The 72,089-nt window shown below is 38.9% G+C and overlaps 2 long non-coding RNA genes across 2 annotated transcripts; one reads left to right on the top strand and one right to left on the bottom strand.

Annotated features, from left to right (window-relative positions):
• The first annotated feature begins 26,577 nt into the window (after nt 1-26,577).
• On the top strand, nt 26,578-47,347 carry LOC137470328 (uncharacterized). The gene is made up of 3 exons (XR_010997004.1): nt 26,578-26,658; nt 42,470-42,695; nt 47,061-47,347. It is a non-coding gene; the product is annotated as an uncharacterized lncRNA (long non-coding RNA).
• LOC137470327 (uncharacterized) lies at nt 36,475-61,037 on the bottom strand. The gene is made up of 3 exons (XR_010997003.1): nt 60,952-61,037; nt 38,986-43,874; nt 36,475-38,608 (listed from the first exon to the last, which is right to left on the bottom strand). It is a non-coding gene; the product is annotated as an uncharacterized lncRNA (long non-coding RNA).
• Nucleotides 61,038-72,089: the final 11,052 nt, after the last annotated feature.

Below are 72,089 nucleotides of genomic sequence, written 5' to 3'. Positions count from 1 at the left end.
CACACTGAAACATAGTAAAAATGGAGAAAATAGATGTAAGCAAAGAATAATCTTTTTCATGGGGTCCATTAGACCAGATGAGGAATTAGCCTGATGTAGTCAGCAACAGGTCCTGAGAACATTTCTTTCATTCAGAATTACCTCCTTGTCTCTGGTACAAGTAATAACAAACAATATTAAAGTCTGCAGATTTCTGAGAAATTTTAAGCATGTCATTTTGACCCATGTCTGTGTGAATCCTCCTAATAATCTCCAAATACTGTTGTACTTCAGTATCCTGAGATAGTGTGAAATACGTGCAGTAAACTGAACTCCAAGGAAATCTAAGCCTCATTCCTCTAACTGTTATGTGACTACTCACGTGTTCAAAACTAGCAGTGTGCTTCATTAGGAGTCTGTGAATCATCTTTAAATACTAAAAGCCAGAAGAATGTCTCCAGAAGTTTGCAGGAAAGCATAATAGCCACCAAAAATTACTCCAGCTCTCATGGTTGCCAGTCCCTCACTCTCAACATAATAATATTCTGTTTCCCACTAGAGAACCCAGTAGCATTAACAAACACAGAAATGCAGATTGAGCTTACTGAGATGCCAGCAAGGGTGCTGAAAGGTAGACAGCTGAGCAGTGTACTGGAAAATGACCAGATATATTTAAACTGGCACGATACAGTTAGCTACATTCTGAACTGATGCCAAAAGTTCAGGGGCATTGTGAGCACATCTTACATAAGGGACACACGTTTCTGCCATCTACTCCTGCTACTGAGCACAGCTGAGTGGAGAGCAGGGAGCAGAGGGCAGAGGATATCCTAGATTGTTCTTTCAAACCTGACACAGATTTCCATTTTGTCACGTTCTTAGCATGTGTGTTTATTTTCCTTAAATATTCAAGCATTTGGTGCTTTACAGTTGCCAGAGCTTATGAAAAGTGCATATTTAGCTCAAAGAGTTCCCAGATGTGAATTTCAAAATGACACTGTGTTGATTAGCTATAGAAGGCAGCCAGTCAAAGAGCAGGAGCAATAACATGTGACTTGGCATTCCCCAGCCAGCCAGAAAATAGTCACCCATTTAATTTTTCATGAATTTTCCAAAATTTGGGAATACAGCAAAAGTTAAAGGCAGAAACAAATGTTTCTTTTTTCTAATCTGCTCTCAATATCTTACCTTATCATCACTACTGTTTTGCCTCCTCCTTATGGGAAGGGGTCATGAGAAGACCTATGGGGTCACTGGAAAACGGTTTCCAGGATTTATTAAATGTTCCTCCGTAACTAAAGTTATCCCACTATGAAGACACCTGGGGCTCTGCCCCACCTCTGGGAAAAAAAAAAAATTGAAATTACAGTGAAATGCCTTTATTTTCTCTAAATGTTATGCATTGTTTGCAGCTGAACATTCATCATCAGAGTTCCCCCCATGAATGATTCATGAGGGGACAGCTGTTCCCAGGGCCTCTGCTCCTGAGCTGCACATAGCACAGGAGGCTTCCCCAGGCTGGTTATGCCAGAAGCTGAGCACCTGAGAACTGCTAATGCTTCTTCAGCTCAAAGACCTTCATTTTTTCAAATGAAGGCAAGGCTACAATGCACCTGAACAGTTAAGGGGTATGAAATGGGTAAGTGGGTTATATAGAGAAATTGAAAAATGGTTCAAAGTGTACATTAAGCCAAACTGCTGAAAATACTGGGATTAAATATCCTGTAGAGGATTCTTCTAGTTTCTGCAAAATTCATGCATGAAACACACAAAACTGCATTAAAGTGTTGACATATTCTGCAGATACTCTTTGGTTTGTGTCTTATTTTTCAAGACAAGGACAGATTTTGAACTGTAGGCACTACAAAGGACAGAGTAAAGGCAGTTTTCATATCCATTTCTGATTTTCTTCTGAGTCTTGTCTTTGTATAACAAGCTCTATGTCTCACACTTTCATGAATGGTGTATATAGCGCTTTCTACTGCAGGCAGAACTAAACTTCTGCTAATGAGGCTTTCCTGCTTTCAGTTAATGGTAATTTAAAAACAATATATGCCATCTCTCCTTACTATTACCTCAACTGAAGAAGAAAGGCTCAAGATAGAATTTTCAAAAATCACATTTAGTAATATCCCATTAATTTTTATTATAAATCAGCTATTTTTAAAATAAAATTATGATTTTGCCCTAAGAAAATAGGAAACTGGCCATAAAACTGAAGTGACAAACAATTTCTGCACTGTGTCTAATGTTGCACAAATCAGGAACATATCTGATACCTTCTTCTCCTTTGTGTCCTTGCCCTTAAGAAAAAAAAAGCAGGGATAAATTACTTCCAGGATTATACTCTACTAGCAATTTTAGGAAATCCCTAGACCCCAACAACTACACTGAAAAAAGAGTGGTGCAATTCTTTCAAGCTCTAACAAAAAAAAGAAAAAAAAAAGAAAAGAAAAAAGATTGGACTGCCAAAATCTGATGCCATTTCTAATAAACAACACAGATGTTTAAAATACAAAGAAAATGCTACTTAGAATTTGGGGTTTGAACTCTTTGAAACTGCTTTGACTGAAAAAAAGCATCATGCACTGATATTTCAAAATAATAGTTCCTAACTGGAAAGCTTCAAAACCTGCAGTCCAAGTTTGGAATTCACATGTCACTTCTTTCTTTAAGGAAGAGTAGTTGAGAACAACTCAAAATGGGATTAACTATTTTTAACCATATAACTTTTGTCTAGGTGTTCTTTATCCTTTTTAGCTAGTGTTTTCTCTGAGCCTCATTCTGACCTTTCACTCATACCACCATACTCAGTCTACAAAGTATTGAAGGTTATTTATACCACAATCATTTTTTATACAGAAGTGGGCAAGGGAAACTCAGTTGTTTGCATATGCAGGAGGGCAATTTAAAATAGAATGAATTTCAGATGCAGTGCTGGGATTCTTTACCATGTCTTTATAAGAGATGTACAAACCACTTAGTCTGCAGCAAACAAGGTTACCAGTCACACATCATACATACACTGGAATTACATGGTTTGTGGTAGACCTCTCTAACAGAGCCAAATTCTGTTCTCAATCTCTGGAGACAATGGGCTTGTGCTGATATAAAGTTGCAGAATTTGACTTTAAATCAGTAAGCAGAAACATCAGACAAAAAACAACAGGCCTCTGCAGACATATGTCATTGATCAGATATTACTTGCACATGGAAACTTTTTTTAGTTACAGAATAAAACCTTTTGTTGACTATTGAAAGATCAATACTATATCTAGGCAGTCAAATGTAAAGTATCACCCTGAAAGTAGCAATGGTCACCTTTGCTGTAAGGGAAGAGAGCCATGGGAGGGTTTCCCCAGGGAAGAGGCAATGTGTCCAGCCACCTTTTTTCCCATTAACAACACTTAGTGCAGTTCAAATTCCTCATCATTGAGATATATGGCACCAACACCATCATACCTGCTTGCAGCTAGCCACCAGCTGGATTTGACTCTATTCAGCACCTCTCACTGAGTCCAGCTGTCCAGCCAGGTTTTACCCAGTGGACAGTGCACCTATCTGAGCCTTGAGCAGCCAGTTTCTCCAGGAAAATGCTCTGGGAAACGGTGTCAAAGACTTGACTAAAGTCCACGTAAGCAATACCCACAGCCTCTTCTTCATCCACTGATCACCTTGTCATAGAAGATCAGGCTAGTCAAGAGGAGCTGCCTTGCATAAGGCAGCCTGACCACCTCGTTGTCCTGCCCATGCCACAGGATGGCACTCAGGATGATCTGCTCCATCCACTGACATTCCTCAGTACCTAGATCAGGCTAACAGGCCTGTAGTTAGTTCCCCCACATCCTCCTTCCATCGCGTCTTGTAGAGAGGCATCACATTTGCTAAGCTCCATTTAACTGCAACCTCCCCAGCTGACCAGGATTGCTTACATATAATTGAAGGTGAGTACTTCCACCAGCTCCCTCTGTACACTTGGGTGGATCCCATTGGGCCCTGTGTGTGTCTAAGTGGTGTAGCGAGTTGTTAACTATTTCCATTTTTATTTTCCACTGGATTATGCGGCTGCATTCTGCTCTCCATTGATATCTTCCAGCTCAGGGGCATGGTTAACCCTGAGAACAAAAGGTTTTATGTTAAAAACTGAGGCAAAGAAGACATTATTACCTCAGCCTGTTCCTTATTTTTTTGTCATTATGTTTTCTCCTACATCCAAAATCCATGGAGATTGGCCTTAGCCCTCCATCTGTTGCTCATGTATTTATAGAAACATTTTTGATTGTTTTTTTATGTCATTAACAAGATTAGATTCTAGCTGGGCTTTGTCCATTCTAATTTTCTCCCTACATAAACTCATGAGATCCTTGTACTCATCCTGACTTGCCTGCCCCTTCTTCCAATGGTCATAAAATCTCATTTTTTTACCTGAGTTCCTGCTAAAGCTCTCTGTTCAGGCAAGCCAATCTTCTTTCCCACTGACTCATCTTTTGGCACGTGGGGATAGCCTGCTCCTATATCTGTGGGATTTTCTTGAAGAATGTCTTTTCTTGAAGAAAGTCTTCCTGGACTCCTTTACCCTTCAGGACTGCTTTCTGAGGGAGTCTGTCAACCAGGCTCCTAAATAGGTCACAGTCTACCAAGATGGCAGTTCTGTTGATCCCACTCCTTACTTCTCCAAGAATCAAAAATTCTACCATTTTGTGATTGTTGTGCCCAAATAGCCTCTAACCATCACATCACCCACTAGTCCTTCTCCGTTCAGAAACATAAGGTTCACCAGGGCACCTTCCCTAGCTGGTTCCCCCATCAGCTCTTAGGAAACTAAAGCAACCAGCCCAGTTGTAGACCTCTATATCCATAACTAAACTGTTCTTGGGTGATCTAAGAGAGATCCTACAGGGGTTTCCTCAATTGAAAATTGATGAAGAAGAAAGAAAAAATTGCTGTGTCTGTAATGGGCAAGAGTGGAAATTCTTTGAACCAGTTAACACAGCAGCATGTTCATAGTGACTTAGGAAATATCTGTGAACTTTAAGCATTGTTCTGTGATGCCTAATAAACCTAATAGAATCTATATAAATAAATCTTACATGTATGACAAAATAAAAAATTTAAAGGTTGGTTTTTCTTACAGTAACATTGTCTACATTTTTTTCCTTGCAAAGCTTAGATTTCAGTTCCCACAATGAGTACTTTCACATCCTTACTTGAACACAGTAAATATTTGAGAAAACACTGAAATAATTCATTCAGACAGATGCATATGTCAGAAAAAATCCAGCTGCATTAAGGTCAATTAGAAAGGGAACGATTTTGTAGGTGCTGTTGTTCACCACCTAAAATATCACTTATCTTTCTGAAGAACTTGTCCTAGAATAATGCCAGGCAATTTTTCCATAATACCAGCAGGAGTCTATGCATATATTTATATCCAGAATGTCATCTCTATGTTCTGTCATTTGCAGAGATGTTTGTGTGCTGTGGCTCTTTTAAAGGCTACTAATTCCTGCAGAACACCTAACCCACTGCCCACTAACCTACTGCCAAGCATCACTATGGGAGACAAAACCTCATCATTCAGCTGAAACTACTTCAGATCCACTCTGCCTTTGTGAATGTACTTTCTGTATAGTAAATGGCAAAGAAAATTGTATAGCAGAGATTGGACTGAAGTACTTCGAATGTCATTCCTCTTAATTTTTACACAAAATCACAGAATGGGTTGGGTTGGACAGGATCACAGTGGCCATCTGGTCCAACATCCCTGCTTTAACAGAGTCATCCCAGAGCACATTGCACAGAATTGTGTCCAGACAGCTCTTTATTATCTCCAGTGAGAAAGACTCTACAACCTTTCTGGGCAATCTTGTGCTTGGTCACATGCACAGTAAAGTTCTTCCTCAAAATGAAGTGGAATCTCCTGTGTAACTTTCTTCCCTTTACCTTGTTCTATTGCTGGGCACCACCAGGAGGACTCTGGCTCCACCCTATTAAGAACCTCCCTTCAGATACTTAAATGCTTTGATGAGGTACACTCTCAGTCACCTCTTCTGGAGGCTGAATAGGCTCAGCTCCCTCATCCTTTCCTCATAAGAGAGGTGTTCCAGTCCTGTAATTGTGTTTGCAGCCTTCGCTAGACCCAGTCCAGGAGTTCCATGCCTCTCTTGTACTGAGGAGCGCTCCCTTAACATGCTGGAAATGCTCCTCCTGATGCACCCTTCTAAGCCAAAAGGACACACTGCCAGCTCTTGGACAGCTTGTTATCCACCAGGACCCCCAGGTCCTTCTCCACAGAGCTGCCTCCCAGCAGGTTGGACCCCAGCCTGTGCTGGTACCCGGGGCTATTCCTGCCCAGGTACAGGGCCCTGCATTTGCCTTTGTTAAATTTGAAGCTGTTCTTCTCTGCCCCTCTCTCAAACCCGTTGAGCTCCTTCTGAAGGGCTGCACGGCTCTCTGGAGCATTGGCCACTTCTCCCAGCTTTGTGTCATCAGGGAACTTGTTAAGGAGGCTTCTGCCCCTTCATCCAAGTCATTGATTAATAAGTTAAATAATATTGAACCTTGGGGGACCACTAGTGACAGGTCTGCAACTAGATCCTGTGCCACTGACTATCCTCTGGGGTCTGCTGTTCAGTCAATTCTCAGTCCACCTCGCTGTTCACACTTCCTGAGTTTGCCTACAGGGATATTGTGAGAGACACGGTGGCAATGCAGTACATGAGACAGGAGCCTATCTTCCTGCAGAAACATGAGGACTTACTGTCTGTTATTACTAGGCTGTTGTTACAGTTCTCCCATCTGAGGCAAGGTAATGCCTGGGCTCACCTCTTGATCATGTGAATTGTCTTCCTCTAATACATTTTTCCACATAAAATACTAATATATTTGTCTTTATAATTAATATATTTGTAAATTATAAGTAATACAATTTATTCTATAGCCCACACAACAAAATCAATTGGAGAGAGTGTGAGCTAAAATAAAACCCAAGCAATTCTTTGACAATTTAGTAATGTCTGTGCACTGTACTACATCTCTTAAGCAGAAGCCCACACATGAAAATAGAGCATGAAGCACCTTTCCTGGGGCTTTACAGCAACAAGGGTTTTACTGCCAGGAACAGCACAGTTCTCAGCCATGTTCAACAGTTGTGCAACACTGATTTGGAGCAATATCAGAATGGGATCCCCGCTTTGTGGCAAAAATAGGGCTGACAAAGTTCTGGAAGGTGACAAAACAACAGATACAGCATGTGGTGAAAGGGAATGCTACTTGAAGCATAACGTAACACTCACAGCATTGCTGTTTGCAGGAATAGAGATGTTATTCCTGCCCACCCCCCACCCCCCCCAACACAGACACACACATTGTAATGAATCACAGATTAACCACTACGTTATTCCAGCAGATTCAAAGGGCTGTTGAAGAGTAGAAGGCTGTGGGGGCGGTTGTCCTGCTGCTAACAGTGCCAAAGAGTTGCCTCATTTCACTTGAGAGAAGGCATTCCAACATTACACTAACAGAAGGGCTTAAAAAGCCTCTTTTCCCATGTATGCTGTGCTTGCTGTCATGAATGCAGGTCTCAGATATTAACCATTTCAGGTTATTTCAATTAACAGTCCACTACCTGGTATGCATGGCCAGGCACTCAAAATCCACAGAATGATTCAGAGTATGCACACTTCAATAGAGAGACATGTCCTGACTTCCATCCTGGCTCACATGGGCTGAGGGTCAGGCTCTAAGAGTCTGCACATGACTGGTAATTTTTAAATTATTACAATGAAAGGAAAGACTGCCTTTTTAATGTCCAAGCACAACAGCTGCAATGTCACTGAGGTTGCGTTCTGAGATGCTCCTAGACTGCATCCCAAATAAGCATCTTAATGATACTTTGAAAATATGTAAAGCACTTCTTTCATATGCAATGACAATTCTGTCTGGGCACATTGTCTGTTTGTCCAGCCAGAACAGAATTAGAATTCATGAAACAGATTCTACTCTCATTCACACAATGTACAGCTACAGTAAAAAAATAAGAAGTTTACACTGTGTGCAAATAAGGGGAGACTTGGACTACGTTATTTGGGACAATGAGGTTACAATTAGATTACACCTTTCAGCCCCATGGAATCTCCAGGTTCTCTGAAAAGTGATGTGCTACACAAGGCTCTGCTTTATTTACATGCATCTACTGTTTAACAGTTCTCAACCAGCCACTTCAGAAATTTCATATAATAATGAAACCTTTTATTAAAGTGACAGAAATTTTAGAGAAGCAGACTACAACTACCTGTAGAGGAATTTGAGCAGTATGCTAGCACTTCACCTCTACTCCTGTAAGAAATACCTTTGGAGCCCTTAATGATCACACATAATGGTGGTCTTGTCTTGTTACCATATAGACTAGACAGCTTATCTGGCATAGTGTCACAAAGGTGAGGACACAGAGATGAAAGCAAATAGTGGCCCTAAAAGTGTATTGCTGACTCAAAGAACTATCATTCCTTAGTTGCAGTAATTCTTATATATTATTGTATGTATTGTAATAACTAATTATGTTATATATAGAAATTTCAATATATTAACATTTATATAGTATAAAAATATATGTGGTGCTAAACCAGTAACAAAATGTAGGCTAGCTTCTTGTCCTTAAAAAAAAATAAATAAAATAAGTTTATTAGGGTGCACAGCATTGTCTACAGTCAAGGTCACGGAAGTTAGTGCTATTGACTTCTCAAAGGAAGCAAGTGATGACCTAAATGCAACACAGAAGAAAATAATGGTTGACAAAGCAGTAATAGCTGACTATATTAGTGGGAGGTGACTTAGGAACAGACAAATGAAGAAATATTTCTTCCAGCAATCTCTCATATTCCAGCAACCCTTAGACTAGCATAAATACAGCAGCATCTCAGGGAATATCTGATGTATTCCAAGGTTATAATTGCTGTCACTGGTACATATTTGGCCTTTGTGGGTTCTTCTAGAGCATGTGAAGTGTTATGCAGGAAGATATGAGCTTGTCAGAAGTCCTTCCAGTCTGAAAGACAATCCACCACTAATTTATAAACTGATAAAAGGGGGAAAAAAGGAACTGCTTAATTCCAAAAATCTTGGCTTTTTGTAAGTAATGTCATGCTATATAAAGTAAGACAACCTAATGGATGATACCTGCTTGTCAGCATTCTGCAACTTGCACATTTCCTCATACTAATTGATTCATTAAAATCTGGAGATCAGAGAGGTTTGTAGCTCTTCCCCATCCTGGCCTTTCACTTGATTTTACCTAGAAAATGCAATTGTTCATTTTCTTCTTTCTTTCAATGACAGTCCCTGTACTTAAAATAGGATCTGGGGAGCAGAGTTCAGGGGAGAAGGGAAGGATGCTAATGTAAAGTACTGAGAAATTTTAAGAGGCCTCAGCTGCTCATTAGGTGACATCTACACAGCCACCAGTGTGCAGGTGGATAAGGGAGGTATATCTTAGGGACAAACAACAAATCAAGTGTGAGACTCCAGTGATCAAATGGAGAAGAGGCCCCTGGGAACTGGCAGCATGGTCCTTGATAGTAAAGTGACTTCAGTGAAAACGTATGGATACCAGCATATGGTTATGCCATCTGACTCCTTATTATATTTTAAAGGACAGGTCTGGTAATATCATGAGGTTATAATGCTACAGCAGTCCACAGCATATGTGCTTCTCCCCCAGTAATACTTTTGTCTTCTTCACACACCTATCAGGCTGTGTCTGTCTGATTGACTACAGCAAGTGACTTTGGCAGGGCAACACACAGCCCTGAGGAGGAAGGCTATAACTTATTAATATCAGAATGTAGTTGATTACAATATAAGCCGCTGAAAGTGAGCTGACTATAACACAAGGCTTGAAGAATGTGGCTGTCTGCAGGGTCCCGCCGGGAGAATGCATCTATCTATACGTACAGTGTGTGGCTGACCCCAGGCAGCTGTCATGCAATCAGAGTGCTCTGATGGAGTTGTCACCTATCAAACCATTGCATTGCCATTATTGTGGGTTTAAATACACCTCCTGTTGGCAGCTAACTAGGGTTTCTCTCCTGCAAGGGAGGAGGAGGAAGGAGTCTCTCTGGGTTTGTTAAGTTTGTGAATCTCCACCTTGACAGAAAGTTTCATCCTTCAACTGGCAAATACCATTCAGCTCTTGTACTCAAGGGAGTGATTCCATTATTAAGAATCTGATTTATTTTTAATAACCCTTCTGCTGTTTATATAGGAACACCCTGAACATTACAATCTAAAAAAATCCCTAAGGGTAATTTATTTTGAAATAAATACACTGTCTGGGATTTTTTGAATAGTGAACTGTAATCAAATGAGGTGCATTTTCTATATCGGATGTCTTGTAGGACAGCACTGAAGTGTATGGAGTTTTTGTTTTCTGTTTCTGAAATACACAAGCAGCATTTAAATAATAAAGCATTACAAAAAATAGGTCTAAATAAATTCTTAATAAAGAACAAGCATTCCTGCAAACAGACCTATCAGGCCCATCCTTTCTGAAAGCCAGAGTCCACCTGCTCAGAGCTAACTGCTATATTTATATATGTATCAGACTGGGATTTGCCAGTTACTCTCTGCCAGTTGACGGAGCTCAGCCCTGCATGGTCTCAGAGAGGATTCTTAGGATAACTGTGCATGGGGCTGTGGCCACGCTCTCCAGCTGGTGCAGCATGCCTTCCCTTGCCAGCTCCCCTTTTGGAGCAATGGGCCCTTTCAGGCTCTTATCTTCCCCTTAGTGGAGCGGCCCCTTGACTTTCAGCTTTCACCTTCCCCGTCCAGATCTCCTGCTCCACAGCTTTCATAGGGAAGCATTGGCTGGCCTCACCTCACTTTCTTCAGCACTGGTACATGGAAGTCCATTTAAACATCCCCAGCTGCAGCTTTGGATATCATCCTCCATACCTCCAGATCAAGAATTCTGAGCTTTTTCCTCTTCAGCTGTATGAGCTATTAGTATGTGAATGTTTTGTCCCTTTCTTCCCCTAAAAAAGAAAGCTTTAAATGTTATTTGCTTTGGATTCTGAGAAGCACAAACTCTACCACATGGCAGACACATGTGAATCCATATGCTAGCATGTCTGTAAAGCTGAGAGAGATTAAAGCCTGAAGTTTCTATTAAATGCTCTCCTTTTTCTCTTGCATGCAACATTTTTAGATCAAGCTCAAAATGTTCACCGACTCATGAATATTTTCAAGCCAGTTCTGTTCACTGTGATAAATCGTACTGCTTGTATGTTGGTTTAGTGACAGATAGTTACCTGAAAACTTCTAATGTAAAATGGTTTATGGCCATCTTATGGAGGGGAAAAAAAAAAATCTGTGATCTTTGCCTGACTGCTGGAACAGTATGACAGAGGAAACATACTGCATTCAAGCTCCACAGCATGCCAGCTTTCTTTCTTTCTTCTAGAAATGGACAGAACTGAAAGGAAAATGACTGCTGGCATATTGTGAAACTACTTCCAAGCTTCAGTGATAGATGCAAACACAGACAAAACCCTTCATAGGCAATGAAAAGTTTTGCAAAGAAAGCTGAAAAACATCCTATTGATGAATTCCTATTGAAAGAAACAGAACTATCATGGTTAGTCCTTCCAACAAAAAGAAACAAAAGGTCTCTAGGTTTATGTTCCAGAGTCAGATTTATTGTAGTTTCTAAGCCAAATATAGATATTAAAGGATCTTATTCACAGTGTAAAAGCTGTGTATTGTATTTGAAGCAATGTAAAAAAAAAAAAAAAAAAAAAAACAAAAAAAACCAAATTTTCTTCTTTTACAGACCTTTTAGAAGGATGGCATAGTCTCCCAGAAAGCCAGTTACCTTGAATCACTTCACATGACCATGGTGCATGACCATACAAACCAGTTTTCTGACAAGGTATACCCTGCATGAACTGCCCTGTGATAGCAGCTTGGACGTAGGTGTCTCATATCTGTAAACGTAAGACCGTCTCATTTAGCTGATCCCTATTGGCCATCAAATTCAAACCTCAAGTTAGAGGTCTCTCTGGGATAAGGGAACAGTTGTCTTCTGTTCAGAGGAAGAATGAGAAGAAAACTGCCCAGAGACATCAGAGAGTTGATACTCTTCCTCATGATTTTGACCGAGCAGCAGCAACTTTTACTGGAATCCTCATCAGATGTCTCACACGCACCACACCTGTGATAATAAAAACATAGTTCTTGCAGTTTTTCCTCTGACAATCCTTTTTTCCTAAACCAGTCCTAAATGCCAAGTTCTTTGTACAATAAGGCATCTCCCAGTTCTGGAGAAATATGAAATTTCATTCCTTTGGGATAGTAATTTAAGAGGTAATGGAAAAAATCTTCTCCCACTGCTAGGTAGAACTACATTCGCATAATGCACGATTTTGCACTTAGCCTAAAAAAATGTGTTTCTTTTCTTGATTAGGAGTAAATCACATTACACCCCCACAGCAGGGGATTGGAACTAGATGATCTATAAGGTCCCTTCCAACCCAAATCATTCTATGATTCTAAGATAATTCTAGTATCATCATTGATCTATTCGTAGCATATATATATATTCATAGCATCACTCAGAATATTTCAGCTCTGAGTAAGACCTGATAAAATTTCTAGCAGGGTGAAGTGAAATTTCACTATCTATTTTAATGATGAAAGTCCACAAACAAAGACTCTTTTATCCAAAAGAATCGAAGGGAATAAACTATGAATATGATTGTCAGTGAGATCTGCACATTAACTCCCAGTAGATGCCTTTGAAAATATTAGTCTGAAGAGCTCAGCCAAGAATGAAATTTTGCTCAGTAAATACAGAAAACACCACTAACATCAGTTGCAGTTGCACTGAGTGGGAAGGATGAAGGATAATTACAGTCCCAGCTGCCAATTCACCTCAGTTGCAAGTAATCATGATTTGCACTGGAATTAGGAGATGGGGAGACACAAGCACTCTGAAAATCAAGCCACTTTTATTAAATGCTAAAACATGAACATAAGCACTTCATCTGTGTTTGAAAATCTTCACCTCAGTGACTAGGGAAGGTCACTAAATCTGCACAGGGATATGAATGACACTAAGATTATTGTGATCCCCAACAAGATGACTATGCCTCCTCTTTTATTAAAAATATCATAAAGTATTTTGGTCCCTACCCAGATTACTACTTTTGCATCTTTTATAATTAAATAATGCTAACAATGAACTTTGCATAACTACTATTTTTTTAACATAAAGTTATATGTATTTGTAGTAAAAGTACTGTAGTTTATGACACAAATATTACACTATTATACCACTGTTCTTTACTAAGCTATCCAGTTGTTGTTATTTTATATATATCTGATAAACTAGTGTATTATTAAAACCACCCCTCTCACAGAAAGTGCTATCTACAGCACAAGAGCAGATTAGACCAGAAATCTACCACCACCTGTAGCTCTTAGGGAACCTCTGCAGGGATAAAGGAAGGCACATGTCTCTTCAAGTGCACCACTTCATTCCTGCCTGCCAGTCCTCTGGAGTGTCCAGGGGAGCAGCACCTCAGAGATGCCCTCCCAAAGCCCTGGTGCTTGGCACTCCAAGCAGGTTCCCAAGCCAGCCCTCCAACAGCCGCCGCATACAATTGCTGTTCTAATTTAGAGGAAACTCCATCCTGGAGTATTCATTATAGTAAATAAGGAGACAAGATACTTAAGGCAAAAAATAGAGCTCTACTGTGTCACCTACCATTCTTAGCATCAAAAGTCATTTTCATACTGTACCACTAAACATGACCATCAAAATAGAAATGGCAAGAGGAATCAAAGAAATTTCCTAAGGAGAAAAATCAGATTTAATGTTTCATAAAGCTTTTGGCTCAGTGGCTTATTGATAACATGCAACATTTCTCTCACACCATTCTGCACATTTATCAGAATATTTTCAATAGAAAACATTCTATTGCTTTCAGTGGCCTGAGGCCAGCTTTGAAGCAGGCATGTTGGCCTTACTAAGCAACCAATATCTTACAGATAATCACTGAGAAAGCTTCAGTCCAGAGCAACTTATTGTTCTCATAATTGTCATATCTGATCACCTTTAAGAGCAGATTATTTGGAAGCAGTAGGTAAAGATTAATAAATTAATGCCTTAAGTAAACACACCTGCATTTTCTCCACAGCAAACACTGCAGATCACTGATCTGTATCTAATCTCTTCCTTTCAGTGAAGCATAAATTCAGCAGTGATTTGGATCTCAATCCAGATTTGAAAGTTAGACATTTAATAGGCCAAACTAAGTCCATGATATGCAGACATTTGGAATTCAAGAAAGAATATGACTGAGAACAATGCTATCTCTTTTTTAACCTTATCCCCCCTCTTTGTAATCTTTTCAGCTTGACAGTTTCAATTGCCTCAAAAGCAGTCACCATAGAAAGCAACACGTTTATCTTTTACTGACAGTCTTTGCTTTGTATTCTTGAAATAAGGGAAAGGGAAAGGGAAAGGGAAAAGTATATATTTTTCCCCAGAATCATCTAATTAAATTATCACCCTACAGTACCTGAGCTAATTGCTTTTAACCTATGATTCTGTATTGTCATTTCACCTTTGCTGACTATTTTCTAAGCATGTTTCCTATGAGTTTCCCAGAAAAAACACTCCACCACTTAGAGTGACGTAGTCCTTCCTTGAAGGGGAGGTAAAGTATCCTGGTGCTTCTCCTGAGTGAGTTTTAAGGATCTGAAGTTTAAGGTCAAAGTTTAAGGGCACTATCCCTTATTGTCAGTGGAAACTATCAGGTGAATAATTATGAAGAGTAGCTAGAAAACTCATATTTGGGCTCTCTGGGAAACATTTAATTACAGCCACCTCTCAGGCTTCTCTGGACATAGGCATTTAACTAATATTCCAAGGTAGCCATAAGTCTAGATTTGAAACAGTAATTAATTCAGGTAAATTTAGGGGCAAGGTCAGGAAAAAGGAGAAAACATACCAAAAGTCAAATTGGGTTGTCATGATGGCTGACCACAGGCTTAAAATACAAAATGTAGACCTGTTCTCCTGCAGAAACTTTTATATAATGCTATCACACACTTCTTAGTCACAGAGATCACCACATTATCACTCAAGTACTCCAACATTGTTATTATCATGAGGAAAATATTACAGAAAAAAGTGTCTTTTTTATTAGCCAGTCTGCAAAATTCTCCTCAACTGACTCAAGGGAGAGTGGCCTTAAGCTGAAAGAGAGTAAGATTAAACTAGATATTGTGTAAAATTTATTTACTGTGAAAGTGATGAGGCATTGGAACAGATTGCCCAGAAAGCTTGTGAACTCCACATCCTTGGAAGTTTTCAAGATGAGGATGGACGGAGCTCTGAGCAACATGGTCTAGTGAAAGGTTCCCTACTCATGGCAGGAGCTTGGAACTAGATGATGTTTAAAGACCCTTCCAACCCAAACAATTCTATGATTCTATGTGAAATATCAAGTATGCTGTGACAGGAAACATCCTTCGGACCAGTTTACACAATTCCATACACAGTCATAATGAATCAATATATGTGATATAGGGATATATGTGGACCTTACTGTTCCCCCTTCAGGTACATATTAGAGGTCTCTCTGCAATCAGCACATTAGCATAAATTTGTCTATACTTCCACTGCACATTTTCCTAGTTTTCTGTATACAGAGAAAATACATGTCTAGTTTAGGTCTAAAATCTTCAGATTATTATTTTCAGACTAAATGTTGTTGTCTGGATTATGTGCAAAATGGGGAAGACAATCCATGTTATTTCCATATTATAACTGAATACGGATGAGTCAGATGATTACTGTTTTCTAATAACTACATGCCTTTTGTCTTTCCAGATTTATATAGCACCATGTTGATTTTAGGATCATAATGATTTGCCAAGGACCATTTTTATTATTATAATTTAAAGACAAGGCCCAGAAACTGGATCTCAAGACCAATCTCGAGCACATAGAAAAATTTAGTTCATAATAGATTAATAGATATAGAAACCTAAGGTAAAGAAGATGGAAATTATATTAAATTATTCCAGTAAAAACAAATATATATATATATATATTGTCATGCTTATTCAGAAATAAACATCTAATAAAATCTACTAAAATTCTCAAAGAAATAAAAGGTTATACTTTTCAGTTTGCACCTCCCCCTATTATGAATATCCCAGGATACTGTCAAAAAAAACCACCAATATAAAATTCCTATTTTTCAGCTGGGGTAAATTTTGAGTGCTATCTTGCAGAACAGGAAAAGTTTGGAGCATTACTGCAGTTGCATAAGCCTTTAGTAGCCTTCATGGGTGAAATACATTGGTTTAATTCCAACATGTCTAGCTAATAAGTGTTCAGAGTAGTTTTCTTTCTACTAGTGTAGTGTGCAGGTGTGTCACATCCTGTTCTGATGTGACTAGCTGAGCACAAATGCCTCCCATAAAATTCATCCATGGCTGTAGCAACTGTAAATCCAATTACCCCAAAATGGCTGTTGTACTTCTGAAGTTCAAGCAAACAATGCCAGGGGAGTGCTCCATGAAATCTTTTCCCCCACATCAGGAGTCTTTCATGAAGTACAAAGAACAGGTGTGCATGTGAGCTAAGTTGTCTCTATTGTTTTACAACAAGGCCTCTCATTTTTTTGTACTTCAGCCCTGTGTCCATTAAATGTAATTCAGTGGGATCATCAGAGCTTGAAAGGGCAGATCAAACAGCACAGAGAATCCCAGCTGTGCAGGCCCCAGTTCAGAGTGAACATTAACCTAGGCATTCAGCACTAATTTATCCTGCTTGATACAGGTCTATTTCTGTGTTGTATGTTGGCTCCGTTTGTTCTTTTTTACTTCTGAAAAAAAGTCATACAGATAGGTAGAGAGAGAAAGATTTATGTATTTATATGTGGCAAACTAAGGTAATTTTTATATATTTGCCACACAAATATATGTGGCAAGGAGAAATATACATCTATCTCCCAGCACAGAATATGCACAGGACTGCACAGGACTGGACATGCACAGGACTGGACTAGCATCTCAGAAGCCCCTTCAGAAGAGCAGGCTATTTCTGTTATTATTATTGTTGTTGCTGTTGCTGTTATTATCAGTAAATGCAATGATTCTACAAGCTTGTATTCATGTCTCTGTGGTACCATGGCTGAAACCTGATGGCTGAAGCTGAGGATTGTGGTGCAAGCACATTTTTTAGGCAGAAGATGCTGATCAGTGATTGTACTTTAAAGGTAAACAGTGAAACAGTGTTGAGTTGAGTTTTTTCCTTCCTTTTTAGTCCACTGTTAGCTAAAGTTCCAAGCAGGGCTTCTACTAGCACCTGAAGACAAGTGATGTGCACAGAGTAATGTTTCAGATAGGCTGCACCTCATGTGATATAACTGTATGCATATCTCTCCATTTTGCAGTGTATTTTTTTTTCAAAAGCTAGTCAAGAACCAAAACCTGCAATTATCCCTCAGGTAAAGGAAGGAAACAGTACGGGGATTCGTGTCCATGACGATCATTGCATAAATTGTTAAATTATGGACTTTCTCTCATCCTGTTCTTTGCTCTGTACCAGATTGCACTACATGAAACATTTTGCTGTTTTGATTTTTCCTAAGTACCGAAGTTTATTTTGGATCAGTGAGGTGAAAAACCTCTGAAAGGCTCATGAGACTCCCTAAGCCCAAGAGTCCAGCATTTGCACCTGTCAGGATCACAGTTTCCTTCAACAGATTGCTAACTTGGAAATTTAGCAGACACATTTCCGCATTTATTTCCTTCTCTGCCCTAACATGAAAAGAAGCAGTATTGTGTAGGTAACGTGTAATCAAAGGTTTCACTTGTCAGATTAAGTGGATTGTGATTTTTTTCAGAAGTGAAAGAAAGCTGCAGAAAACTCTGTCTGCACTGCACAATCCCTCAGGTACATAGAGACAGTAGTCATCTTGTCTTAGAGAATGTTAGAAGGATTAAAAGACTGCATAAAATAGTGGGGGGAAAGGAGTTGCTCTGATTAAGGAAAGCAGTGGTTGCCTTTGTGTTTGTTTAAATCTTTACAGTCACATTAAAAGCCTAATTACTTTTTAGTTAAGGATTCAGGTTGTACTGAGGAAAAGAACTATGAAGAGACAAAACTAATTAATGCAAAATATTCAAAGTCATGGAGCACAAAAACTCTTCAATGTCCATTTCCCTCAGACACATTTACATTACTGAAAGGTACATCCAATAATATCACACATATTTCTTCCACTGAAGTATTGCAACACTACTTCTTTTCTCCATTCTTCCTTAACTTCAGAAATAGATCTAGTATTTAATTTTTATCTAAAATATATACTTACAAAACAGAAAGTTAACAGATCCTGGGATCTGGACATTTACAGCGTGTATCACAGCTACAGAAAGATACAAACATTTTTCAGTCTGGAGGTCAACAGTTTAAGAACCTCCTAAGCTCATTAGCAGTCCAAGTTCTACAGTTAAACCCTGCTTTGAAAATCAAGAGAATAAGATCCTGAGTTTCACCAAAAAGTGGAGATCAGACTCCTAGGTCACTTACAGAAATCAGGTATAACTTTATTTGTATTTTTCAGAAATATGTGCCTGTAGTCATGAACCCTATTTGAAAGCAATACTGGGTATTACTGGAAAGTAATATGAGCCTTCAGAAACCTACCTGCTTTTTAGAATACAGAGCTTTGGCCTCAAAGCATCTTAACCTCACCTACAGGCTGGCTACATCTGAGTCTTGCTTAACTTGATGCTGCAGTGTGAAAGGGCCATTTGCTTTCCATTCTATCACAAAAGCTCAAAAGCTGCTCCAGTTACTGTTTGGCCATAACACACTGTAAACCAAAATCACAACCAATAGTCAACATGAACGAGTGTGAATGAAACACGACATCGCCTCCCCCATTGCCTTCTCCCTTTGGACAACCACGTCTTTGATGTTATCTCAACAACACTAAGGAAGAGAATTGTAGGTGCCCCACAGCAGCTCATCATCTCAGAATTACATTTGTGCTGAGCCAGATCCTCCAGCTTTCGTGTGAGTTTATGCTGACAGTGCAGAGAAAAGCAGCTGCACAATAATGGAGACTCCTGCCCTACATTTCTATTTCTAGCTAGCCCACAGGAACCATAAGAGGATGACCACATCAATCATAAACAATCCAATGTATTTTGATGCATACTATGAAGTTGGATGAATGTTGCATTAAAAAAGGTTGTGCCTATTTGATAAAATAGAAACCACGGATGCAATTACTTTCTACTTCCTGAATATTCAGTAGTTATGTTGTGCTGTTAATATGTTCAAAGGATGCACATGTGCATTGAAACATTTACAAGCACATTTGTGCTAATATTGATGGAGATAACAATCTCACTGCCCTCTTGACATCTCTTCAACAAAATTCATTTCCCCAAATCAGGGGACAGAGACAATGGAATGTGTGTTTCTTAATCACTCTTATACAATGAGGTAAAATGAGGTAATACAATAAGGTAAATACAATGAGGTAAATACAATGAGGCAATACAATGAGGTAAAATGATCATGAAAGCTAAAGATATTACATAGATTGTTAAACAAAGGAAAGCAGTAAGGGAATTACCAAATATCCAATAAAATATAAAGGAAATTCATAGGTGAAGCATGAAAAAATATTCCCTAGAGTTAGTTGACACTTTACCATTCCAAATTTATCATAGTCATATCAAAGACCTTGGAAACTTATCTTCACTTTTTATATTTACAATGGGTATCTAAAGCAGCAACATACAGTGAGGGGAAGTCTCAGTGTCAAGCAGCTTTTTTGTCCAAAATGAGCAAGTGAGGGGAGTAATAGGATGAAGCCAATGTAGATGCATTCCGTAGATGCTCACACTGAATCATGTTTCTCCAGCACTGTGGAGATGCCTATTACAGGATGGCTCTCCCCAGCTTTGCTTGGCATGGACAATGGTGGCAGACTGGGATTCAGACCAAGAAGCAGAAAAGTGCTCACACCTGCCAGAGTACGCTATGGGTAATTGACAAGTGGGCAAGAAGAGAAAGCCCCTCCAACCTCATTTCCTCTGGTAAATAGATGCCTAGGTAAGCTACAGAGAAGTTATTTGTTCTGGGAGTCCAGCTACAAAATTAGGAAACCCTAGGCTTCCCAGCTCCCAACAAACAGTGTTTTCTATTAAAGCATGTTTTTCCCAAGTGCTCTTTTAAATTAAAACAACACTGAAAACCTAGCTCACAGCGTGCCACCTATCAACAGGCCACATATCCATCCCATCCATCTTTCCACCCCGAAAAAGATCTTTTTTTGAAAACTATATTCCTCTGTGCCTTTGAATACATAATCTATAAGAACTGTGAAGGGAAGCTCTCAGCAATAGACTTGCATCAAATGTGAGCCCTGCATTCATCATTCCTGGCCTCTGTTTCATCACTGATTTATGCAGAGGTGTACAGAAGCTACACTCATTCCTGAGAATGTTGTTCAATTGTCACTGGAATCAGCAAGAAGCCTTGAAGAATTAGGCATGGGCAAGTCTTCTGGGAAAGGTGTTTTTTGCTAAAGAAAGAAAATTAACATGGTAAACTGGCATCCAAGTACAATATGAACCATGTAGCATTTTATTTCCTAAATTGCACATTTCATGCTGCCTACCAGCTTTTAAAGGTCAAACATGTAAACTTAAGAAGGTGTGTGAGTGTATACTAGTTGCAAAGCTCTTTTTTTGTCAGCTCTATGAAGCAATAACCCATGAAATATAGTTAATATCTCATGGGCACATTTCTCCATGCCTGCAAACATTTAAAATTGCACTTGTGGTACATAAAAGATTTATAATGATCTCACCCACAAATATAAATTTTATCCCACATAGGACAAAAAGACCTAGAAGCAGAAGCAGTGAACAGCTGAACATGAGCACAGTGTCATAAATTCATAACACTTACAGCTTTTTAACAACCAGTCATAAATGTGACTGATTTCAATTTAATTTATTAGACTGAGATAGAACCAGGAATACCTCCTCAAAACTGAGTTTTAAAACAGAGTGAGTACAATTATGGCCTTACTAGGATATTAGTTGAGGCAAACAGGATTGGGTTGGCCATCTGGAAGGTTCCTGAGCCATGCTGCATGTACAGGGTCAGACAAGTCAGAAAACTGGAGCTGAGTGGGCTCCACCAAACTGCAGTGGAGATCCTACTACCACTCCAAGTCAGCAGCACGTCCCTTCCCAGCACAAACTACCAGAAAGGGACACATAAACACAACTTACTGTCACCTAAACTGAGGTTCCTCCTATGGGTACAGCTGGGCAATAGATGGCCAAGTCATCCATCATGGTAGTGTTGGGACTATTTCTCGTGCAGGTGAAAATCAGATTCATCTCATCTCCATTGCTCCATCACATCCCCCAGATATTCACACAAATCACATGTATTTAGGCAGTTTTGTTTGGACTGGAATTTTTTCTGGCCAGTATTTGGAAGGAAAGGCTATTTGGGTAGGGACTGGAAGATAGGAAACAGCACCAACCAAGAAAACAGAGGATGAACGAAGAAGTGAAACATTCTTGCTGGAGCTTGATTCCTCAGGCATCACTAGAACAGCTCGTGTAAATCAGATGCCATATGTTAAAGATGTGATGTTACCTTTCTCCCACAACTGTATTGTTTCAATACAGAATCTATGGTAAAAAAAAAAAAAAAAAAAAAAAAAAAAAAAAAAACTGCATTTCATCTATTTCATCTACATGAATCTCATAAAATCTCCAAGACAAGCACTGCATTTCATCTACATGAATCTCATAAAATCTCCAAGACAAGCCCTGATATCTAACAAGTCAAAAGAACTGTTTATTTTCTTGGACATAGGGATTAAATTTTATTTTGAGTCTGGCAAGAGGAAAATTTTTTAAATACCCTGGGGAGTCAAAGTTTGCCTCAGAGTCTCTCTTTCTGCACCTGTCAGAAATTTGATTTATGTATTTTTTCTCTATTGTACATATTGGCAGCTTGGAAACCTAACAAACAAACAACTTGTATATTTCTCCTGTAACTTCATCAGGATAAAAACAGAAGGGAGAAAACATGTTTTACTACCTAAGTCTTTTGCTTCCAGCTTTATCTTATGCTGCACTTGTTCTTACACATGGAAGATAACAAACAGTCCCTTGTGTTGCCTATGTGTATGAAATTGAAGGCAAAATATTATGCCACAGTGTGAAGTTTTAATATTGTGCCTATTAAAACATCAAAACTAACTCAATATAGAAAAAGGCATGGTGAGGTTAAGCTGCAGATGTGTCCCTAAAGGTATGAACTAAGGAGGACATTTCAGTCTAATTTTTAAATGTGTGTTGATAATTAAAGCGCAGTTCTTTGGGTTTTGAAGGATAATATATTTGCTAATAGGTGGTGGCTACATAATCTGAAAAGGTTAAAAGTTTTTATTTTATTGATTTTTTTTTAATGTAAAGCATCTAGATTTTCTTATCAAGAAACTAATTGACCAGTTATGGAGACAAAGCTTCAAAGAACTGACAGGTTAGTGATATTTATTATTTATGGGTAGGTACCTTAGACAAACTAAATGTAGATTATTGAAGAGACACATGATGATCAATGTAAAATGTAATAGTGATTTGAGTTTCTTGTATAAAGTTGTACAGAAATAACTGTCATCAGTCCTGGATCAAAAATTAATGCTGAATTCTCACAATGCTTATAGTAAATGTTACAATCTCAAAATGTTAAAGCTGTTTGGAAAACAACAGAGATAATGCTTACAAGTTCTGTAATAAAGAATAAAAAAGTGGCTAAGTACCACCAAAATTCGGTGGTGTCAGCACTGGGGTCTGAGGAGATAGATGATCTGTGCCTTAGGAAAGGTATAGGAAAATAAAAAGGCAATGCCAACTGGCAGGAAAAGCCTAAAGAGCTTGCAGAGCTCTTTGCTTTAAAATAAAGTGGTTAATAAGAAGATCTCCTCTGTCTCTGTACCACACAGAAATCACAGCAGCAGCCAAAGAATCCAGATAGATCCTGAACCGAGGTGCAAAATTGCAACAACCAGAAGTTCCAGTTATGGCCTAAAAAAATCCCTGATCTGATAAAAGATATATACCTGTCTTTAAATACACATTTCAGTTTCTATTTCTGAGACCATCATATTTACTAAACAATTGTTTCAGGTTTGGGGAACAAGAACACCTTCGTCTCTGAGAAAAGCAAGAGAATCAATATGCATTCAAGAGTTTCACTATGAAGCAAAGATTTAAAAGTGTAGAACAGGATTTTTTTTGTTTAAATAAGAAATAACATTATCACCCAAAATATCTCACTTTTCAAAGAAGGCAAAGTAGCCTCAAAATGTTGAAGATATACCACTGGAAACCTCACCTATGACCATTAGTGGGATCTTTCACACAAACACAATTTGGGCTAAGCAATACTCCATTTATCTGACCAAGAATTAATTTGGAAGCTCTTTTAATTTTCTGCATGTATTCTATGATTGCTTTTTTTCCTCCAGTTTAAGATGAAGAGACCAAACCATGAAGAAATAGAGTTGTTTGTGGAGCTAGCACATGTCAGTGATCTGTGTTTTGCCCTGAGTATGTTTTCTATTCCAATGGTAGAGGTGCAATTCTTTCATTTTCAGCTTCATCACAAAAAAAAAAAAAAACAGGAAATTTAACTTTAAGAAAGAAGAACTGGAAGACTTTTCTTCATCTGCATTTAATCTTCCATTCATGACAGCTTGGATGTTAAATTTACCATTTCCTCTTTTAAAATAGAGTGACCCCTAGGAGAGAGAAAGGACAGGTATTTATATCTTAATAGATGCCGGGACACAACTCACATTTGCACTGGTGCTTCAGCTATTAACTAAAAAATAATATTAATTCCTTAGAGGCTGAGAAGAGCAAAGGATAATCTCTTCTCCTTGAATCATTCGCTTGGACAAATGATTGAAGAAAACTGAAAAAGAGTTTTCTGTGGTTTTAGTTTTTCATGTCAAAATATAGTTAGTCATATTTTTAGAGTATTTTCAATAAATTCTTTTAAATATGACAGTTCCAAAACCACAGTTATGATGTAGGCTCATTTCCATTTGTATCAAGGAAGTAAATGTGACCATATTCAGGTAGCTTGTAGCAGAATTTCAAATACCAGAGCATCTAGAGCATCTACCTTTAAAGGGTTTGGCAAGGCATCATTGCTTACTGAATCTCCGTTCACCCGTGGGGAAACAGCAGCCACAGCCACCAAATTGGACACCCCTGTAGACAGTCTGAAGAGCATCTCATGTCTGCAGTCAAGATTTATTCAAGAAGTTTTGTATGTGCCAATGTAAAAGTAAGAAATTCCAGAAAGGCTTCAAAACTGTAAATATTAAGGTTATCAGAGCTAAACAATTAGCAACTGAGTCACACCAAAAGAGCAGTTACTCATGTGCACAGTACAGTTTCAGTAGCAGATCCTAAATCTGACCTACTATAGTAATTAAAATGTTCTCTCTGCTCTTTCAGAATATTATACAATTGTCATCAATGTTTACCCACCCCAATTAAAACAAGTATTCATCTTTGCACTCCAATTACAGGTAGTAGAACAGCTGTGGAGTTGTAAAAAAGATATAGTCAAACAGTTTTTCAGTGCTGAAGTGTTACTGTTTTCTTATTTTTTTGGATGCATAACTTTACTGATCCTGTGATGCAAACTTTAAGCTGAACTAGTTCCCACTTTGACATCAAAAGGATAATGTATGATTTTAAATGATGTTTGACAGCCTAGACACAAAACTTCCCAGATAAGAACTAGGGAAAAAAATTAACATTCATTTAACTCTTCCATAGCTCTGCACATTGCAGCTGAAAATTCATGCAAGCCTTTTGTCATCCAATGCAGAATGTATTTTACTTTTCTCATAGTCCCAAATTCTGCCAGATATCGTCCATTTACCAGAGAAGGTAAAATAGATTGGGAAGACTTTTAAAAAAACTAGAATAAATTAATTAGTTAATTAGAAAATTAATTAATTTTCATTGCTTTCTCTACTATCCCAGTACCTATATGCCTTTCATGTGCATATTTATTGTGGGACCTTTTTATCTAAAGATACAAAGATGTAAGCCCAAACACTAAGCATATCACATCTATTGGTGATCATTAACCCATATTTTGAATTTACTTGATCTTCTTGAGCTTTTTCCAGCATTTTTTCATTTTATTTGGAGACAAAATCGATGGTATGCCAAACTATCTTTTTTCCATGACACACGAGGCACCAGCTAACTAAGAACTGAAGACTCCAGGGTCCAGACATTTTTTGATCTACAAAATTACTTCGTCCATACAAGGAAACATGGACCAGCACCTCAGCCAACAACTAGGAAGCAATAAGAAACACTGAAGGTGGTGGTGATGATGAAATTCATGAGATGTTGGTTCTCATCCTGGATCTGCTACTGGCTTATCTTACAATGAAACTGGAAAAAGAAGTTAAAATGTTGCACCCTCTTCAAAGAACAAGGAGGTCTTTGGGCAAGAATAAGCAAAAAGAGCCAGATATAACCATTATTCTGGCACAACAGCCACACAGCCACTGGAACATATTGAATCACATGATCATCATGTATCATTTGAAGAGCTATCAAATCACAAAGCAGCTACACCCTGAAGAAATAGCTTTAGTCATCACATTGCTCCAGGATACCACAAGGGTTTCTAAAAGGTAGCCAGTACTGGGGAGGTCACCAGCCTCCTCACAGTTTGACAAAGAGCAGGGGCACAGGTGGCTCTGAATTGACACCAGAGTGTATATACACAATGTTGCTCTTGACTATGCTGTCATTTTTCTCCTTGTGCTGATCATTTTCATTGTCCAGAAACTAACTTCCTACTTCCTTCCTTCCTTCCTTCCTTCCTTCCTTCCTTCCTTCCTTCCTTCCTTCCTTCCTTCCTTCCTTCCTTCCTTCCTTCCTTCCTTCCTTCCTTCCTTCCTTCCTTCCTTCCTTCCTTCCTTCCCTCCTTCCCTCCTTCCCTCCTTCCCTCCTTCCCTCCTTCCCTCCTTCCCTCCTTCCCTCCTTCCCTCCTTCCTTCCCTCCTTCCCTCCTTCCCTCCTTCCTTCCTTCCTTCCTTCCTTCCTTCCTTCCTTCCTTCCTTCCTTCCTTCCTTCCTTCCTTCCTTCCTTCCTTCCTTCCTTCCTTCCTTCCTTCCTTCCTTCCTTCCTTCCTTCCTTCCTTCCTTCCTTCCTTCCTTCCTTCCTTCCCTCCTTCCCTCCTTCCCTCCTTCCCTCCTTCCTTCCTTCCTTCCTTCCCTCCTTCCCTCCTTCCCTCCTTCCCTCCTTCCCTCCTTCCTTCCTTCCTTCCTTCCTTCCTTCCTTCCTTCCTTCCTTCCTTCCTTCCTTCCTTCCTTCCTTCCTTCCTTCCTTCCTTCCTTCCTTCCTTCCTTCCTTCCTTCCTTCCTTCCCTCCTTCCCTCCTTCCTTCCTTCCTTCCCTCCCTCCTTCCCACCTTCCCACCTTGCTCCTCTTAATCTGTCACAGTATGAAGAGATTTCCAAACTGCATGGAGAATACTCTCAGGGTAGGAATAAACCACATCTGAAAAGGTAAGCATTTCTATTTTTCTTCTTTAACCATGTAATTACAAACAGGAGAAAAGGTGTATTAGACATATGTGAGATTTTGCTGTTTCACAAATGCTTTTCTTCACCTTCCCATATGCACAGTAGGCTTCCAACTATATTTTAGTCATCTACCCCTTGGCTTGTGACGAACAGTAAACCAGTCTTACTGTTCTGAAAATGAATGGGTAGACCCACTAACATTAGACAGACCCTGGCTAATGTAGACCAGAAACAATAAAAGTCCATGCAATTTACTGCTGGTTTAATGAAACATATTCACACTGAAGAAACGCTACTTCTTTTCTTTTACCGGCTCCACTCACTTTATTACACAATCTTCTGTGCCTGTGTCATTAAATTCACCAACTTTCTGGACCATAGCCTCTACAGACATCTTCCCTTGGTTAATGAATATCTTCCAGACAACATTCATTTTACTGACATCCATAAAAGTCCAGGGTTATTTGCCTTGCAAAAGTTAGATTTTATTGGCTGTGTATGCTTCAGTTAGTTAATTAAGAAGTAACCAGCAACAGCCTTGGCTTATCTTGATTTTGAGAACTTTGTCTGGGTCAATTTCCAGTGCTTTAACACATCAGTTTAGCAGGATTTTTTCTCCTGCACATTTTCCCACAGCATAAAACAATGGCTAAAAATCATTTACTATTATTTCTTTCTATTCTAGTCAGGCCTGAAGTTTCATACTCAACTGTGCATCTCATATATCTTCCAATACCATGACAGAAAAAGTCCATGCTTTCCAGAAGCTCACAATGCAAAAAAGTGACAGCAAAAATTATATTATTCATGAAACATTGACTGATAAAGTGACCTACTCATAAATAAAATTTAGAGCCTGTAGAAAAGCCACAGAAATCAGAAAAAGTTCGAGGGCTTTTCTTCTGGTTTCTATGTAAATAGACATCAAATGTTAAATGGATTTTAAATCCTGTAAAGAAAGTTCATAATGCTGTATCTAAAAAACAGCAAGCATGTTTTAGGCATCAAATATAATTTGTTTGGTGAGGTTTTTTCCTCCCATATTGGGTTTATTCACACCTCTGAGTATTCACATATTGATGATCAAACAAGCCTAGTAACAAAGCTCAGCCTTATTGAGTCTTCATGGTGTTCATTCAGTGATGAAGAGACTGAACTAAACAGTCATTTTTGATCGTTGCTCTTGATTATGATGTGATGTCATTGCAGGATCAGGCCTCCAGGAAGCTCACTCCTCTCCTTCAGGTACAGTGCAGGCGATTAGCAGGACTGGGATTTTTGCATCAGCCAGAGGTCAGGGCCAGTGTCTGAAAACAGAAAACCTGTTTGTGGCAGGGATGTTTGCTAGCAAACATATAGTGAGACACAGCAAATACCCATGGAGGATGAGGGTTGATCTATTCATCAAGAGTTTCCAAAGGCCACAGGTCAACGGGAAAGTATTTGTGATTCAAAAACCGATATTTCACTGTTTTCTGACAATGCAGAAGAAAATACTCTTGGACACATCTGATTGCACATTTTTAGCAGCTTTTTCATTTGGAACTCCCATCCATATGTGAAATGAAGGGCCATTTTCTATCCCTATGAAGCATATAATGGAATATTTGTCTGTTAGGCAGGTGACCCTTTTGCAGATACTTCTTGAACAAGGGTATTATACATACTGCATAAAATCCTTCATACTTTGCACAGAGTGATCTTTTTACAATACAGATTTTGTACAAGGCTCATGGAGTAAAAGCAGAGGACATGGGACACATTCAAAGCCCTCCTCTAAAACACATGGTCCATGGTATTCTGTGCTGTCCCTACAGCACCATCTTCTCCAACCCATTTTAACCTGATGATCTTTGCAATATAGAAAGAATCCAAAGGTTTCCATTATATCGATCTTGTTCTTATTATTATCTCTTTGTAAGAAAAAAGTAAATTTGCTGATCACAATCAAAGATCTCCATGCCTCTCCTCCTTGACTTGCTTTTGGAAAGGAAAAAATTCAAGCAATGGATATTTTTGCCTATTTTACATTACTCTAATTTAGAATATTTTGTTGAAATACTGCACTGAACAGGAAGCCTCTCCCGGTCCCCTGAGGGCATTTGTGATGCATTGATATACATGCTAAAGAAAGATTTGTGTTCCACATGGACCACAGCTTCAAAAATAGCAGCATCTCTGCAGTACAAAAGGTGCATTGCTCAGAGGGAATGTTCTGCAGTCAATCTGATGACTTCTGTGACCTTTTTCAACAAGATGAGGAAGATCATAAGACCTATGCATTGCCCTCTTGGTCCCCAGCCTCAGAGCTGTCAATGCCTTGGTGAAAGCTGTAGCAGCATATACTTCCCTTGTAGCAGTTGCTATCTGACACAAAAGATGACTTTGAAGACAGAGCCAGGCCAGCCACAGTGCCAAATCAGCACAGGGCTGAATAAAATTTTAGACTGATAGCTGTGTTCTGATAATTGCAAGTATTACAATATTTCCTGAATTTATCATTAGAAAAAGTAAGTCTGAAAATAATGATTCCTGCATGCAGTGGTCCAGAATTTTAAAAGATCATATAAAAATTGTAGCAATCATTGATTGTACATTGAGAGTGAAAGCTGTTTAATGTCTAGGAAGAACAGCTAAGACATCTGGGTTGTTTTCTAAGCTCTGCCACAGATTTTTTGCATCTCCTGGGGATAGCTACTTTAACTGTAGAAAACTGCTCAGCAGCTTCAGCCTGCGGTGTTCTTTGGAGCCCTGGACCTTCTCTCACTAAGAATGGGGATCCAGCTGGGACACACTCGGGCTCTTTTATGGCCTTCAGGGGAAGAGGAGATTTCATTGTCCCACACAGCTTGGAGTGAAAGCAAAGAAATAATCCAGAACCTGGTCAAAGTGTGCCTAACCTTCTCCAGTACTGACCTCATCTAAGAATACAAGGATAGGGGAGAGGAAAGATGGGAAAGGCAATGTGAGAAAAAAAAAGATAGAAATAAGGAAAGATAGGAAAATCTCCAGCTCCAGTGGGTCCTAAAACACTTAAAGTCTTCACATTTAAATTACTGTAAAAATTAAAATAATTATTGTCTCCATATACTCAAGGTGTTGCTGTGTCTTTGTGGTTTATGCTAAGGGAAGAATGTGTTGGCTAAAACACATTAGGAACCAATGCTAAAGAGTGGCTTGCCTAGTTTGAAAAGCAGAAAAATAAGGAATAATACACCCTCAGAAAATTCCCTTCCTTCACTTGCCTGCTTGAACTGTGCCCACAAAACCTGTACAGAGGTCTGAGTAGTGTCTTAGATTCTGACATTTCCAAACTCTCTGACAGAGACAGAAAGCAAAAATGCCACTGGAAGAGGAGTATCAACAGAGGAGAGAGGAATACAGGCAATTAGGCCTTCACCCTGACACATTTCCCCAGGGAAGCAGGCTCAGCAAAGTCAGAAATGCTTGAGCAGGGTCTAAGACCCCAGTGCAGAAAGCTTTTAAACAGGCATCTTTGATTTGAACAAGACTTGACCAGATATTTAAACGCAGTTCGATGAATTGATGCTTGATGAATAATCGCAGAATCAGACCTTTACATTATTCAGTTCAAAGCTGTTTTTAAAGACCCTTCACTTCAATGTTTACAATGCTTTCTTCTAGAAACATCACTGTTCAATATAAACCTTGTTTTTTTTCCTTACAGTGGCATTAACTCCTGAAATTAAATTAATTAGTTGCTAATTTTCACTCTGTAAAAATGTGTTGACATAAGGAATAAATAGTGGTTGGGTCAGATAAATAGTGAAGCATTTACCTGACCCCAAACCATTATTATAATTAGCTTCCTCTGACACATTACAGTGTGTTCTTCAATCTACCACTCACCAAACATCCAAAAGGACATCCACAAAACGGCACCAGTTCACAGTTCCTGGCATACTGAGGAGAAGTGCTTTCTGTCCCACACACAGCATAGCAGAATGTAGTGTTAAGTCTTTGCAAGGCTTTAAGCACTGTGAGCATGGCTGTTCTTTCAAGATCTACTGTTTTTCTATTTTTTTAAGCAACATTTTACAGGAGAGTTGGACATTCAATTTTCTGTCAGAACAAATAAAAAACTTCAACACCTCAGGAGCAACAACAGCAACAAATATCTAACACTCATACAGAACTGCACCCACAGTGGAATCCTACAAGCCAACTGTGTATCGTGCTTATTGCCCTTTGTCATGAATTTCCTCTTATTTGAATATCTGGCAGCATTATGGATGAAAAAAAAGATTCAATTTAAAGAAGATTATCAGCTGTTCTGAGTTTTTGAGTCAAATGCCAGATCTTTCCAGTTTTCACTATAAAATACAAACAGGTTATTTTTATAATCTGAAGAATTCTGGATTGTTTTTTTCTCTTTTTTTAAACAAAGGAATACATGATGTCATGGACAAACAAATATTGTGTTAGTTTGTTTCTAATAACGGACACATTTTTTAAAGTAAGGATAACAGGAAAAAACAAGATAAAAGGAAAAAAAGATGAAGTTAGTGTTGAATGAATTAATAGCAGGCAGGTGGCTGGGTGGGTGTCATGGCAGATAAACACTGAGATGAAGCCAAGGTAATTATAATTATAATCTGGCTAGTAATGCTGTCAGCTGAGGGTGTATAAAAACCTCAGTAAGTTAATACAGAGATGATCAGATCAACCTCCTTCCTGCCTGATCCCACAAAACACAATCTCATACATTCAAACTGACATTTTATGCATTTTTATTTTCTGAGTATTTCATGTATATTTTAAGAGAGTATGTTTTAAGAGCGCCATTCTATTGTAACCAGAGTTTAACCAACTTTCCACTCTCCTCATGAAATCCTGGAAAACATGAGTATATAATCAGCTGAGTCTCTCCTGACCTCCATGTTTTGCTGGACAGAATTCACCTCTTTCTATCATCCTTTTTCACAGGCTTTGTCTCCTCACTGTGCTATTCACGGGGGTATAAAATGCTCAGGCAAACAGAAGTCAATGGCAGATGTGTCGGCAGCACTTCTTTCTGCAATTTTACTAAATAGATGTAGTCCATAAAAATTATGTTCCTGAAGGTGACAAAAGATTTGTGGTAGGTTGACCTTGGCTGGGCACCAGATGACCACCAAAGCTGCTTTATCACCACCCTCCTCAGCTGGGCAAGGGAGAGAAAGTATAATGAAAGCTCATGGGTCAAGATAAGGGCAGTGAGAGATCACTCACCAGTGACCATCATTGGCAGAACAGACTCCACTTGGGGAAAAAAGTTTAATTTATTACAAATCAAACCATGGAGAAATAAACCCATATCTTATAACACCTTTCCCCCAACCCTCCCTTTTTCCAAGGATCAGCTTCTCGCCTGCTTTCTCTGCCTCCTCCATCCCAACAGCATAGTGGGAGGGGGAATGGGGCTGTAGTCAGTTCATCCCATGGTGTCCTTTCTGCCCCTTCCTCCTCAGCAGGCAGACTTATCTTCCACTGCTCCAGCATGAGGTCCACCGCACAGGAGAGAGTCCCCAAAACTTCTCCAATGTGAGTCTTTCCATGGACTACAGTTCTTTATGAACAGCTCCAGCTTGGCTCCCTTCCATGGGGCGCACTCCTGCAGGAACAGGCTGCTCCAGACTGTACCCCACAGGGTCCCAAGTCCTGACAGCAAACCTGCTCCAACATGGACTCCTCTCTCCACAGGAACATAGGTCCTGGCAGGAGTCTGCTCCAGTTCAGGCTTCCCATGGGGTCACACCCTCCTTCAGGCATCCCCTTCTTCTCCATGAGCCGCAGGTGGATCTGTGCTCCATCCTGAACCTCCATGGGCTGCAGGGGCACAGCCTGTCTCACTCAGCTCTGGCACCTAGAGAAGCCCGTCCCCCTCCTTCTGCACTGACCTTGGTGTACATTGGGTTGCTCCTCTCACATATTCTCACTCCTTCCTCCAGCAGCTGTTGCACTCCAGTTTGGTGGGGTTTTCTCCCGCTTCTTGACTATGTCATCCGTGAGACTCCACCACCATCACTGATGGCCTGAACCTTGGCCAGCAGTGGGTCCATCTTGGAGACCACTGTCATTGGCTCTGCCAGACATGGGGAAGCTCCTGGCAGCTTCTCACAGAAGCCACCTCTGTAGCCTCCCCCTCTACCAAAACTTTGGCATGCAAACCCAATACAAGATTTTATGTAAGCAGTATTTTAAAAAGGTATTTCTTTATTCAAATGCCTTAAAAATCTTATGGGACTCATGTTTGGGGCATGGCATGTTTTCTGGAGGATGAAAGTGAGACAGGAAAGCTTTCCTGCTCCTGTGTGACAGGCAGAAAATGCTTTTACTGTGTCTCAAGAGTCTTTTATTATTTAGAGACCTGAACCTGAAAGGTGCTGAGTGCTCTCAGCTCTCATTGACTTCAGTGTCACCCAGTCCTCAGTCAGCTTCAATGGGATCTGAGGGAACACCACATCCCATAGCAGATGTTCACCCCACAGAGCATCTCTGCTAGCACACCCCAAATACAGAAATACCAAAGCCTATTTGGATCCAGCAGAGCTCTTAGATATATGCTTGTCTCTCCTTAGCCTAACGCTCTTCAGCAGGATGTAGCTACATGTCTAAAAATCAGTATGTGTTTAAATATCTTACCTTCTTGAAAGAAGATGGCAGACTTTTTTATTTTCTGTGAAAGATGTGACAATGTCCTTTTAAATAATATCATATTTTTAAAAAAATGCAAAAAAACACATAGTAAAATATATTCTCAGCAGATAAATAACCTGTACAAATCTCTTGTCATTTTCTAAAGCCATCACAGTCCATTTTTGCTGACATACACTTTGCCTTCTTTTGTTGTGGCAGGGATTCTCATGGAGAAATTGAATAAACCCCACATTTTTGTTGCCCCAAAGGAAATGTCTTTGCTTAGGAAAATGCCCCCTCACACACCATCTGACACTGGCTTTCCAATCAAATATAAAAAGCAAAAGCAAACTGTCCCTACCATCTGTGACAAAGTCCCTTTAATTCTTCAAATATTTCTCTGTAAAATGTGGATATTAGTAATAGCCACGCATTTTGCTGCATTTGTATATTAGAGCTGTTTTCTTTCATTCCTGATTGAGACAGAATCATTGTATTATTAACCCAGAGAAGTTCTCTGTGCTTTTTAATTCCAGAATAATGAAACTCATTGGAACTTGGCGGCATTGAGTCTTGCTGACTAATCATTGGCATTGGCTAATGGCAATTTTTAATCAAATCTTATTATTAAATCAGAATATAAAAGATTTAGAAAATGCAAGGTTGCAGCTAGAGGTCATTAGTCATGAGCACAAGAAGTAATCAATACAATTATGGTTGCTCAAATTGTGTTGGATGGGCCAGGTGGCGCAGTGTGATAATGCGTTACCCTTTCACCCCGGCTGTCCTGCCTGCATCGCAGATAGTGGCGAGTCTGCTGCCTCCTTCTAATCTCTGGTGGATGCTTGGACGTGCAGAAACCATTAAAAGGAATTCAACAAAGTGGGCTAAATTCAATTCCTGGTCACACTGGTGTAAATTTTCAGTGCAGTTATTCCAGATTTATTCTTGTCCCAATGCAAAATGTTTAGCTATCTCTTTTAAAACAAAGATGTTGCTTTGGATAATAGGGATGAGATGGAAATGCTCATTTCACAATGCCATCAACAGCCTAACCTGCTGTTATTCACTGTAGTGCCAGTATGAAGTAACAAAAATAAAGTCATTGCAGATTTATACTAAAGCTAACGAATGCAGAGCTGGTTGTTAAGCAGTTTCTTGCAGTTCCTTTCTGTTATGAGAATGTGATACTGAGGTTGCCTTATTTTCTTTGTCTTAGGAATATATTTAAGAAAGGATCCTCAGGAAGAAAAAAAGGGGCTAGGAAAGGCTAAAAATTTTCAAACTCTAGGTACCAGGTTGAGCTAGAAGCAATCTGTGAAAAAGCTACACTTCATCCTAATAAATAATTTTATCTCAAAATGGTGAGATGGCACTAGAAAAGTTACATTACCTGTAAATCTGGCCCTACTGGCAAGCATTCAAGCAAAAATATTACTATCCATAAGCATTTACTTTTCAGAAGACATGCTTTTCTTTATCTCCTTCCAACAAAATGATTGGCTCAACTCCAATCTTAGGCATTTTTTTAAGGATTTCACACGTGCATCTGCCTGGACAAGGGGTGCTGATCTCCCACCCCTCTCATCAGAGAGCATTGAAAAAATGCTTGGTTACCAGCAGAGATTGATGTCTGGGGCATTCACACATCAAGAGTATTACCTTCTCTGAGAATTGCAAAATTTCTCTAAATATTTATTTTGGAGTGCATTCTCTCTAAGAAAATATCATCCGTTTCAATTTGTGTCATTGTATTCCTTGCATTCATCTATATATCTACCCTCAAATGCAAACTAAAGGAAATTCCAACACTGTAAAAATCCTGTGTTCACATGAAGGTAAGACTTCCTTACAAAAGCCCAACAGGCCAAAATAAGTAGAATACTAATTTTTTCCTACTTTTTTGCAAACAGTGAAAATATCTCCCTTTTTATACATAATGTTTCATCCTGTGAACCTTCATATATATGTGTGAATAAGAAATAAAACTTCACACAAGCTAACTAACTACCAACCATATAGACATAATTGCTTTTGGAAATATTGTACTTGAAGACATTTTCATGTCAGCTGTATATGTTTGAGTATCATCATAACATGGTGTTTACACCAGATTAATACCATATGCTGTGTGGGAATTATGTCAGGTTATAAATGGAAATACAGTATAATATCTGAAATTCAGGAGTGCTTTAGAATCTGATTTCTGTTAAAGTGCTGCTATTCTAGAACATAAGTTTGAATAACATTACTTTCGATTTACACCAGCATACTGCAGATAGAACCCCATTCCAGCTGCCTTAAATTTTGTTAAACAAGTGTTAAAATTATCACCAATTAAAATTGTTTCTACAGACTGCTAGTGGATTCATGACCTCATTAAGGCAGCCAGGAGTACTGCCACAGAATCATGGTGAGGCCTCAGATCTGAGGAGAGTCATTTTTCTAGCTTTTCTTCTCCCAAAAAGATGCCACTCTCCCATGTCTCTTCTAGGCCTCTAGTGAGACCTGTCAACACATTTTAGCTCAAAACTGAAAGCACTTCTTTAATCTGCATTTTACTCACTGCCTAAGTAATTTAACAGTTGTCGAGCAGGTCAGGAATAGGAATAAAAGTACAAAAACACAAAAGTGGGGAAAGATGAGAGGTGTTTAGAACACAGCAGAAGAGAGCCCAAACAGAAAGCAGTTAAAAACAGAAAAGAAAGGCAAATTAAGGAGCAGAGCGAGAGTACCAAAGCTAGTAAAATCCAAGAGAGCTTTCCACTGATTTTAATCAGACCCCCTGGGAATGACAGAGAGGAGAATAATACAGGACACTGAGAGAGATGGCATCATTATGGTAAAAGGGCTTAGCAAAAGGAGAGCGGATGCTGACAGCAAGTGAAGGTTTCCCAAGGGAACATCTTCCCACACTGCTGAGGAAGAGGCAGTGGGCTCCTTCCTGGGCTAAGCCGACCAGCTTCAGGAGCAAAAGTGCCACATTAAGTCAGCATCGTGCTACAGTCTCCCTTCTGCTCTCCATGGGGCTCATTATCCGCGACTCCAGCTCAGTGCTCGGGCTCCCACACAGAGAGGCTTCCCAGCGAGCCAGGGCAGCACAGGGGCAGAGCAGGAGTAGAGCTGGGTCACCTCCAAGTCCCTGCAGATCTGACCCACCTTTGTTTCACATTCAGGCTGCTCAAAATTAGGCAAACACCTGACCCCTTGGACAGCTTCTTAAATTCACACTCAACTTCTTCTGAGCAGACCACATTACTCAGGTCAGCAGATTGGAAAAAAGGAAACATATCAGAAAATGCCCTGAGTTTAAGTAACATTACATTATTAAATGTACAACATTATATGAGAAGCTTTCAGAAAATTACAGTATCTGAGATCACGAAAATAAAGGGTGTACTGGTTCCTCAGAAAACAAAATTCAGGTCTAAAGACGATTTTTAATTTAGAGTGGATATGCATGCTAGTATCACAGCATCTCATGTAAGGACTAAAGTATCTTCTAGATATTCCATGGAATGTTTTCTTTGTGCTGCAGTAAGTTCTCCCATGCATTTTCCACTAAAACATATTCATGTTATTCACTTAAACATTATTTAACTCTCTTAGGGATGACAGATTGCCTTTTTGATTAAAAATTTAAGGGTTTGCTGTTGATTTGACCCTGATTCATACACTGAGTAGGACGTGATATCTTTTGTGCTAATCTAGTTCCAAGCAGATTTAAATATATATATATATATATATATATATATATATATATATATATATATATATATACACACATATATGTATATAAAAAACGGTGTTGGAGGATTGACTCTAGAAGGAGAGCATTAACTCTGTCTTTACACGGGACCTATTAATATGAAAATTATTGTAATATGATTAACGGCTCCTCTTAACACCAAAGAGAGTGAGTCTTGAGAGATTATTCTGCAAGATGATAACATTTCCCTATCCAGTTTGTAACCCTAGGGAAAACTGAAAAAAATATGGATTTTGACTTGAACAATAATGAAATGGTAAGTGATATAGCTTTGCTGTCTTATAATGACTGTATTAATTTGCAAGCTGTAGTGCTAAACCAGAATAGAGGTGCTTGAGGAGATACGCCTGTTATCTAGGCAACAGTTAATATGATGAAAATGCTATTTAGAAGTAGCTCCATATTTTTATCATAAATATAACTTTAATTCCTTCAGAGTCTCCATAAAGTCCTGGTAGAATGTAATAAATGCAACATAATCTAAAAGAGAAGACTGTCATTTATAACCATTCCCAATATTAGTTATGGATCTTTTAAAGTTTAACAGCACTTTCTGTAAGAGAATCTGTCCTATATATTCCATCCCATATTACTTCCCCAGTTTAGAAAAATAACTCAACTGTGATAAAGAGATTCAATTTTTACCTTTTGCTTGCTTTTTTGAGTTGGCATGGCAGACCTTATCTATTAATTTGCCAGGGAGAATTTCTCTTCAATGATGCTCTTTTCCTCAAAAGTGAAAGTCTTTTAAATTTTAATTTTAGTGTGAGAAGGAAGTACTTCACAAGCAAATGACAAAATGGAACTATATACAGACTGATGTTTTATCACCTTTCATCAGGCTGAAAGTGTAAAGCTTCTGTGAATGCAATTTTCTTACAATTGTCAGAATTTTATATTACTGATATTTATACATGACTAGGCTGAATAAACCTTTTTATTCACTGCTGAGTTTGTCCAGTACAGATTTCATGTCATGGTTACTGAAGTTGAACTTAACTTGACAAGACCATAAACGACAGCTATTTTTTCTATGACAATAGCATAACTTCAGCTTTTGGGAAACAATATTTTTTAAGTTTCCTGGAAGTCAGCATAGTGGTCTGAGAGCTGTAGGACTGAACCAAGCAATAAACACAGGCTCATAACAAGTAACATACAATTACACAATATGCAGTTCAGACCTCAGTCAGAGCCTCTCTTGCCTGGCTTCTGCAAGGAACTCATGTTTTGTCTTGTCTCCCTTGGATCACAGTGCAAATATGCTGGCACACTCTACACACACCTTTGGGCAGAAATGATGAGAGAGGATGAGAAGAAGCAGTGGCCTCTACATGCTGCAGTACATCACCTCTTCGTACGGTGCTGCAAAGGGCTGTTCTCCTTCACAAGCCACTGCTCCAAGTGTTTCACCCCTGAGGATGCATTTTACAGAAGTATCTAACATGAACTAGTCTGATGTGTCTGATGTTCATAAAGGGAGAGTATTCAAGATAGTGTTGATAGATGTTTGCTCTTGCCTGGCTGCATAAAACAGACAATCTTTTTTTTTTTTTTTTCTGTTTTCTTACGTAGTCCTGAATTAACTTTGGGCCTAGACATTATGGAAGATCAGTTCAGCAGCTGCATGTTCCTCATGAAAGTGATGTCTGCAACAGGCTGAAGGGTGTGATGTTGCTACAAACTTTGTGGGCAAGTCTGATGTTTCCAAATACTTAGTGGTATGATGGAGTCACCTGAGGATCTTCAAGGATGGGGAACACTTAAATCATCCTTCTGGATAAGGGACAAAAAGAAACCCTGCTTTTCAAGGAAGAATTGGGTGTTCTAATTCTGCTTAAAGCAAAGAGAGAGAGAAAGCTGGGGTTGATTTGGTTCAGACATTGTCTTTTGATGTTTACCTGTGCAGCAAATTATCAGGTTTTTTCTCCATGTGACAGTGCCATCAAAATATACTGTGACATGTTGAAGCAGACTTCCATCTCTGAAGGAGAAAAACACACAGGAAAAAAGATATGGGAAATGTATTAAAATGTGTATTCTGTTTAGTTTTTTTTCATCAAATATAAAGCACCTCAAACTGTTCATCAGCCAAACCAGCAGCTGATTTATTATAAATGAGAATAAGAATATTATGAGACAAGATTGTCTCTGCTCACCATCCACATAAGCAGCTGCTCTATTAAGTTGTCTTTCTTTCTACATATTCTACATGTTGATGTGATAGCCACAGGTTTCTGTATCACTAAACACAAAAGCCTCCACCACCTCCTCCTGAGATAGAACTGACAGAAATTTATTGGAAATCTGAAGGATATTCTCCCCACACTGGTATTTTCCTTTAAACACTCTCATTTTAGGGGAGCAGGAAGGAAGTTCTTTTATTCATCTTTGGTGTGCACAAAGTCTCCGTTTCTGTGTAGATTGCAGGGTGTTATGGCATTGTCTGTGTCAATATTGCCTGAGTGCATTCTTAAACCCTGTAGCTCTGAGTAGGTAGGATTCTGTCTGTACCTAAATGATAAGACTGCATCTGCTATAAATATAATAACATCATCCACACACACATACAGATGGCTACAAAAGAGTAATGAGACATCTTGTTTTGCCAAATATACATCCTAATGAAAGAAATCAGAGACTACTTTTTAGCTCTTGAGATTTTTAATCTTTAAACATTTGAGTTCAAGTTCCTCTTGGCTCTGAGAATATTCAGCTTTTTATTATATTATTTTGTTCTTCCTTCCCCCACTAAAATCCTAGTGCATGATTTAATTACAAATAAGACTCTTGGCACATGTTTCAATTTAAAGGGAAAATTTTTTTTCTGCTAAATTTATGTCTTTTCTTCAGTGAAGGGACAAGTTTAAATTACAACAGGGAACACAATCATCCCATAAACGTTTGGAAAAGCCCTCATTTTCTTCTAAAGCTTAAAATACTTTTCAAAAACTCACTCCCAGCAAGGCTCTTTCAACACAGCTATTAAAATATAAGTGACCATTTTCATTTAGGTTTATGCAAAAAAGAATCCATTGTCATTTAAGTCTACTGCCGATTTCTCAGCTGGTATAAATCACCATTATTCCAGCTTAGTGGAGTAAAACTGCTGTACATCTAGTCCAGGATCTGGCTCCTGTTTTCTATTAACTTGGGTAAAGGGTACCTGGATGAAATCCTCTAGTCTGTGTTTTACAGGTAGTTAGACTCCAAGCTCTAATGATCTCTCTTCTGCCTTTGAAACCTATGAATCTAATGCAAATTACGTGCATGTATCAAGGGGAAAATATACCTGTTTACTGCACAAAATTCTTGTGCCTCATTTCACAAGATATAGAAATCTGACTATTTCTTAAGCCAGGATTTCTTTTTGCGGTATTGAAAATTATATTACAAACAGTAATTAGCACATGAAATTAATAAATCTTTTGCTTCTTCATTTACACCAGTTTCCCATATTGTATTAGTAACCACACATTAGCTAATCAGCAGGTTGTGAGGGAAAGCTGCCAAAAGCAGATCTGATAATTGGCAGCAGTCAAACAATCATAGCAGGAAACTTTACACTTCCTGCGGACAAGGCTACTGATGGAGACAATGCTGAGATACAACATTAGGGGGGAAAAAAACTACGATGTTTTGTTCTTTCATGTTTCATTATCTCTTGTAAAACTGGATTCACATATCACAGGCATTTTGCACAGAAACTATATAGATAACCACCACTGGTTAAGGAAAACTTGGTAATCTGGTGATCACCTAGAAACATTCATAGATTTGGCCTCTGCCAAATTTTACAAGACATTTAAAACGCAGTTCTATCTCTGTAAGTCCATACATGGTACCGTTATTACTGCAATAAGTGATCATTTGATACATTTCACTGCCCAACAATGCCCTGAGATAAATATCAACAAATCCATCCTTCAGTGGGGAAATTTAGACACACATCAGCTGAGTATTAGACCCAATCCAACACTTTAGATGCCTCAGATAGTACAGAATTCAATATTCTAAATTTTCCCTCATCTACTGCTTAGCCTTTGCACCATCTGAAGTTCTTCAAGTGTTAAGACTAAAGTTTCCCTAGTCATCTCAGTGATTCTCCTTCTAGACATAGAAACGCTTCGATTTTACAGTATAAAGATCCCAGGAATCCAAAATAGCTTTGACTCCAAGCATTATCCACAGCTTGGCATCCTTAATTTATCTTCTTCCTGAAGGCATTCTTGCTTATGCTTTACATCAAATATCCCCAAGATTAAATACAGTAATAGTATTTCAGAAAAGCAGAGTTGAAGAGCTCCCACTTCTGCTCAAACATAGTTGACTTGTCCCTCTGGGCCACCATCTCTGTAAGTCTCTTTCACAAGAAGGAACATTGTCCATAGGAAAACATCAGATTACCTTTCTGCAAAATGGCCTGTATCTGGATAGGCAGGACAATTCCAAGAATTGCACTTCAGGCTTTGACAGAGATAACTGCTATATATTCACTATATAAAGCAAAGGGGTAGGAGAAGGCACAAGATTATGAATCTTAAGAATTAGCTTCCTATATCTTAATATGCATAGTGCCTACATACCCAGAAGGCCAGTATTTAAGAAACGCCCTTGGCACTGGCAGTTTCCACCATTTTTCCCTACTACTGAGGGCTAATCAGTGCCTTTCCTTAAACTGTAGCCCACCTCATGCCAAGCTGTCAAATTAGGGACCAAATCCTTACAAATTTCTGAATGTGCAGGAAGCCAATCTCTTTAGGCATCTTTTATCTTCCTAAAGAAATAACATGCAATTTTATTAAACAAATGGGGAGTAGGAAGGCTGAAAAAAAAAGCCTGAACTTAAAATCATAGCAAAACACAGAATGAAATAATTTCAAATGGTAAAGGAAGAGGAGTACTGGGTCATGTATCTGGTCTGCCTAAACCTATCTGTCCTATTCACTGTTTTGACTGTATTTTACATTGGTTTTGGGCTGTGTTTCTAGTCCATGCATATACAGGGCCCCAAATACCGGATTCTCATCTGCACCGGTTTTCAGGCAGGGTACAAATAAACAAACACAAGTCAATATAAACTAATGACAAAGAATTAACACCTGAAGAACAGTCAGTGCATTGCACTCATTTTCAAGCACCTCAAGATGACAATGCTTCAAATAAGATATGAGATGTACAGAAAGAGACATACAGAGCAGGAGCCAGAAGAGCAAGATTCAGTCCAGTCTTTGAAACCAGACTGCCTTTGCTGACATTGAGGGTATATACACTCCTTGGAAGGTGTGGGTTTTGGGAAGAGATTTGTAATACTTCTGCTATGTAGGGATATGATCACCATCTGCTCAAATCTGCTGAATTTTGCCTCTAAGATTTCCTTTACAGATCAAAGATGGAGCTCTTTGGCCAGCAAATTCTGTGACTGTAAATCCTACCCTCATCTGCAGTATCTTAAATATATGGAAAATGAGTCCACAAATTTGCACTGCTTCCTCCTACTAAGTGCTGAATAATTTAAGCTCTCAAGCATAACAGGACATCAAAGGATATTGTCATTACTACCAAGTATCAAAATCAGAAGGAAAATGCAGGGTAAAATGCCATCCTTGAGGTAATCTCTAATCTCCCAAAACATAACAGCAAGCTTTGCTTTTACTTTCAGTGCAAGCAGATCAGGACCCTCTGGTAAACCATGTGTTTTGTGGATTAAATGTTCACATTTCCAAGGTCGCACAGCAAAAGGGAATGATAGTTTTCCTATATAAATTTCAGATTTACCATTTAATTAATTGACATTGGCAGTTGGCACACAACCTTTAGAAAAAATTCTGAAATGTCAGACTTGAACAGGGAAAAAATAATTTGATGAATTTAATCTAAGTGCCAACCAAAGCACAAATGTTCCCTGTGGACCCGTTACAACACTGGAGTTCACAACTGATTGCTTGGGAATGAGCAAACTAATGCAGCAAAATATTTACTAGCTAAGTAGATGTAGTTTAATATATACACTCTACTTGCCAGATATTTATACCTGTATCCTGTAGAATGCTGAAATTTTCCAACTTGTTAAATTAATTAATTTGATTAAGGTAAACAAATATAAATACAGGTTGCTCTTTTCCCAGACAAGAAGTTTCACTGACAGAGGGTATTCATTTATTATTTCTTTTTTTTTCTGTTTTGTTGTTTTACAAATGTAAGAAACCACCAAAAAAATTGTTCTCCTCCTTACTCTACATACTTTTCATGTAGATTATATATAGTTTACTGGATAGTCTTCAGAAATGAACTTCAGGTACCATCTGTATGTTTTTCTGGCACTATTTATTTGCAATTAACCAGGGCCTTATGTTTTATCCTCTGCAACTCAGAGTCTTAAATCCTGGAGGAGGTAAGTTTAGCAGAAGGGAACATTGAATGCAGCATCAGGCTTTCTAATGAGCAAAACCTATCCCACTATTCCATATTTAAACCATTGTGACTGAGAAGGACTGTTCTTCCTCTTAACAAAAAAAAAAAAAAAAAAAAAAAAAAACACAACAACCCAACAGTTTTTTAATAGCACCTGCAAGTGCAGATTAAACTATTTGTAACAATTTATTAAACTTGATGGCTCAGATACTACACCAGTGAGAACAAGCTCCACTGTGTTCACCAGAACAGCATGACTTCACTGATAACTGAGACACTGTAGCAATATACCCCAAGGGACTCAAAGTGTCCAGTCCCATAATAACCTTCTCATACTGCAGAGCTTTTCCTGAGGTCAGTGTTTAAAAAGCAGAACCTGCAAGAGAACATATATTCATGAGGCACCAGAAACTTTATTGATGCTGGAGACCGTTTCTTCTTCTCTTCTTTCAACCCACCACAGTCATCCCACTCCACCCACAGAAACCACACATCTTGAAACTTGCAGATGCACTCATCTATCAGCACAGACACACAGCTTCAGGAGAATGCTTGAGCAAAATGCAGCAAGCTCAGAAAAATCCCTTTATTCATAAAATCACCCAAATTATCTGTGTGCAGCTTCCCATATGAGAAGTATTAGTCAAAGATACAGCAATGAGGCAGAGCTATGCGCCATACCAACATTTTCCAGAAAGAAATATGCAGATAAACACAGACAGCTGCATCACCTATTAGCTAAATCACTTCTCTACTTTTGAACAGGGAACTAAACCGAGCAGGCAGCAAATAGTTTGTCACAACACAGCACACCCCATGTCTTCATAGCACTGCTTTAACTAATTGTATTTCAGTGTCTTAAATGCTGAGTGTTAGGTGCTTTAGCACCCTTCCCAGAAACACCCACCTGTGATGGTAAGATTAGTGGAAATGACTTGTCATGCTGAAAATATAAACTTTTCATCCCAGACATTGGTCACATTCTCCTAAACTGAGTGAAATTCTCTGAAACCTTATAGTATGCAAGTACATCTCTGTGTGAGCATGTACAAAAGCAAGTGAGGGAGTGGGTGGGGGAAAAATGTGTGGTACAGAACAAATAAAGCAGAAAACCCCAACCTTATCTCTTGCTGTGCACAAGGAAAGTCTATTTGTGTCAGTGCAAGTAATTCTGAAGCAAACAAACAAGACAAGAAGGAGTAAATGACCGTGTTTCCCTCCATTTTTTTTTTTATATCATCCCTGAACATTGGTATCAGCACATTAAGGAGAGGGAACTGGTGAATTTTGCAAGCAGGAGAACATGAATAAACATCAACATAAAACAGGGAGCTAAGAAGTGATGAGGATTACTAAAACTGGACTGCCTGGTTAAATTAAATCAGGACGGGGGGAAAAATATATCCAAACCACAAAATATTGGCCTCCCATTTCATAAAAATAATTTTACCATTTCTTAGTATAAATTTACTGGAATCAGGTAAGAAACACAGTCTGAATTCCCCTCTCTTTTTTCAGGTTCATTAGCACCACAGGGCATGATAAGGAAGCTGTGACTGGGAAGAAGTGGCCCTGCTCTGAGCATCCCCCCACTGTGGTCACAGCAACTGCCATCAGCTACCACACACATTCACATGTGGGCTTTGCATATCATACAGATTACAAAGCAGAACAACAGCAAGTACCCTTCAACACGAGAACAGTTTTTCTGCATGAGACCAAGAGCATTTCCAACCTTTTATCTCATTTCCAGCAATGGAGATAAGGACAAAAGAACAGGGCAAATACACACTCAGAGTTTCTTGGTTGACTCACTCATCCCTTCATGATGTGTGGTCAGGGACTCTCTGATAAGGTATTTTAGTAGTTCCATGGATTTTTATTCCACGAACATGTTTAACATCTTTATATGTATGTCTAAACTTCTTTTGCACTCATGAAATAATGAGCTTAACTATGCACTTGGTATTTGTTTGAAACCTGCCATCCAGTGGTTTACATGTGGTGTTTTCTAGGTCCAATGTTACCAGAAGGGTTAAATAATAATTCGGTATTCACCTCCCTCCTCCATGATCTCAGGCATTCCCTTCACTTGCTCCTTTCATACCAGAGACCCACAGCCTATTTTATCTCCATCTGAAGAAGCTGTCCTACACATTTGACAACCTCTCTTGCCTACACCACTGTTGAGATCTGGGCTGATGATTTTGGAGAACTCAGATATTCCTTCTGAGTGATAAGAGCCTGTTCAAAAGCCACTACTGTGTGGATAATGTTAGCATCCCTTTACACTTCTAATTACTGAATCATACCTGACATTTTGTCAGTCAGTCAGTATCATCATACTCTTCTGCAATTCTTTCCAGCATATATTTTTTTCTAATAGCATTATATTATTTGACAATTATGTTATTTCAATATTTCTTTTGCCAGTTCTTCTACTGACTCTCTCACTTATATCTTTGAGGGACTTCACTGATGATTTTCTGTTGCAAAAGCTGACTGTTTTTTCTTATGTTTTTAATTAGTCCTTATGGAGAAGCAGAGATGCAGAAGAATGGGAGTAAATAAATATTAAAAAATCAGTCTGTTATGATACAGTGCTGCAAGTGTCATTAATGGTGCTTCTTGTGGTACCGGTATTATAAGGTCCACAAAATAAAAGTTCTTCCAAAAACACTCCACACTACAGAACTAAGGATCTTTGATCAAGCATTATGTCTTAAAATTTAAAATAATGTGTTCGCTGAAAGCCCTTCATCAAACTCCTCATTAATAGCTCTGGAAGAGTTTTTGTACTGAGATACTGTCAGTTTTCCACAAAAACATCTACTTCTTCTGGAAATACAATATTCTGAAAAAAAATCCCCCAAACCCAAAGTGCTTAAACTTGTAAATGGTGCCACAGTGGTGACTACTAGCAGTTGTATATGATTTGCCTTATTCTCATCTCTCTGAGCAGGGCACTCTGGCTGGGTACTAAGATATTATTTCTCAGTGTGCACCACAGCCGCAAAGTTCAATGATGGAGTTTCAATATTCAAACCCTAACTTGCCCTTCAAAAATAGCTGCAAGATACATGTAGAAAAACTCAATCATCTCCCGCTATTTTCAATTCTTGTGCTTTTAATTATTTTTTTTTCTTGACCTGAGTAATTTTGAAGTTCAGAAGAAATCTAATATCTGGGCTTCCAATGCTACCAAGCAGTTTAACAAATAATTTAGATGTACATCTTTAGAAATTCTAAATGTCCTATTTCCCTTCTACAGGAAGTACTAGGGAATGGTTATTATCCAGCCCTTTTCAATTGCAGAATATTGGTAATTATTGATTTTTGCAAATGATCAGATTCCTTTGAAGGCATTGTATGATCAGTAAGCTGCATTGGCAAGCCATAAAATGATACCATAACATAGATTGCATTTAAATAAGCATGTATAAATGCAGAGGATGTGTGTATCTTACCAAGTTGGTTTGTATTTTACAATATAATTATTCCATTTTTCTTTTCATTTACAAGGCTAATGATCTGCTTTTGCTGTTTATCATTGCCTGCATAGGTCCTTGATCCCTCCACATGCAAGCATCATACTCTGCAACAACTGTGGTTCTTCTTCTCTTCATGTCTAAGTCTTTGAGATGAGCCTAGGTGGCAAGTAGATGACCAGAAGTTATCTGGAATGAGGCAAGCTTAAAAAATGAAAGAAACAGATCTGTGATTTCTACCTTCTCTGTACCTTGCACTTAATTTTATAGTGAAACACTGAATTTGTGTTTGTGGGTTATTTGGTTTTTTTCAAGAAACTTTTCTTTTTTATATTGCTGATTTCACAAGAGTCTCTTTTGAGTCAGATATTTTGTCCCTCTGACATTTGCATGGTTTTTTGCCAGAAACAAAAAAAAAAAAAAAAAAGAGGAAAGGAAACTTGGTCTTTTTGGAGGTAAGGTTTTTCCTTTTGTAATTCAAAACACACATATTAGCAGCTTGGTAGAATTCGTATTTTCCTAGATTTTTTTTAGATTAGTCTCGATCAGAAGTGGTCAAAATTAAAAGGCCTGGTATGAGATTATTCATCTGGCCATCCATCTCTGAAATATAACACTATATATTTGTGAAAGGCTATGAGGTGAAATCCTTCCATTTTCCCCTTTGTCCATTACTCAGAAGTTTTTTGACTAATCATCAAGGTACACTGACACTCCCTGAGAGCAAGGAAGTCCAGGAGCCATGCCTGATGGTGCCCGAAACTCAGGGCAAAATGAATCCAGACAAGAAGTTAGGTTTTGAACATATGGTTTCCTTCCACACATTTCTACCCTAACCGTGTCTTTTACATTTGCCTTGCCAATCAGTTTCCCAAATTCATGGAAAACATAATAAGAACACATAACATGTCACTGGAAAGCTTCTGGATGAGATGGGTATCAGTTCCTCCTCCAAGTCTGTCATGCATGAGATTTATTTGTGAATAAGACTTAATTTGTTGGAGTCTGCATTGCTATCACAGCAGCTACATGTGCTTCCAAGATGCTTTTGTCAGACATGCAGGGTCAAGGAGAGAATAACTGTGAGCAGGTATTGGGCCCAAGAAATCCCATGTGAAAGGCTATTCGTCTATGCCTGACAGATATTCTTTCCTTCTGCACATAAAAATGGACAGAATGGACTCTAAATAATCTAGAGGTTCTTTCATAAATTTTATATATTCTGTTCTGTTATTGGTTTCTTAAGTGGTCCCTTTCATAAAGCATTCTTTTAACAGCAAGGACTGGACTTGGCAGAGCAAGCACTTAGTCCCTGCTGCTCTATGGACTTTACTGCCAAACCATAATGCCATTGATCTGTTAAATAAAGGCAAACTTTGATAAGAAGTAGTACCACTTCCTCTTCACAGTAATTTTAAATGAAATGTACTTTTCATGCAGCAATTTAATTTCAGTAGAACTAGCTCAATAAGTAAGGTCAAGACCTTGTAAGAACTATAGAGGCTAATGTTGGTGATCTTGACAAATTAGGTAGAGTGTCATAGCATTATTCCATATATTAGTTTAGGAGGTCAATAAAATCAAGAGATGGAGGGTTAGGACATATTGTTAAAAGCAGTGTTCCTGTAGTTATATATCTAATACAATGTTTTGAGACTTGAACATGCAATTTGGAAATGGGAAGGTACCAACCTCTATTTCTTTCTTGGACTGCAGTGTTTTATGTGGCCTAGAGGACCATCTGCCCTTACAATAGTCTTACCTAGTCAATAGAGGTGCTGTGAGCATTAGCTAATGACTCCTAAGTGCTTTGAACATATAAAGCCCTATGTCTCACAAATATATCTATATATTATGAAATATAATTACATAGTTATTGGAAAAGTCCCCGATTGTCTCTCAGAAACAGCTGTCACACAGCACTTACTATACATAGGAAGTGACACATAATGATGAAGTAGTTAAAATGATACTCTTGCTTCTAGACAGAGCATTTGCATTTTTGGAGAATTTTCTTTTTCTTTACAGGGATTGGCATAAGAAGCTTTCAGAAATGCTAAAAATATCTTTTTATATTAACTAGCTCTCCTTTTCTTTAGGCTAAGCACACAGAGGTACAAAAACAGCTTTGATCATTTCTGAATAATGACACAAAGGTTAGAAAACTGCAAATGATAGTATGTTATATGAACTTATTTTATGTAGTAGTAGTAGTAGGGAACTTTCATTACCAAAGAATTAATAAACTCTGAAATTATGATTATACAGATTGCCCTGGGGCACAACATATACCCATAGTATTTCACCCAATTGCTTTTGCACAGACTCTATCATTTCTGGTCAAAGTTGGACAGCTTTTATAAAATATATATTTTGAAATCTTAAAATTACTAAGAATTAAACAATATCTGGAAAAAAAAAGCTGCTACCATCTCAAAAGTGCTACATCTTGTGTGAACTTGTCCAGATTAAGCATTCAATCACAGGACCTTGCTATGGCTTTTGTCTGCTAAATTAGAGATTCCCCATGTATTGGAAAACTGTTTCTCTGCTTGGGACTTTGAGACCATGATCAAGCCATCTCTTAACCTTCTCTCAGGTAATCTAAGTACATTGATCTTCTTTAATCTCTCAATGTCAGGCAGGATTTTCAGACTTTCAATTGTTCTTGCTCTTCTTTCCTGCAACCTTTCGAGTTTGTCTTAATCCTTCATAAGTAAGGCTATTCATCAAAAGGATTACAGGATTCTAGGATAGAAACCCATGGGAAACACCCCTAATTCTGGAGCACCAATGATGGGAATAGTATTAAAATCCATCAGTTTTTCCTCCATCAGAGGCCATCAGTTTTTTGCATGGCCCCAGATAAGTCAGGCTGGGAGGCTGATCTTATGATGGAAATTGAAGAATTCTCTTGACCAAGTGGCTGGATGTGAGAAAAAGCAAAAACTTTCAGAGCCAGAGCCAGTAGAACTTAGTCTTCAGCAGGAGAATTTATATGTTTGGGATTTTTTCCAGTCTGAATTAGAACCAATTTTTTTAAAGCTCAGAAATGTCTAGGAAATTGATACAGCTTTCATCACACAATTTTATTAAAGATACTAGCTTTTTTTAATTCTTTATTGACTGCATCCCATGACAGCACTTACAAGATCTGTGACTGGGAAAATATCTCTTTAAACTTTACAGATTGTTTCGCTAAATCAAGTGGATTTCTATTACAGTCAAATGTTAGCAGACCAGACTCCAATGACAGGGCAATTAATGGCTGAGACATTACATGTCTCTATACATGTATAGATATACATGTACATACTATACAACATGGTTATGAAGTATTCTGAGTATTTGAAATTCACCAGTTAAGTCAAAACCACCTTGGTGATTTAGACAGTAGAGCATTATCACACCTAATTCATACATGTGTGGTCTAGCCAAAATTGTACTGTTGCACCAAATTGAAATTACTGCTATGAACACAGAAAAAGAAAACAGGAACAAGTTTTGTTGGGAGAGATCTGTATACAGGTGATCAAGAGTCCTCTTCCTGGTTGTTCTGACTTCCTGATAGATAAAATCAACAAATAACCATTAATAGGTTAAAAATAGAATGAATAACTGAGATGATTAATACTGTTATTATCCTTATTCTCTGCTGTGTAATCTGTAAACTGTTGCTCTAGGCTAATTCATCATTGCCCTAATGCTTGTTTACTTGTTACTGGGATGTGCATATAAATTGCTCCTAAAAGAGAATAATGCGTTGGTGTAAATCAGGTCACATGATGCTCAACAACAGTGAATGGAGGTTTGGGTTTCTATTCTTTCTCTCTTCTTCCTACTCCTCCTGTCAGAGCCCACCTGTGCCTGCTCGATCATGCCCAAAGGGGTTTGGCAGTCACTGTGTCATGCTAAAGCCATGCCCTCCACTGTGAGTGAAGAGTCAGGTGAGATGCTGAAAAGACCCATTAGGTATCAGTCTTTCTGCTGACATCTTCCTCTCCTTAACCACCTATCCTGCTCTATCCCTAAGAACCAATGGAGAAAACCCAGCCCTCCAGCTGGGTTATCTGATACAGTATGTGTTACAGTATAGATCAGTATACTGTATACTTATACAACAGTATACAACAGTAAGTGCTTTACAACAGTATACAAATCTTATACAAGAGTATGTGTTCTGCCAGTTTAAATTCGTTCTCTGTAAATCCAGACAGTTCTGTAAGCAACAGAGCAATCGGCCAGCACTTGCAGCCATTTCTCTAAGGGAAGAAATGTAAACAACAATAAAAACAATGCAGGTGTATAGGTCTTCTGCAAAAAGTAGCATGTCTTGTTATAGCCATTGCTCTGGTGGGCATCCTGGGCAGCATGGAATGTCTGGGGCAACAAATGCTGGCTTCAAAATAACAGTGGTGTATTGTGTTTATGTGCACTTAAACACGGCTCTAGGAGAGTTCAAGGTCCCATCTGAGGAAAAGCTGGCTTAGGGTCTTGGCCAAGGTCAGCCTGAATTCAGAGGAAAACCTAAGAGGGTCCTTTGCCCAGTGGAAGCATAACCCAACTTTAAAAATTAACTCTTAATTTCAGACAGAAGCTCTAACACCTATTCTGCTTCTTATATGTCAGAGACCAGCATAAAGGACAGGAAAAAAAAATTCTGTTCCATTTGTTTTGAATATATTTCTGTTTATCTCTTTGTTGTATCATTTTGTGAGGCAATTTCAAAGCTTTGTAGGCAGGCTGAATATTAACCATCCACTGCGATCCTCTCAGTCACTCCTGGCACAGGTTAATCCCTGTATCATAGGCTGCCACCAGTTTGCTAAGCAGCTTAAAAGGACATGTTATAACTTTGACAATGACCTGCTAATGGTTTTACATTTCTCAGAAGTATTATGAGCTATCTTTGTCATTTTTATCTTCTAATGAGATCAATAAATTTAGGAAGCAGACATAGATGGTGCAAACTGCAATGCCACAGCCAAGGACGTGGCATGTATAACTGTTAAACTATAAATAATAATGCAGGAACAATAATCAAACCTTGACTTTTACAGAGGAAAACCAAATTGCAAGTCCTACAGCATTAAAAAAACCTCCACAGTTTTTAGGAAAAGTGTAACCCTTTATTTCTTCTTTTATATCACACCATATCAATTCTTCATGAAAAGCTTCACACTGAAATGTATGTTTCATTTATGGAATTTTTTTTTCAGTGGTAAACAGCAGTTCTTGATATTTGAATCTTCTCTCTCCATCTTTTGTGACTCTCCATGAAATAAACCTGTCAGGTTAAAATTCTTGCAGAGCTGCATGGCAGATCTTACTGTTTCTTACACATGTAACGTTAGCTCTCCTTCGTCCTTCCAAACAACTATGAAAAGTTCTAGACTTTAAAAAGGCAGAGACTGCAGGTTGCTTTCAGTGCACAGGGCCATTCAGTGCACTTTGGGTGATATCAGTTCACATGTCCCACATGTCCCTGTTTACATCACACCTTGGGGCTGGGTTCCTGGGCCATCTCTAAGCAGCAGGCATGCCAGAGAGGCTCCTCTGCAGGGTCCAGATGGTCCCGAAACATAACAAACCATTCTCAATATGTTTGCAAAAGGGGTAGTTGCACACAACACCTGAATGGCCTAGGAGCAAGGTATCTTTACTCTCCTCTGACCTTTACACCTCTGGTTATCCTCTCCAGTGCATATCTGGCCCAAACAAACATAAAAATAAACTAACATTCAGTGACCCTAAGAGCCATATTTGATTTCATTGTGTCTGCAGGTTCTGCTGGATGAAACAGAAGTTTAAAGTCAAGCAGCTGAACCACTATATGTTTCTCCAGTCAGTAACTATGTGCACAGGAAGGTACAAACTGCATAGCAAAAAAGATCTGTGGGAACGTATGACTTCAGGTATAAGAGTCCCATGCAAAGAAACACCAAGGTATAAGACAGCTAAATATTTAAAAGGTCCTCATTTCTGCAGCATGCAAGCACTTGTCATGCAGTGGTTGTACTAAAGACAGAAAAAGGAAAGTACTATTTTACAATACATCAGCTGGCTACAGCTCCACATATGAATAAAATAGAGTTCACATTTCTCATAGCAGGAGTCTGCTTAACCTACCGTAGTTTTTAATTTTAACAAACTCAATGTGAAAATATATTGTGGCAAACCATTACACACCCTACCTGTCTATTGTGTACATAAGATTGAGTCTATTTAATATGGTTTGGATCTGCCTGCTAGCCAGATATAAAAATTCTTTGACAATTAAATTTGATGACTGATTTTTGCCTTGTACAGTAATGATGTCTTTAAAGAGATTACTCTTGACAATATTTAGGAGATATTCCAGTAGAGCACAGGTACTCTTCCCCATTCTTAGGCACAAAGCAAACTGTGCTGCCTGATTACAGAGCCTTACTCTGGAACACTACTTAAGCTGTGATAGTGTTAAATGTGGAACAAGATTCATACCAGCTGAATACATGTCTATAAACAAAGAGAGGGCTAGCTACTCATCCAAGTACCCCAGGAACACATGGCTTGACTTGAAAAAGGTTTTCCAATTGCAAAATAGAATGGTTTGGATTTTTTTTAATTTTTTTTATTTTTTTTTTTTAGCAAATGATCACAGGCAATGAAAATTAAAGCACTGAGCACCTTTGAAACGCCAGCAGTTCCTGACTCAGTGCATTGCATTGTTGTGATGTCAGGAAAGAGCCCCAGGAAGGCTTTCAGTGGCACTGCAGCCATGCTGCTCTAAGTGTTTACTGCTGACCCTGGCTCAGATGAGCCCAGGACACATGTGAGCAGAAAATCCATTACAGAAACTAAAGACTGGGAAAGGGAGAAAAACAAGTCTCCTGTTATCAAATATCTTTCAAACTGTACACTCACAAACCAAGAACATATTTTTTCTACCAGCTTTAAAAATATTCCTTCTGATTTGGATGACAAAACTGGATTATGTTTTCTATTAGGTGTTCATGAGGTAGACATGAGTGCCCAAATTACTGGTTTGTGCCTAAGAAAAAGCAGAGAGTTCAACACACATGTTGTCCCTCTAGCTTATGTGAGCAGGACTAATGCAAAGGTACGTGTGCAATATTTAATTTAGGATTTATTTCTCCAGCAACACCTGCATTCTGCTCTTCACCTGTTCCAAAAGGAGGTTAATAAGGGCTCCAAAATGGAAATTCTGGTTCCAGCTCTGTACCCTCCCTCACCAGATGCAGCAGCAAAATCTCTTTGATGTCTATAAAAAGAAAATAAACTGCACTGTTTATTGGGACGTTCATGTTGCTGTATTCCAGACAGTGTGAAAACCTACCTGACCTTTTGTGGAGGGCTTCTCTCTTTTTTTATTTACCAGCACAAACCAGCTCTTTCAGACCCTCCCTTCAGAGTGGAATGGGTGAAAATCATGTGGTGTGTCTCCAGCATGATCAGAGCACAAATCACCTCACCTATTTCTGATTGTTTATAATGTAGGTGTTTGTGCCTCATGCAGCAGGCTAGACTCCAGTCATTAGAGAGGAACAGAGGTTCCACTAATCTGAAATCAGATGTCAGCCTCAGGGTGACACCAATCATGCCCCAGCAGTGCTTATGTCTCTCCAAGGACTGCTAAGTATGTCTAGAAAATTAGCTTAGACTTTGAGCAGTCACAGTGCACTCATCTATGGTCTACCATGTTCTCCACCAATTTATCTTCCATTTTCATGGACATTGTTGCTGAAGCCCTGGTTTGCTTGCATCCTTACTATTTCTAGCCACAGTTTTAATAAATTTTGATATTATCTATATCCAGGTTCCACAATACATCCAGTTTCCACTTTGCCTGGAACTACACACTTTTTGAGACATCCCTCTAGGAAGGTAGCTGGTAGTGATTAATATCACATGTCAGCTTGTAATGTAATATAATTTGATGAGGGCACCATGTCTCAAAATCCTGAAATGCCAGTGAAAATCAGTTACATTCTGTATGCAGATGAGTGGACAGTGGAAGAAACACACTACAACCTGTCTCCATATCACATCCAGCTTGTCTGTAGCATTTGCAGAGGATGCTAAATCCTAAGGTGAGAATCACCAAGCTGATACTAGGAGATATTCAAAGAGCTGAGTGAAATGACACCTATTTTTGATGGAGTAGAGGACCTGTGAGAGACAGAGCCTCTGGATATTTCTGTACCAAAACAGATCCAGGAAACTGATAGCAAGGAGACAGAAAGGATTAAAAGATTTTACAGCTATTACCTTCTGCTGCTTTTCAACTTGTTTCCAATATTTTATCTCAAAATATTAATCTAATTTCTAATAAGAATGCTGTCCTTCTTAAATATATGTATTTTAATCAATTACTTGCAGAAAAGGCTATGGGATAATGTAAACCAGAAAGCAGAGTAGACAAGCAGATCACTCATACTGTTGGAGCATCCTTGGTACATGGAGGATTATGACATGTGAACATTTAACATTTCAACACAAAGACAAGAATTTATGTTTTATTTATGTTTTACAATTGCTTAGACCATTACATATAAACTTTCTGGCTTCACTAAAGACAAGCTGAACACAAAGGCCTGATATTATTACAATGGATGGAAACTTAATGTCCACTGAAGCCATTGACCTAATTAAATATATAGAGCTACCTAAATGCATTAACAAAGGTCTACCTTTGAAAATGATATTTCAATGCCTATTTGAGAATAAAAAACATGCTCCCACACACACATGGAGTATCAGTGACACTGATGAATGAGTATTAGCATTTCAATGATGAAATCAGGAGACATGAGTGAACACCACCTGATACTGTAAATAAGCATGATTCAGAGAGAGGAGGAATAATTTTCTATCTACAGTCTAATCATGACCTCAGTCCTGACCTGAAAAGACCACTTTCCTTAGTGATTAGATCAGAGTTAATCCCACTGTGGCATGCACCCAGGTGTGTTGAACTGAGCTGAAGTGGTTATGTGACAAATGCTGAATTTTTAATATTCAAAAGCAGGACCAGGCATATCTTGCAGACTAAACTCAATTTGAGCACAGCAAGAATCCATTATTTTTAACTGTTTTAACCAACCACACCTGAATTTCATGCAGCATATTTTAATAACTTATCAAGTGTTCAAATTTACTGGGTTTTCTATAAATATTATTCATTACTAGAACTGCTTTGTGATTTTTAAAACTCAGGTTTTTCAAGAAGATATACATGGTGCTTTATGTGTGTAGACAATCAGAACACTATTGGGCTGGCAAGTATACAGCATTTTGCTGATAAAGGCACTGCAATGGTAATTCACAGTCCCAAGCCGAGCCCTCCGAACACCATGGTCACAATGCAACTATTGCTGTTGCCTAAACTAGCTGCATACAAAAGCATATTTCATCTCTTGATGCAGTTATCTGTCCCCACCAACTCAGCTACACAATTTTCTACTGCCTGACATGAGACTTTTTTTAAATTCACACACAACAATAATCTCCGATCCCCAGCAGTAATACACTTCAGCACCTGAAATGTTTATCCTTAAAACATGAAGTAGAAAAGAACTAACCATATGCTGCAACAGAGTGAACACAGCAACCTTCTGCAGTCATTCAGGAGGACTGTGCTCTCAAGCAAACAAAAGAAAGGGGCATCTTTTAAGTCTCAGATCTCAGCCAGACAAGATATCAATATGAATCTGCAGTAATATCTGCAGTAAAAAAAAAAATGGTCTAAGGTTCAGCAGACACAGCATTCAGGCTCTAAAATCAAGGATAAGCACAGCTGTAGAAAAATGTTACAAATACAGCTGACTGATCCCCCAGACTTGTGAGTGGATCCTAGATCCTGAATCCCTCCTTTCCCTGCACTGACCCACAGGGCCGTGCACCTGTCTTCTGCCACATGCAGAATCTGTAAGCCTGGTGCTGGCTGCAGGCCCAACATTCATATTCCTGTACAGAATCATGGAATCATTAGGTTGGAAAAGATCTCCAAGACCATCAAGCCCAACCTTTGTCCAAACACCACCAAGCCAACTAAACCACAGTACAAAGTCCAGTCATTTCTTGATCATTTCCAGGGACAATGACTCCACCACTTCCCTGGGCAGCCTCCAATGTTTGGCCACCCTTTCAATGAAAAAATTCCTCTTGATGTCCAACCTGAACCTCCACTGGCACAGCTTGAGGCTATCTTTGATATTTAGTAGCATTTATTCATTGAGATGTTTCCAGATGTAAATACATGGCTATTGCAATGGGATTTTGTACACCCCTATTCTACCAAAACATTTAAAAGTAGTAAGTGCTCTTTGAAGAGTCTCAATCATGCAGCAGCATTCAGGTCTGGTGAGAACAATTTTCAATAAGTGGTCATGAAGCGGTTTTATTTTAAATGTCACTGTCACAGTGCTACAAGACAAATCAATTGTGATGAAGCATCTCAATATATCTGTTCTTAGGGTCAGATTTAAGAGACACAACCTCATCTGAGGTTTTTTAATTCATACCTTTTTTAAGTACGGAAATTTCCTCTAATTTTGCACTAGCCAACAGTTTGGTTTCAATATTACACTTTGTAGCTGGATGCATCCAGTGATGGGTCCACTCTCAGGAAAGAAGAGAAGCAAATGGACTGACTTGTGGTGCACTTCTCCACACCAATAAAAACACTGAGCAATGGCAAGCTGAAATTTTAGGTACCTAAAAAATTATACTAAAGTACCATTCTTGTCACTATAGTTCAGGCTTGCTAGGCACAGTATTTCGTACCATAAATATTTTCTCTCTCATATCAATGTGAAAAGAAAGCTAAGTCCAGAAATATTGATGATGTCTGGGAAGGAAGCACTTCTCACTTCATACCTGAACACTGCTACTGACCTTCCCTCTGGCTCTGCATCCTTTGAACTACTCTGAATTGTTTATCAAAATCATAAACAAGGAACAAGTCAATTGCACTCTTAGAGCATAAAGCTCTGAGCCTTGATTACATGTGCAGGAGGAATATTTACTTTTTAATCAGGGTTGACTGTGGGGTGTGGAGGTAAGGCTATTTTGAAGATTAATTAGTTAATATTTGTACATTGCTTTGAAGATGTGAGATACTAAGTATTTCTAGGCACCCAGATAATGGCCTTAACTCTTTCAGCAATGCTGATGTCAAGGCCTTGAAAAGTGGCCCATCTGAGCTGTTTTTATATAAATCTTGGAGGCTGTATCGATAAAATACAAAGATAGAATTTTCAGGTTTGGTCCCAAATCCTCTTCCATTTCTGCCAAATCCTGCCAGCAAATGATACATTTTAAAAACATCAGAAGAAAAGGTGGGCAGTGGGATAACATTGACTTTTATGTCCTTCTGATTCAGCATTTGAGCTTAATAGAGATGAGTGGCTTACATGTTCCAAATGTGGTACATCTGTTCTCATGACAGCCTGCTGAAGAAAACTATGAGCTTCCATGTTTATTTTGCAGATGAGGTACTCTGAAAACCTTAGGTTTTTGAAAATTTGGACCTTTCTCCTATCCAGGTGGCTAAAACCCACAGTGGGATTTAGGTGCATAAGTGTTTTCTGGATCTCAGCCTGTGTGACTTGCACAGATCATACCTCTACTGTAAAGAGAGAAAAAAGTTCCAGGGCTCTCTAACCACTGCTTCTTTCCTCCTTTCCTATGACAGATGAGCTCCCATGTTTTGCCTTAGAACAGTCATTTTAAAAAAAGAGTTAAGGAGTTTAGCTTTATTTAGTCTCGTCAAAAGTCAAATCCATGCAGAGGATCTGAGGTCATGAGAAGACATAAACACAATCCCTTTCTTAGGCAAGCACAGAATGTAAAATCACAGGGGATATTCAAACCTTGGGATGTACCAACTGCATCCCTTTTGTATACCCCACAGCAGCTGGCCAGAGCATAGCATCAAACCCCAGGAGGAAAATGGCTATTCTGACAGCCACAATACTGGTGTGCATCTGCCACTGTGAGAAGGGGAGATTATGAAAGCAGGAAAAACAATAAAGGTGGTACACTGTGCCAGTCTGGTATTCCAAGATCCATCCTTGCGAAAGTTAAGAGGCCTCCTGGCATATGGCTTCAGCTGAGACCCTGGGTAAAACAAAACCCCAAGGTCTCCAGCTGAAAATACAAATGACAAATAAAGAGAAATTTCTGAAGGAGAGAGAATGGAGTGAGCCACCATGCATATAACTGGCATTTAAAATCAGAAAACAAATGGGAATCTTGTTATCATCAATTATGACAAAACATAACGTCGCATAAAAGCTCAAAAATATAAGAGACAAGGTCCTTTGACTAAATATGCTCTAGCTGCATCCAGCACAAATTGCAGAGGCTGGAAAACTAAGCAGATTCTTACAGGATCAGGTATTATGTGAAGTGTTCAGGATTTGGGTTAATGAATACAGCGTTCTCCAGATGTTCCGTCATTGTTCCAGAGTGGGAGGAAAACTGGCTGCAGACCAAATCAAATTTTTATACTCCTCTTAGATAGTGCCAGACACTAAGATTTTACCAATATAACATCTGAGGCACAGAGACAACGCATCATGGTTGGATAACCCTATATTCAATCCATTTTGCTGAAGACAGGACAAATAAACTAAGAATCAGAACATTCAATGAGTCATATCAAAGGTATAAATTGAAAGTCAACACTTGTACAGCATATAATCTAGCTGAAAAAGAATTTATAGTCTGGCATTTCCCATTTAAACATTGCTGCTGCTTCTTACAGATATACTCCAAATGCTAACTTTAAACACTGCCAGTCCTTCTGAGTTCAGTTTTCTGCTTATTTTATAAAATTTTTAGGATGCACATCCTTTTCCAGAGTAATGGAGAGTATGAGAAAAGAAATTAATTGCTAAAAATGCCTAGTTTGCTTAGAAAAAGTGCACCATTTAGTGTTTACTAAGGAGCTAAAAATCAGCTTAATTTTTTTAAACATTTCATTCTTTTTTTTTGTTAACAGAATTAAACAAGAAAGTTTCTGGGATATGCAGAAACAGAGATCACTAGAGACAAAAAATAGCTGTCAGCATAGCACTCTAGAAACGTCTAAGAGGTGATGACAGGAATAAAAAGTCAGCATCTGCACTGGCCAACAGAAACCCACCACAAGAAATAAACCAAGCTTTTCAAAAAATACACAGAAATTAATAATCATTTGCAAGTGCACTTTGAGCATATAGCTGATCCACATGCCGAGCAATAGGAAAACTCATGTCAGGGAAAAGGGTGTACTTGGGCAATGAGTTTCAGTTTTGAGGCTTAAAAGCAGACAGAGGATGAGGTCTGTGACTGCAAAGCTAAGATCCAGCTCAGTTACACTAATCTGATTTGGTCCACACTTGTGCTTAAACTGATCACTTAGCCTAAAGGATTGAAGGGGGGTGTGTGTGTGGGTCTGTGTGTGTGTGTGCATGTGTGGTTACTTCTGCGAACACATCATAAGACCTAAACACCTGCACAGATGTTTTTTTACACCCTCTGAAAGCAGGTCAGCAGTGAGCATTCACTGGGCATGAAACAACATTAAACTATAAAACATTCCCTGCCTGGTGCTGGTGAGGATTTCAGTTTTGTGGCACAAGCAAGTATCTGGAAGTACTGTAGATATATTCACTGTGATTAATTGCTGTGCTGCTTCATAGGTGGCCTTTCTTCACTGGCACACATCTGGGGGTCATACAACAGGAGAGAAAACAAAAAGGGAAGAAGAAGATGCCATTGGACTGCTGCCCAAGAATAGATCCCAGCTGTGGTCCTCTTAAAGCGCAAGGGCTGTACCAGGGGTGCAGTAAAAACTTCTGTGGCTTCAGGGACACAGCAGAACCTGGAGGCAGGAAGCTGCTGCATCACAGTGCATAGGTAGATGAGACAGGAGGTGTGGGACAGCTGACTAAACACCATGTGTAGACCACATACCAAATGTATCTCGTGCTAAGCCTAGGGCTGCCTCTTCTCCAGATTCAGCAACAACCTGGATCAGGACAGTAAGAACTAAAATATAGTCACGCCATGAGAATTCATGGAAATGTATCTTGTTTGAGTACATCAATACTGAAATTCATCCAGGTCATAGTGTTTGCATTATATTCCCTTATAAACCAAACCTAACCAAATAAAACAAAATAAAACAAATTTAAAGAAATCCACCCAACATGTTAGAACTTTAAGGAGACCAAGAAATTCCCACCTTCATTTATTTCAAACCTTTCACTTCTCCAGTTGCAGAAATATGTCGTGTAAGTAAAAGAGCATTGACTGTTTCTTAAAAGGAAAAATAATTTGCATAATACAAAGTAATAGTTTCACAAAGCCTATTTTTATGTGTGTAGCAAGATGATAAGGTACTGTAGATTTAGAAATTCAGACTTCAGGTCTTGTTGACCTGTAGGTGAAAAATTTGAACTGTATGTATTCACCTGGGGAATATCTTGCCTTTTAAGCATAAAGCATGCTCTCTTCTGCCTACATTTGCTTAAATAGATCTTGAATTTCCATTCAACTCTAGTTTATTGGTTTATTTCTTTTTAAGTAATTATTTACAAATTACACTTCTTGAGAGTAAACTATCCAAGGAGTTACACTCCCCTCTCTTCAAATGTGTGTGATAGATCTAATTATTTTTTGTAAAACTACAAACAACCTTCTAAATAATGACAATCATTAGAAAACATTAGGGTCTGTCACTTACAATCTTTGCCAACTGCTGATAACACTTTATTACTGCTTAGAAAGGTTGATTAAAGCTTGTAATAGATTTAGTGAGGGTGAAAGATTAACAAAAAGGTATTTATGATAGAGACAATAAAACATAATATGTTCTCAGTAAACACTCGAAAAAAAATATCCCTGTGACATTTATAGAGGTTGCTCAAGACATAGTTTTTAATCTGCACAGTGAAACCGATAACAAGTCCCTACGTGCTGGAGAAAAAAAAAGACAGAAAGGAAGAGGAGCACATTACCTTTGCATGTCTCATGTCAAAGTGAGTGAGAAAGTACTCTTCAAAAATAAACCATCTGAAACCCCCGAAGGAGCCCCTGGGATTTCTCTTTGACCATTTGGACAAACTCCTTTGAAACTACAGCAATGAAAATTAAAAACCAGGTTGGATAAGAAGGTAGTGTCTAAGGGGTATATATTTTAAGTCTGGCCTTAGCCTCAGCCCAACCCCCCACATCCCAGCATGGGGTGACAGACCCTGGTGGGGCTGGGCACCACAGAGCACAGCAACTGAACACAGCCTACCTGGCACTCAGTGACAGCCTGGCAAGATGGATACCCAGGTTTTCCTCCTGCTCGTCATTCACTGGGAGAAAGTGCTGCCAACAAGAGCCCAGCCTGTTTCAGTATGGAGAGGTTACTAAGGATGGAGAGTACTGCAAGAGCTTTTGGAAGTAACTACATCCCTCACCAGCACTGATCCGCTGAGAGATCCCATCATTCTCTGGAGATGCCAACCTTGCAGTGCATGGCAAAGACTCCGAGTGGCTGGTGCCTCGGGTGAGAGCACGCATTCCTGTGGCATATTACAGTCTCCCTCAAACAGCTGGTCATTTATCCAGGCATAGGGACTACTTGCAGACACTAGTTTAATGGATGGCAGGATCAGATCAGCTTGCTCCTCACTCCCGAACAGCCTCTGCTGAGGTCAGTGTGAAGAACATGGTGCAGATGAGAAGCAGGTGCCCAAACTCAGCAGCTACAACCCCAGGCCAAGGATGTGAATGCAGGTGCCACGGCAGAGAGCTTCAGCTGTCCTAGCTCAGTCCTGACTTTCAGCTGCCTGCTCTGCCTCTCTCTATGTCCCTAGGCAAGGAGATGGAGAAGGAGGGTTCATCTGGTTTCCACAAGCCTGCAGCTGACCTTTGTGAAATAAACAGAGGTCCATTCCAATAAGATGTGTGTCACAGCATGCTGAGCACCCATAGTCAGACAGCAGGGAGCAGGACAAATACCAGGAGCAAGCTGGAGCAGACATTGGGAAGACTAACTGGTTCAGACTACCTACCTTAAGGCAACACAGCAGGACTAGATGACCTGGCAAGGTCTCTTCTGACCTGATTCTGTAACACCCTCCATAAATAATCTTTGGTTTTTTGAAAACAATGGGCCAATATTTAACAGCACTCCACAGCTGACTATCTGACACCACAAAAATCATTTACCAGCAATAAATGACCAGCCAGATCACAGTCAACACCAAACACATTTAAAAATAAAAACAATTTCTGTGCTGTGCATGTCTTGATGTGTCTATAGCCAAAGATACATACACAGTCTGTAAACACATTAATGTGCTGCTCATCAGAGAGGTCAAACTGTGGTGAAGCAGAATGAGCTCGTGGTTAATCTGAGCAGAGAGCCACTGTCTGCAGCCTGTGAAAATGTTAGTACATTAAAGCACTGCAAAGTGGATGATAGAGTATAGAACCTGTGAATGCAAGTTAACCTGCCCCAAACCATTCCTCAAATACACTACACAGGCAACACTAATTTCAGGGATTACTCATGGCTTTCGTGTTGAAAAGTGGAAAATTATTTTTAATGTCAAGTGATGGTCAAAGCTAGGCTGTTAGTTATACCAGAAAATGCAAACCCAAACCTGCCTCAGGTTTAACTGTAGCCAACACATAGCTCAAACACAGCTTCTGAGATTAGGTTATGTAGTGACACTTTTTTCCCTCATTCTTTCATACGCTGGAATGAATAAAGCCTTGAAAAAATATTTCTAGCCTATATAAAGATACACAAAGAGCAATAAATGTAAACAAAAATCTCATGTTTATGTGTTGACGTAGTGAGTCAGAATAAACATGACAGCTTTACCTGAGAAGTTAGAGTTTGAAAACAAACGTCTTATGTTTGGCAACAGGCACAGAAGATTTTTAAAAGAAACACCAAAAATAAACTTAGCAACATACTTTACAACTCCCACAGGTAAGCCTCATTCACCCAGGCAGACTCACCAAAGTCAAAAAAAAGCAGAATCTTGTAATGTTGGGTGCTGAGCATCCTTCAGGCCCTGTATTCCACATGCTGCCTGTATCCCACACAGCTGCCACTTGAAACCTCTCCCTGCAGGGCCAACCTGTTCAGACAGCAATCTTTGACCTGAAAACAATAACAAATTACTTCAGCAACGTTCAGCTAGCATAGTGAGCTAAACCCACAGAGCCCACATAGGAAAGAAAGACACTGGGAAAAGCACAGATATTTATTTCCAGCTTCTATACACTGGACACCAGCTCAGACAGGATGTGACATACAATACTATGGCAAGGACTTGAACCTCATCAGGGAGTGCTGTCAGCCTCCTTTATCTCTTTGGTAATTCTGTTCTGACCTCTGTGACACCTGAATTCCTCGTGTATGATCCAGAAAGATGATTTTCTACCAGGGTAACAAGGAAGAAAAGGGTATTGTGAAAGACACTGCTAACCCTGGATTGTGGTAATGGAAAGTTAATTCCACACACAGTCTAAACCATTTTGGAGTAGAGAATGGATAGAGTACTTCCACCTGACAGAAATTCCAGCTCGGCTATGACAAACCTACTCATGGAAGAAATAGAGGGACATTTTTAAAGCTGGATATTATGAGTAACATACATTTAATCAAAGAATAGATAAAAGATCAGAATAATGATGAAAGCCACAAAAACTTCCATACTGCCAGTGTCTGAACAAAGCTAAATATCCTGAGTTGCAGTTCATTAGATGCGAAAGCATAAGATTAGCAGAGAAATCTGGATAGGCTGGATTTAGTAGGATTTCTGGCCCCAACCTCAGATAGAAGCAATATTTTAATTTTTACCTCCCAGTTACAAGGTACCACAACACAAATCCACATAATAAACATTGGTCTTTTGACTGTATCCACTTGATTCAGTAAAACTATAATGGTAAGATATTTCCCCCTTGCATTTAAAACCAAAGGTTAGCAAGCCAGAGGTCAAACCATGAAGTTTTTAATGAAGACTCTTTGCTCTTGAGTGTCAAAGCACTGTTTCCTTCTAGCTTGGGACACAGCTGCATAGGCAGGCCTATGGCCTGTGCTAACCACAGTCAGAGAAATGGCATCCTGTCTCTTTTTCTTTTTTTTTTTTTTTTTAATAGTACAGTCATTTTAGGAAAATATGCTGAAATAAATACATTCAAGAAGCAACAGAATAATTGCCCTTCCCAGGGCTGTGCACTCTAATTTTTGCCCCTTCTAGTGTAGTATCATTTCTTACACCTAAAGTATCACACATTCACTAATGGTGTGTCTCAAGCTAAGGAAAGGGAAGTTATAACATGGTTCTCTGTGTGTTATATCTGGTGGGTCTTATTAGAAAATAAATTACTCTGTGTGTTATACCTGGTGGTTTTCATTAGAAAGCAAATTAAACCTTAGTTCTCAAAATTTTACTGGCTAAATGACCAGGGGATTATTTTATCCTTCACTGAGTTCAGTTTTTTCACTGAAGGTTGAAATACATCATAATGAATCAATAATTATCCAGAGTTGTTTGACAGATGTGAACTCTGTTATGTTCCTCAGATATTAAGAGAATTTTCTCTTAACAGAGAAATGTTACTCACTTTCAATAGAGAATGTTAGTCATTTTCATTTTTTCCTACTGCCCTGTGTGGACACTCTCTGCTTGTAGCCAAATTCCCAGCAGAATTTTTTTTTCTGTTTAATGAAAGTGATAATTCTTCTAGAGAGGTTTCCTTTCTCTTGGTGTCATCTTAGCTGTTGACAAAGTCAGTGCTCTTTGAGGAGTCAGGGGCCCCACAACTGCTATCCTTAGGGTGGGAATAAGCTTCCTAGAAGGAATCACTGCTGGAGGTGATGGGACAAGCCCTGGATGGTAAAACTCCTTCATTCCCAGCCTAGGAAGTCTCCTGCCACTTCTGGGCCCATTCCCTATGGTGTCCTTGCATCATCATCTCTCACTGTTACTCACCATTAATCTTCTTCCATTTCTGCTTGAAATGTCAAAAAGCTGAAAAAAAATTGGTAGCCCCATTACATTTCTTGAGGAAAAATCATTTAATTTGAAACATTTCCTCATTATTACTTTATTTCTCTGAGTTCCTTCAATTTCATGAGTTAAAAGTACATAACTTTAGTTCTTGACCTTGAAGGAAATCTGATCCATCAGCAGAAATTTCATCTATCTCCCTCTTGCACACACATAGTACAGAAGCATATTGGTCAGGAAAGAACAGAAGAATGCATATGCCAATCAAATATGCTCCAGCTTGCAGGAACTAACAAATATCTTTCTCTATACAAGAGCCAGAGCTCTTCAAGTAAAGCTAGAGCATGTCAACTGCTTTTTCTGGGCTCCCCCAAAGCCCTGGAAAGGAACAAAAAACTTGAGGTTCAATGTACTTTTTGTCCCCCTGTGTGTGCACAAGCCCCCCCCCCGGCCTTGTGCTGATCAACAGAATATTTTACATTAGCGTAGTTTTCCTACTTTATTACCTGCCTTTCTGTCCCACATATCAATTTCTGTTGATATGGGAGATCATGAAGACTTTGATGTTACTACACTGTGCCTATATACCAGTTTTCAGAATAGGGCTTTTATGCTAGCCAACATTAGAAATCATCCTTTGCACAAGCCAAGTCAAAAGCAAGGAAAAATACTTATTTTTAAAATCCAAAATAAGCAACAGAGTTGTAGAGATTTTTAACATATGGCTAGCAAAAAGGAAAGAAAACTTTCTCTAAAATTAAGTCCAAGAGGCCCACCATCATCTCTTTCCTTCTTGTCTCACTTTGTATCTAACTGCCAAACAAGATCTAAACCACATCTGACCCACAGGGACAGTGTCTCAGAGCTGGTTTACACCCTCCATCACAAATATGTGTATTCACAGAAGGGAACTTGCAGCCAAGGAAGAAGGCTAACATAACTTTGTACTCCTTCTTGGAGTTTTGCACGAAGGTTCATTCAAATTCTTCTCCCCTCCTTCATTCAGGTGTTGGCTTCAATGTCATCTCCCTGGATTATTTACTGGCCTAACATTTTCAAATGCAAATCTCCCTTCAATAGACCAGGTGCAAATATCTCTTATCCTTTACTGAGCTATCAGTAAATCATTAATCCACAGAGGAGCAAAACATTCCCACTTATCAAGACAAATCTCAGTGTGAAGCTTTTCCAGGCTCTAAATTTCTTACTTCAAATCATCATATAGATAGACAATCACAGCTGATGCTAACATTAAAGCATGATCTGTGCTTTTGGGGTAGAGGTCTGCGGAATGATTAATGCACTCCAGCTTCTCCCTGAATATTACCATGAGCCTGATGTGACATGGCCACCAGGCCTGGAGCAAAAAGCAGAAAGAGTCCTTGTTGTCAAGTGTGAGAAGGACAAGCATTTAATAGTTCTTCAGAGTTTTAGGCTACAGGAATCCGCAGCATCTGCAACAGAGGATCTGAATAGATGCATTCTTCCAGCAGATCTGACATATATTTATTAATTCAACATGAAAAAAGGGGGAAAAGCCACAGCAGAATCTAAGCCTAAGAATGTCTTAAGCCTCAGCAACTCCGAGTCACCTTAGAAAAAATGCCAGAAAGTCGGATGGGCTGCTGACCCTCGGAGGGCCCGAGAGCACAGCTCCTGCCTGAAGCTGACCCAAAGCAGGTGTACTGAGCATTGAAAAGCAAACCCCGCTCAGCTGTGCCCACATCAGCACCTCAGCCCCCACACATCACCTGGCCCCACTCCAGTGACCACTTATCTGAAACCAGACCCTGCACCAAGGCACGCTGAATGTGGAACTGTGGCACTGAGTCACTCTGTTTGGGGCTGCCCCCACATTTAAAAACATTTTGGTTATTGATCTAAAGATTCATGACTCACAGGCTCAATATAGCACTGGTTTAAAAGACTGCTTTGTTCTTGGAAGTGACACATATGGTCTCCTCAGGGCAGCCACCCTCCTCTGCGACACCTGCTTCCTCAGAAGAAACTCCACAAGGAGTTGAAGAGCTGCCCAAAAATTAAGTAACAGAGGAAGTGGGTTGTGCAGCTATCACTCCATCCATACACTCTTTTCTAGCCTGTAAGGCTTGGATGTGGCAACATTATCCATTCTGTGGTGCATCACAGAGGATTACTGTAACGTCTCTTCTCACTTCCCAGGAGATGAAACTGAGATCTCCAGGACCATAAGGGATCATTCACTATGTGAAACTGTCTAATTGAACAGCTTTAAACCAAAAAAAGAACTCAAATTGGACTCTATATACCTAAAAGTGTGACCTTGACCTAAAGAAGCACTCTCTAACGCCACAGAAATAATATGGGGCCAAACTTCAAGGATCTCATCAAATTCATATATGGAAGCAGCAGCAGCTGCAAGTGACCATGTTCAGAAAATACAAGAGCGTACTCTTTCTTTGTGCTCTCGCATACTTTCCTTGCCTGGGGAAATTAATTTTGAATGTGTGATGTCTCTTTGAATTAACTGGCATGAGTTTTGTAATCAAGCATTGTTGAGCCAACAGGAAGACAAGGACTTATGGTATTTTAGTGTGGAATACACACAAAAAAAACCCAAAAAAAATTGGCCCAACATGCAGTAAAAGACCACAATACGCGCATTCATTCATGCAAAAATTAAGTATATAATCACATGATGAGCAAAGGACTTCATATGATGGTATACAAATTTAAAACACATACAACCCTATTTAAATAAACTGCACACTCTGCTAGATTCCAAAAAAGATGAAGTTACAGTAATTGTCACTTTCAGTTTTATATAATTTTCCAAATAAAAATGTGAGAGTTGCCATTAACTAGTACTGACAATGCACATACAGTACACACATTTGTCAATTTCATTAACCTTCCAAATTAGGTATTCACAGGGAGCTAATGGCAGCATAACACATCATTACAATATTCAATGCAATTTCATGGATATTATGTATAGGGAGAAATTTTAGGCTCTCTTGTTCTTACAGCTGTTAGAAAATATTATACTTTGCAAATATCACATTAGTGATCGGCAAATGCTAAATAGCAGAATCTAAATAGCTTGAATTATGTCCCACTCTCCCGCCTCTCCTCATCAGGAATGGGGGTTGTCTCTATTTGTGTCATATTTGGCCGTAAGTAAGAAGTGCAAATCATCTGCCTGGACTTTCCACCCTATTCACCATTGCTATTACAGCTTCCACAGCCCAAATTAGGATCCATGAGATTTGCTTTTAATTTATTCATTAACTTTCTTGATGACCTTGGACAAATCACTTAATTTCTTGCATCTGCAACAATTTCTTCTTCACAGGGCACAGTGCAGATAAAATCTATTAAGGACCATGAGGGTCTGAAGTACTGGTGGAAGGTTAATTTTCTCCTCATAACTCATAAGGGAGTTTTACTACAATGGGAAGAGGAAGTCTTCCAGCTGGAAATGAGAGTGGGAAGGCACTGGATATGAGAAGTAGAATGTGGGCAGATATGGGAATAAGTAGAAAACAACAGATACTTTGAATTATCTAAATTAAGGTTTATTTGGTGACAAGGTGGAGGAAGGCGAATGCCTCTTCAGAAGAGAAGCAAAATGAAAGGATCTTAAGTAAAAGGAGTATTCTTAGGAAGTCAGAACGTACAGGAAAGTAACTTTGTGGCACACAACAGAGAGATGGGTCATAGGACTGTACATCGCAAAAAATAACATGTTCTTACCATCAGCAAAGGAATATGAAAGGAAAAGATTGTCCCACACGGCCAAAAGTTGACATGAATGACAAAAACCAGATCTTTCAGCTTTGATGCCCTTTAAACAGTTTTCTTTTCTAGACCTCTTTGAATTCCTCAAACCAGTCATATTTGAATAAAATCAGCAGGAATGAACCTCATGGAAATTGCTCTAGCTTGAGCAGAAAATCCTTGATTCTAAGACTTTTACCTCTTTTGAATTAGAAAGTGTTTAGAAAACAAATAAGGCATAGGAAATTCTCAATATTTTTCCTTCTGATCAGCATTAAAGTGTTTAAAAAATAAAAACCATCAGCAGTTATGGCAAAATAAACACACACCCGTGTGTAATCTAGGAAAACAACAAATTCCCATGCAAGCCATAATTGACAAAAACGGTCAAAATTACCCAAAGCAATTTTAATTGAGATTTGCCTTTCTGCTGGATGCTGTTTTCCCTGCAGACCCTACATAGAGCTCAATATAAGACCCGTTTACCTTATCAAACAGGTCTAGAGCTAAATGCCCCTATAGAATTCCTTACCAAAGGAAAGTGGAGTTCTCCATAGGTAGTAGCATGGTGGGCAGCATTAGCACAGTGCTTCTAACCCAGTTGTCTATGTTGCATCTTAAAATATCTGAGGTTCTGAATTAATGGGAAATAATTTGGATGGACCAGCTTCACAACAGCCAACTTGTGCTAATTTGAATCACTTTGGTTTGCTTTTCTCACTGTTGCTCTCACTGCCAAGGGCTGTCAAAACACATTGTCCTGCTTTCAGAAAAGAGCCACATACTGTGTCATGGAGAGATACAAAACACAGCTGATAAAACTGCACAGAAGAGTTCAGCTGTCTTCCCAGTCTATGTATTTAAATAGCATTCTCCTATAGCAGTGAAGCAGTTTGTACGTTAATTTGTCTTTCTTCCCCTCCATATGGAGCACCTGCTTCACTTAGCCACCTCATTTTGTATTTAGTTTTTTTCTTTTAGTTAAGTTTTCCATTTTGAAGACTTGAGTACCAGGAAAGTGAGCTTTTAGCCTTCTTCCTTTTAGAAGAGTTAAAGTTATCCATTCAATCAGTTCTGGGGGTTTAAAAAGGGCTACATTGGCAGACTTTTATTGCTCAGTGTCTCAACTGCCTATTGTAACATACATAAAAAATATACAACAAGATGGGTGACTCTGCATCTCCAATTATATGCAGAAAAAAACAAAGTAATGTTCCAGCTTCCTTAAATTCTGTCCAGCACAAAATTGTCTGATATCTAGGAAAAAAAATTTAAAATAGCAAACTATATAAAAATAGCAAAATAAATAGCAACATTTTTTTCTTATAGTTTGAGATTTACCACAGGCAGAAAAAGAGCAATCTTTGACATAGGAGAGAGGGAGTATTTTTAATAAGGTGCCGTGCCAATTTGGCTTGTTATTCCTATGCATAAAGTATCCTGGTGTCCTTTAAATTAAAAAAAAAAAAAAAAAAAAAAAAAAAAAAAAAAAAAAAAAAAAAACCACCACAAGTTCAAGCCGGACAGAAGTGCCAGCAAATGTTATAAGCCAGTGGATAGTGGGTGGGTGGTGTGAAAACGTTTCATAACTGCTAACAGCAACCCTGTTGTGAACCAAACAGCTGTGCACAGAACACAGGTGTGCTGCACAACAAGGGCTATTCATGCCTTCCCACAGGGCGCTGGCCAGGTTTGCAGAGCCACAGCTGACCACATAAAGCATGGAGGATGGAAAAGGCTGGGAGTGAAATGTCCACTACAAGTGTAAACACCGGACGCCACACAGGCACACACACACACACGTACATTTTTAGCACGTTTTGCTCACCGCTGTAATGAAAAGAGGTATGGAAAGCCTATTCTACTGTAGGAAACAGAGAATATGACAGAGGAAATTAATAGGAATGTTATGTGCATGAAAAAAATAGGCAAATAAAACAGTATTGGGATACAGCACAAGCCAAAATATTCATAATTTAACTGAACATGTTGTTCCAATAAATTCTTTCCTCAATGTATCAAAGACATTTGTAATTATAGAAAATGTAGAAGATATTCCAAATAATGCTAGCATAGGGGTTACAGATTCTCTTTCCTTCTACAGAACCTCCAAGACAGAATACAAATTTCAGGAAAGGAAAATATTATGGTTAAAAATTAAAATAATCTCCCTTTCATATGCTCTGCATAAAGTGTTTTTGCAGTTTTTTTTTCCACAAATATCAGTGCAGTAAAAGGTTGGGGGGTGGTTGGGTTTTGTTTCCTTTTTTTTTTAACAGGATTTTTAGGAAATGGTGTAAAAAACAATTCAAGTGAAAAAGGAAT

Source organism: Anomalospiza imberbis, chromosome 3, assembly GCF_031753505.1.
Source record: "Anomalospiza imberbis isolate Cuckoo-Finch-1a 21T00152 chromosome 3, ASM3175350v1, whole genome shotgun sequence".
Classification (NCBI taxonomy): domain Eukaryota; kingdom Metazoa; phylum Chordata; class Aves; order Passeriformes; family Viduidae; genus Anomalospiza; species Anomalospiza imberbis.
This window is presented reverse-complemented; position numbering and strand designations above follow the sequence as displayed.